Source organism: Bos indicus, chromosome 29 (assembly GCF_029378745.1).
Source record: "Bos indicus isolate NIAB-ARS_2022 breed Sahiwal x Tharparkar chromosome 29, NIAB-ARS_B.indTharparkar_mat_pri_1.0, whole genome shotgun sequence".
NCBI lineage: Eukaryota > Metazoa > Chordata > Mammalia > Artiodactyla > Bovidae > Bos > Bos indicus.
In genome coordinates, this window is record NC_091788.1 from 49988702 (window position 1) to 50046838 (window position 58137).

General features: G+C 65.4%; 1 long non-coding RNA gene across 1 annotated transcript; it reads left to right on the top strand.

Moving 5' to 3' along the window:
- The first annotated feature begins 47386 nt into the window (after positions 1 to 47386).
- LOC109554549 (uncharacterized) lies at positions 47387 to 51401 on the top strand. Its single transcript, XR_011564888.1, has 3 exons — positions 47387 to 47886; positions 48605 to 48648; positions 49132 to 51401. It is a non-coding gene; the product is annotated as an uncharacterized lncRNA (long non-coding RNA).
- The last annotated feature ends 6736 nt before the right edge of the window (positions 51402 to 58137 follow it).

Below are 58137 nucleotides of genomic sequence, written 5' to 3' on the forward strand. Positions count from 1 at the left end.
GTCCCCACTGTCACCTGGAAGAGGCCAGGCCGCTCCTCTGGCCTTTTCTCCCTGCAAAAGACTTTGAGGGATTTCTTAGAAAGAGCAATTAGAGAGCTGCAGGCCTGGCAATCTGGGAGGCGCCCAGGCCAGCCCAGCCCGCGTCCTCCCCGCCAGGAACCCAGGGTCCCAGGGAGCCAAGGACGCAGGCGGCCAGCCTACTCAAACTCGGCTCGCCCAGGAGAAAGGAGTCTCTTTCCTCTCTAGCGGGCAAAGGCCCCGCGTGGGGGGACCCAAGGTAGTCTCTGAGTGCACACCATGGATCCTGGTAGACCAGCAAGCCCAGACTAGCGGGGGCTTCACAGCTGCCCAACAGGATAGCCTACCCCTGGCTTCAGTTCCCCCAGGGCTCATGGGTCCTCCTTGGGACCAACCCCTCCAGCAGTGGGAACCACAGTGTCTTGGGCTTTGGCTTCAGCTGGGTGGCAGAGGTCAGCATGGGGAGGGGGTGGGTGCATGGGTCTCCCAGGAGCAGAGGGACCAGGAGGCTTCTGGAGGACAGGCCAGCGGGGGTCTCCCCTAAACAAGTGGGACATGTGGTGTCTGCCCCAGAGAGCTTGGGCTGTGATGTGCTGGTTTCCAGGCACAGAGGGGTGAGCCTGGTTGGGCAGGGACCTCCCCCTTGAAGCTTCCCAGGGATGGGATTCACTTGTTGAGGGGCTGCGAGTGAGCAGGAAGCCCCCAGGGACAGAGCAGCCATCAGGCGCCCTGCCTGTCCCCACACTCCAGTCCTGCGGGCTTTGAGGACCGAGCTAGGAGAGAGAACATGTCTGATGTGCCACACAGCAGGGTCTACGGCCTCACGAGCCCGGGCCCCCTCCCTGGGCCTCCTTCCACAGGCACCCAGGAGCCCCTGCCCGCTGCGGGGTCCCCGGGGCTGGGATGCTGAGTCCGGGAGGATGTCGCACCTCTGCACTCAGACTGGACTTGGGTCCTGCAGTCCCCAGGGCTCCCGGGCCGCTGCCCTCCTGCCGGACACTGAGCCACCTGCCCCGGGCTGGCAGGGCCTGCAGGACTCCTCTTGTCCTCCAGTGCCAGCCCCGCACGTACAGTCCCCCCCCGGAGCAGAGCCCAGGAAACCAAGGCCTGCACATACGCCCTGTGCGAAGGCCCTGGGGCCTCAAGGGCAGCGAGACTGGCTTCCGAGGCTGAAGGGATCTGGCAGAGCTGCCCGGCTCCAGGGAAGCCATTCATCACGGCTGCAGCTCCCCGGTCAGCGCCCCAGGCCAGGCTCCCACCCCCACCCACGCTCTGCTTGCTGGCGGCTCCAGCTTCTCGGCTCCAGAAGGCTCTCTGACCCTTCTGTGCAACCCAAGGCCCCTCAAACCCACCCAGCACTCCCCCACGACTGCCCTGCGCTATGCCGACCGCAGGGGAAGGAGGCCGAGAGCCTGGGCGGCCACTCTGAGAAGTCCTGGAAGTTGACCCCTACCCTGTGCCCACAGCGCTTGGGCACCCCGAGATGAGTCACTTCACAGAAAGATCCCTGCCCCCGCCGCCATGGCCCCTCTCAGGAGCATTTCAGGGGCGCCCTATTGCGGCAGCCTTTCAAGGGTGCTGTGGGGACGCTGGCGGTGCGCCCAGTCTGGGGGCTTCCAGTGGGAGGTTTCAGAGATGCTCCGGCCGGGCACCCTTGGCAGAGCGGCCGCTTCCTGGTGGGCACCGCACACTCCCGGGCTCCAGGCGGGTGCTGGGGAGAGGTCCCTACGCTAAGCCCACATGCTCTCCTGGCCCAGGGCTGACTCTGCCCTTCAACCGGAGGGGACCCCTGAACAGACGGAGGCTGAAACTGCGGGTTTCCCTGGGGCCCCCGGGGCCGGACTCCTAGGGAAGGGTCTGTCCCCGCTGAAAAACACACCCTGGGGCCCAACTGGCCTGACTTCTGCCCACGCCCCCACCCAGGCCCGGTCTCACCTGCTCGGGGCAGGCACCTGGTGGAGGGAGCACTGGGACCCTGGCACCTGCTTGTCCCCTGCTGAAGGCTCCCAGGATGCTCCATCAGCTCTTGAAATAGGGCTCCAAAAAGCCCCCTTCCCACAGCCCTGCACCCCCTCGATGGGGCACCAGCCCCCCCAGGCCTAACAGAAGGGAAGAGGGGGCCCTGGTGGGAGGGTTGGGGGAGGATTAAGGCACGTGAGGAGGAGGTGGGCCCTGGAGCCCCCAGCAACCCCAGCCTGCAGGCCCAGCCTGGCTGTGCTGGGCCAGAACCAAACCTCCAGGCTCGGTGGTCACTAGTCTCAGCCTTTCCTTCCCAAGACTCCTGGCCAGCTCTCCTGGCCTTGTCGACAGCAATGGCGACCGCGGAGCCAAGGCCAGGGAGCGCTGGCCCCCAAACCACACCTGGCACCCCAGGAAGGGCGCGCACGCCTCTGCCCCGCACTGTGCCGTCCCTGGGAGTCCCGGCCAGCTGGCCTGGCCTCCACTGAGGAAGACTGCATGCTCCCTGTGGGCAGAGCCACCACGGTCCAGAACTGGAGCCTGGGAGCCCCTGAGCAGAAGGAGAGGGTCCGAGGTGACCCCTCTGCCCTGCCCCTGCTGTCCGTCCCGGGGACTCGGGGGTCCCACCTGGCGCCTGTGGGGCAGTGGGGACCACTGCCCCCCCCGTCAGGAAGAGGATGGAGAGCTACTCTGGAGCAGCTGCCGTCTGCGGCCTGCGCGCCCGTGCAGCGCCCGTGCTGAGCGGCCTCCCAGCGGGGGGCTCAGGGGCGCTGCGGGGGACAGGCCCAGAGAAGGCCCCACACCCAGCAGGGACAACAGGGGTCTGGGGGCAGGCCGGGGCTGCCGCTCGCAGGAGGCAGAGACCAGAGGGGACAGCTGGCAGGAAGGGACCGTGAGGCCGTCCCCTGCTGAGGACAGGACTTGAGGTGAGGCCGGGGCTGCGAGCCTTCCAGACCCAGGCTGGCTGGAGCCCACTGCTCTCCCAGCAGCCCCTCCGGCCCCCTGGCATCAAAGGAGAGCTTGGTGGTCCTGGCTTAGCAGGGCGGAAGCCTGGGCTCCCAGGCTTTGCAGGGAAAGAAGCCCCGGGTCCTCAGCCAGGGCCTTGTGGACAAAGGGTGCAGGCCCTAGCGTCCCACTGGGTCCCACGTCATCCTGGGCACCACACCACTGAGACCACCCTGCCCTGTCCGTGAGCGCCAGCCCCCTACTCTCCTGGCCCTGAAAGCTGGGGTGAGTGGGGAGAGTGCAGGAGGAGCGCTGGAGTGGGCGGGGGGACCCTGAGCAGGCGCTGCCTCCTGTGTTTCCTGGGGTCACCCAGCTGCTCGTGCCCTTTCTTGGGTCTCAGCTGGCCCCAGGGCCCACATCCCTGCCTCTCTGGGAAGAGAGCTGAGCTGCCAGGCTGGGAATAGCTGTGCCCTGAAGTGGCACTCGGGAACACCTGGGCATCGGGGCTGGCCACCCCAGCTCAAGGCTTGGGCACTGGGAGTGTCCCTCCTGCCCCGTGTCCTGGCTGTCCCTCAGCCGTTGTCTCCCTGCTGCCGGGGGTCTGTGGGCAGGCCGGGTGCCCACCAGGCCAGCAGCTGGGGTGGGGGGCTCCTGCCTCCTTTTCCCACACAGACAGTGGGGGCCTCCCAGGGCAGACCAGGCGGGCTGGGCCAGAGCCAGGGCGGGAATGAGGTGGTGGGCCGGGGGAGACGCCAGGCCGGGGGGCCGCAAGGAGCAGCTTCGGACTGCGGAAAGGACACCCTGCGGGCAGCCACGCTCTGCGCGTGATGTCTCTCCTAGAGGCCCCGGCCTCGCAAGCTCTCACTTGCTGAAGCTTCTCACTTTCAACTGCTTCCCGTTTCCCTTGTTTGCTTTCCTTGCTCGGGGCGAGTGACCCGGAGCCTGCTCTGCACAGCTTGGCTCCTTGGGAGGGCGCTTCCTGGCACGCCCGGTGGGTCGCGCGCCCAGCTGTCCTGCAGCTGAGGTCGGTGGGGGCCCTGAAGGCACTGCCCACTTGCTCGGAGACCCCCCTCGGGAGAAGCAAAGGCAGGCCGGCCGCAGGGAGTGTGCCGAGAGCAGGGGGCTTTGCCGTGTGCTCCCCATGGCTCTGTGGCAGCAGGCAAATGCCTCCCTCTTGGGCCTCGGTTTCCCCTTCGGCCAAGTTCAGGGTGGGGCTGGCCCTCTCTGGGCCTCTGGTACGCAGGCACCAGCACCGAGCACCCACACTGCCCTCCTTTCTGACCCTGTCACGCCCCCCCCAGGAGCCCCCTGCCCACGAGGACCATGCATCCTCCCCGCCCTGGCCAGCCCTCCCTGCCAGTGTGCACCCCTGCCCGAGACCCAGTTCTGCCCTGCCCCCTCCTCACTGTCCCCTGGGGTGGCTGCACAGTGGGAACTCTGCAAGGACCGCCCTCTCCCTGCAAACGTGCACCTGGTCCCCACAGTCAGCCCTCTGTGACGACCGCCCTTCCCACCGGTCAGGGGGCCTTCTCAAGGCCAGCCGCCCACTGGCATCCCAGGCCGGGGTGCAGGCTTTATGGCTAGAGTCCCACCCAGGACAGCCCCGCCAGGCCAGGGCAGGGCCCCAACAGCCACCTGGGGATAGGAAGGTGGTTCCGAGAAGCCAGGGGTCAGAGCACTGACTGAGGATGGGAAAAGGGGGTGCCTGACATTTCCCAGGAGTCTCTCGTGGGACCCCCATGGGTGGCGTGGTTATTCATGCCAGTTGGGTGGCAGGAGCTGGAAGCTAGGTCAGAGGGCAGAAGACGGGGTCATGCCTACCCTGGGAGATGACGGTCCCCACTGGCGGGGATGAGCCTTCTCTCTCACACCTGAATCTGGGCAGCAAGCAGTTGCAGCGGGCAGCCTTTCTGGCCCAGGAGACCTAGAAGGGGTGGATTTTGGAAAGCCTTGAAGACACTGCACAGACACACAGGCAAGGTGTCTGCAGGTGGTCTAGACCAGCTGTCCACAGGAGGCCAAGGCTTTCTGTCCACATAGCTCTCCTGAGGCCCTCTTGAGTGACCAGACTTGCCAGCCCTCCCTCAGGGGAAGGGGGTCAGCAGGGGCAGGTTGAACAGACCCTTGATCTCTGCTGGACACGCACAGAGCAAGCAGGGCCTCAGAGTCACTGGAACCCCACCACCCACTGAACTGGCCCCTAGAAATGTATCTGTTGGCTAAAGAGGGGCGTCTGGGGTGATGAAGCCCTTTGGGGTAAAAGGAGACAGCAGTGGCTCTGGGCTCACAGGCCCCTGTGCCCACCTGGGGGAGGGGAGGAGCCTGTGCAGGACCACACCTGTGGGGCACAACCAGCCCCCACACACACACCCTTGATTTTCTGGCCTCCCTGATCGGGTTGGCAGCTAGGAGAAGTCTTTATTTCTCTCCTTTGGCCAAGTAGACACATGTGACCTTGACCATCCTTCACGCCATCCATTGGGAAACTTGAGCCGCCAAGGCCGCAGGAAACGTGAGCACGCTGGAGAACACGGGCCAGGTGTCAGAGGGAGGAACGCCTGGACGTGGGAGGCCGGGGCAGGAGGACGAGAGAGAAGAGGAGGCTTGTGCGGGGCTGGAGGCCGTGCCAGCTGTCTGCTGGAGGTGAGCCTGGGGAGGAGCCCCACGCCCCCAAGGGGTCTCTGTGCAGCCTGGTCACCGGCTGGCCAACCAGCTGGACCAGCTCCTCAGCACCTCCCAGGGCCTCCTGTCCACACTCCCTCACTGGTGGGGTCCCACCTCTAGCCCCCTGGACGCCCTGCTCCTTGGGAGCAGGTGCTGAAGCACAACCTCAACTCAGGGCCCCAGACTGCCCCCCAGGAACAGGGGCAGCCCCAGGGGTGGAGGAAGGCCCCGTCTGCCTCTTGGGGCTGGTAACCCAGCCTGGGGTCCAAAACCCTGGGCTGGGGGCGGGGGGTGGTCCCTGCCAGGAAGACACATAAGGGAAAATGGAGTCTGGAATCATTTTCTTTGAAAAAAAAAAAAATAAAAGAGAAAACTTGCTTTAAAAGGGGAGAGATTGATGTCCATGGTTTCCTGCACTTGGTCTGGGGCCAATCAGGTGGTTTCAGGAGAAATGGTCCTCTCCTTGCTCTGTTAAATGTGGCCGAACACAGCTACATTTGCAAACCATAGGAGACCCGCGGGCAGCAGAGCCCACGACAGGCTGGGCCACATGCAGGATGGGCCCCGGGGAGGACCAGGGTCAGGGCCAGAAGGCAGCCCTGCAGAGGACCCAGCACCCTCGCCACTCAAGCTGCCCGTCAGCGTGGGGGAGCCAAGAAGCCGGAACGGGGAGGGAGTGCTGGGAGCCCTCACACAGCCCCTTGCCTCCAGGTAGGGCTGGGGAGGCCCTGCTGAGTCCAGGCCTGAGCCTGGCTCCCCCCGCCCCATCTCCCGACCCCGCCAAAGTACAGCCCACCATCTTCCACTGTCCTGGCCCTGCAATGTCCCTCCTCCCCAGAGAGGGGGGCAAGGGCCACGTCTCAGCCAGGGGACCACGGCTCAGGACGGTGACACGTGGGAACCGGGCCCCCACTTGTGGTAGGGGATTGGCCCTCATCCATCCCCATCCCCTGTGATGCTGGCTCTCCAGGCCTGTGCCTCGCCTCCCAAGGAAGCGCTGAGTGCACACGTGCAGACACACTTGAGCTTGCACACGCCTCCACACGTACGGCTTGAGTCTGCACCGACCGGCAGGAACCCCTCCGGCCACGTGTGACTGCGGACATCTTGCCAGATTAAAATGAACTGAGCCACGCCTGGGGGTCCCCAGGCCTGGCAGCACGGACCCAGAACCCCCAAGCATGTAAGAATCTTGCTTGGGGATGAGGTTTGGGTGTCTGTCCCCAGGATGCTCAAGGCGGTGAAGGGTGCTGAGAAATCAAGAACCTGGATCCTGCGTCACGTCCCTTCTCTGCAGGCCCTGTCCAGCCAAGCAGGTCTCCTCTCTGTCTCTGACAGGTGCTGGGCACTTGGAGGAGGCCCAGTCAGGACTGGCCGCCTGGGTGGGAGAGAGGAGGCCGAGATGAACGACGGAGCCTCCCAAGTTTATGGGCACAGGGGTGTGGGGCTGCTCGAGAACTCACAATGGCTGGTTCTCCTCCCTCCTCTGTGTCCAGGAATGCCTGCTGTATCTTGAAGCCGGCACGATGGGACTGTTTACACCAGAGTGATGGGCCAGCACCTCAGTTCAGGCGCCCTGTGGCCACAATCCTGTCTTCACTGAGCGCGTCGGGACCCCGTGTTCTCTGGGAGGCAGTGTTCCTGAAGACCAGAAGCTGGCAGCTCTTCCCAAGAATTTTATTAAAGGGACAGTATTTGCTCCAGGTCAGACAAGGACAGGAGAGCTGACGCCATGGAAGAAGGCCGTCGGCCCTGGGTCAACATCCGAGGGCCAGAGCGCTCCACAGTGGTGGCGCTGGGGGTCCCTTCCACCTGTCACTCCACCACCAGCCCCCAAGACCCCACTGAGAGTCCATCTGCACTCTCTGCACAGAGGAATCGTAATAGGAGGTTCACCATAAAAGGTGTCCTCCCAGGACAGCTTCCATGAGATGGACCAGGTCGGAACCAGCAGGGGTGGGGAGCAAGGCTTAATCCCTGGAGGTCTCCCACCTGCTGGCCTGGGCCCGGCACCCCGCCCCTGTCTCAGCTTGTCAGCTTCTGGGAGCTCAGGGCCACTGCCTTCTGTGCCTGGGGGCTAAGTGAAGGCTGGGGGCCTCCCAGAGTGAAGCTCCTGCAAGCCTGTCCCCGTCCCCACAGCTGATGCTCTGAGTCAGAGGAGGGAGTTGACTCTCGTGGTTGGGGGACATGCCACGTGGAGGGAAGAGGCCTCCGCCCACCTCACTCCCGGGAGGCTGGTCACAGGAGTCCCCGCTGCCCACCTGGGAGCCCTGGGCGAGGGGCAGCCCGTTCCCTCCTCCCTCAGCCCCTTCTGCATCGGTCACTGGCCTGCGATCTCCGGGTCCAGCTGAGCCAGTCTTGGCAAGGGCCGAGCCTGCCGTGGGGAGGCTGGGGGCCGTGGCCGCCCCTGGGCCTGGGGCGTTCGCCCCTCCCAGGCTGCACTGCTGCAGATGTCATTATCACCGGGAGCCGTTTACAGGGGCACTCTGTACACACACACAGGGTTTACAGCCCCTTTTATTGTCATATAAAGGGCAGGGGGAGAAGGCTCCAACCGCAGTGGAACCTCTGCCAGCAAGGCTGGTGTCCTGAGAATCCCAGCCGCTTCGGTCCACGCACCTCGGCCTTGAACCTGAGGGACGGGGGTCACATGGCTGAGCTGCAGGCCAGGCTCCCCGGGGTGCCTTCACCCAAGCTGGGTGGAGAGGAACGAGGGCCCCGAGAGTGCCCTGCGCTTGAGCTTTCGCTGACGCCAGAAGCCCTTAGTCCGGGCTTCCTTCCCAGCACACAGGGCTCCATGCCGCCCAGGCACCCAGATCACAGGGTCTCATCTCCCTGCAACGGCCCTTGCTGGAGCCCCTCAGGTCTCGGGAGGACCCTAACACCCACATCTGGAAGAGAGGTGCGGTAGCAGCCTGGGCCCCCTTACCTCCGCACTAGCCAGCACCCCAGCTCAACAGAAGTCAAGACAGCGGAGAAGAAGGACGTGCACCCAGCGTCTCCTGCAAGAACTCCAAAATCGCAACTCGCTGCTGAACAACCGAGAGGAGGATGTTGGAACCTAAGAAATACCGATACCGCACGTCCAAGACAAAGGAGAAGCCGCAACAGAAGGCTCGGAGGGGCGCAGAATGTGAAAATCAAACCCACGATCCCGGGCCCGCTTGAGGCTGCCACCCCCGTACTTCTGGGCTTGGGGCTGAAGGACAGATGGGGAGGCAGAGACCCAGGCCAAGACAGACCCAGGGCAGAGGGCAGCGGGCCTCCGTGCTGGACTCCGCCTCAGGGACTGGCCCTGGCATCCCTGTGGGCTCCTCTCACTGGAGGCAGCCTGCGGGCTGGGGGCGCCTACCAAGCTGTCCCTTGGGCTGGAGGGCAGAGGCCACCGAGACTCCCTCTGGAAAGATTCCGAGAGGCGGCCGGCCCACAGGCTGAGGAAGACGGGACTGGAGGACGTGCGGGGGCCTCTCCCCTCGGGTCTGTCTCGCACTCGCCAGCACCCCAGATCACCTGTAGTCAAGGCGGCAGAGGAGAAGGACAGGAATCCACCTTCTCCTGCAAGAAGTCCAGCATCACAACTGGCTGCTCAACAACCGAGGGGAGGATGTTGGAACCTACCAAAAACAGACACCCCACGTCCAAGGCAAAGGAGAAGCCGCCACAGGAGGCTCGAGGGGCGCAGCGATGAGAAAATCCAACTCCACACCTACCGGAAAGCGTGGCGTGCTGCAGCCGTGGGGTCGTAGAGTGGAACACAACCTAGCGACTGAATCCCAGCAACAGCACCTCAGGGCAAAGCTGGGGCCGGGGGCCTGAAGCCAAGCGCTTCCCCCGGCCTGTGGCCTCAGAGAGCAATCCTGGAGTCTGACCCCTGGCAGCCATATCCCACAGGAACACCCCGGCCCTGGGGCTGGAGGCTGGAGGCAGGACCAGCCATCTGCACTTCCTCCCCCCCCAGCCCAGTGGAGGACACAGAACCTGACTTTCCCCCAGGCCTTCCCTGGGGCTCAGCCCAGGCCCCACCTCTCCGCAGTCACCCCAGCCCTGGCAGATCCCAGCAGGGAGCCCCAGCATCTCATAGGCTCAGCACCCTGACTTCTCTGAACCCAGGAAACCACAGGGGCTGGGAAATGTGCAGGGGGGTCCCAGTGAATTGGAGGCTAGGGGCCACCTCTGGGTCAGTGGGGAGGAGACGGGAGCTTCCCCTTGGCAGGGGGAGGGGGTGAGGCCTTCACGTCTCACTGGGGCCTTTGGTGGGGACTCCTGGCGGCCCGAGGCCTGGACCAAGCTCCTGGGGGCCGTGGTCCTGGTGCCCACTGTGCCTTGAAGGGGCTGCTGGCCCTTCCGTTGAAGGAGAAAGGATCTGCTCCCTCGGGACAGCAGACGCGTGCATGCCTCCTGAGCCCCCACCCGCCCGTTCCCAGGGAGCTTGAGGCTGTGCTGCCCACAGGGGTCCAGTGGGTGAGGAGCGGGCGGGGTGGGCCGGGGGTGGGGGCTTGTGGATCGGGGCCAGGCCCATGCAAGTGGTGACCACGAATGCCCCCGGGCTCCGGGGCTGGCCTCGATGGACTTCCACAGGCCTTCCCCTCTCAGAGGTGGGGGAGCAGGGTGTGAGACCCTGGCCCGCCCAAGCCCAGCCTCCGGCTCAGCACCAGCTACGGGCTGCAGGCGGGCCACCGGCTGCCTTCCCCTCTGGCCTGGGGTCTCCCTGGTGGAGGGGCTGCCTCCCTCGGACTGGGCCCTCTCTGGGCCAGGGGCTGCTTCTCCCACCAGGGAGACCCTTGGAGGGACAGGACAGGTCAAGATTCCAGCCTTTGCCCAGAGGGACCCAGCGAGCAGCCCCCCACCCAGACCAGAGATCCCCGGAGCTAAGGCACGCCCAGCCCCATCACCATGGAAAGGTGGCCTAATCAATAAGGCCCCACGCTGAATAAATCACGTGAGGAGCTTCAGTTCAGTTCAGTTCAGTTGCTCAGTCGTGTCTGACTCTTTGCGACCCCATGAACAGCAGCACGCCAGACCTCCCTGTCCACCACCAACTCCCGGAGTTCACCCAAACTCATGTCCACTGTGTCGGTGATGCCATCCAACCATCTCATCCTCTGTCGTCCCCTTCTCCTCCTACCCTCAATCTTTCCCAGCATCTGAGTCTTTTCAAATGAGTCTGCTCTCCGCATCAGGTGGCCAAAGTATTGGAGTTTCAGCTTCAGCAGCATCAGTCCTTCCAAAGAACACCCAGGACTGATCTCCTTCAGAATGGACTGGTTGGATCTCCTTGCAGTCCAAGGGACTCTCAAGAGTCTTCTCCAACACCTCGGTTCAAAAGCATCAATTCTTCGGCGCTCAGCTTTCTTTATAGTTCAGCTCTCACATCCATACATGACTACTGGAAAAACCATAGCTTTGACTAGACAGACCTTTGTTGGCAAAGTAATGTCTCTGCTTTTTAATATGCTGTCTAGGTTGGTCATAACTTTCCTTCCAAGGAGCAAGCATCCTTTAATTTCATGGCTGAAATCACCATCTGCACTGATTGTGGAGCCCAGAAAAATGAAATCAGCCACTGTTTCCACTGTTTCCCCATCTATTTGCCATGAAGTGATGGGACCGGATGCCATGGTCTTAGTTTTCTGAATGTTGAGGTTAAAGTCAACTTTTTCACTTTCCACTTTCACTTTCATCAAGAGGCTCTTTAGTTCCTCTTCACTTTCTGCCATAACGGTGGTGTCATCTGCATATCTGAGATTATTGATGTTTCTCCCGGCAATCTTGATTCCAGCTTGTGCTTCTTCCAGCCCAGCATCTCTCATGATGTACTCTGCTGCTGCTGCTAAGTCGCTTCAGTCGTGTCCGACTCTGTGAGACCCCACGGACTGCAGCCCACCAGGCTCCTCCGCCAATGGGATTTTCCAGGCAAGAACACTGGAGTGGGTTGCCATTGCCTTCTCCACATATAAGTTAAATAAGCAGGGTGACAATATACAGCCTTGACATACTCCTTTTCCTATTTGGAACCAGGCTGCTGTTCCATGTCCAGTTCTAACTGTTGCTTCCTGACCTGCAAACAGGTTTTCAAGAGGCAGGCCAGGTGGTCTGGTATTCCCATTTCTTTCAGAATTTTCCACAGTTTATTGTGACCCACACAGTCAAAGGCTTTGGCTTAGCATGGTGTTTTTGCAGCAGCTGTAATAATAATATTAATAACAATGCCCCTCAGAAACCTGGCAGAGGCTGGAAGGCGGGTGGGGCGGGGCAGGGGGCCATGCTGGCGTCTCTGGCTGACAGCCTTGGCCCCAGCCTCTGCCCCCCACCAGGCAGCGTCCCCTCCTGCTCGGGGCTTCTGCCCTCTCGCCCCCTGCCCTCAGCTGACCCCCACTGTCCCTTCCCTGTCTCTCTGTCTGAGGCTGAAACCCCTCCACTGTCAGGCTCCTCGTCCACCCTAGAGAGACAAGCAGCACTCAGGTCTACAGGGCACAGGTCCAGGTCGTGTCCTGGGGAGGCTGCCCCTTGCCCACTGCACTCCCCAGACCACCAGAGCCCACCAGAGCCCACTGCTTGGTGCTGGGCAGGGAGGGTCCCGTTGGGTTCCCCAGCTGGCACAGCAGGGCTCATCAGCTGCGTGCAGAGGAGCCCCTGGAAAGCGTGCCCGCACCAGGGCAGAGGGGCCCAGACTCGCGGGCAGGGGGAGCAGGGCTGGGCTCCCGAGGGGCCCGGGCCGCGGGCAGTGACGGGGATCCAGAAAGGCCACCCTGCGTCATCTACTGAGGCTCTGAGCCTCCCCTGTGAGTGAGGTCATGGGGCCTCCAGGTGGCCGGGCTGAGGGGGACCCAGAGCCGAGACGAGCCCTGGCCTTGGAGAGGGGCAGCAGAGGGCAGAGGGGGCCTGCGTCCCACCAGCGTCCTGCACTTGCCTCCCAGAGGGGCTCCGGGGACTGGCAGGACCGAACCCTGGCTTGAGCCTGGCCTTGTGGCCAAAGCTGTTCCCTGGAGCCACAGGCGAGCAGGGTGAGGGGGCCCCTCGCAGGTCTCGCCTTCTCCAAGCTGCAGGCCTCAGCTTGGGCCCGTCTGTGACTTGGCCCCAGCCTGCCTCCCCTGCGGGTCCACCTGGCCTGCTGGACCTGGGATCATCCCTGCGGGCTCCTCTCACTGGAGGCAGCCTGCGGGCTGGGGGCGCCTACCAAGCTGTCCCTTGGGCTGGAGGGCAGAGGCCACCGAGGCTCCCTCTGGAAAGATTCCGAGAGGCGGCCGGCCCACAGGCCGAGGAAGACGGGACTGGAGGACGTGCGGGGGCCTCTCCCCTTGGGTCTGTCTCGCGCTCGCCAGCACCCCAGATCACCTATAGTCAAGGCGGCAGAGGAGAAGGACAGGAATCCACCTTCTCCTGCAAGAAGTCCAGCATCACAACTGGCTGCTCAACAACCGAGGGGAGGATGTTGGAACCTACCAAAAACAGACACCCCACGTCCAAGGCAAAGGAGAAGCCGCCACAGGAGGCTCGAGGGGCGCAGCAATGAGAAAATCCAACTCCACACCTACCGGAAAGCGTGGCGTGCTGCAGCCGTGGGGTCGTAGAGTGGAACACGACCTAGAGACTGAATCCCAGCAACAGCACCTCAGGGCAAAGCTGGGGCCGGGGGCCTGAAGCCAAGCGCTTCCCCGGGCCTGTGGCCTCAGAGAGCAATCCTGGAGTCTGACCCCTGACAGCCGTGTCCCTCAGGTCGCCCTGGCCCTGGGGCTGGAGGCCAGAGACCACTAGGAGTCCCTTGGGACAGTCCCGAGTGGTGGCTGGCCCAGAGCAGAGGAAGGCGGTTTGGTGGTGTGCAGGGGAGCCCCTGGGTGGGGGTGTCTGGGAGCTCGGAGTGAGGAAGGTAGGTGGTCCAGCTCCAGGCCGTCTGGGCAAGATGGCCCCTGGCTGGCTGTGATTGTGAGGCCCATTTCCGGGGACCTGGGGGCTGCAGCAAGGCCCACAGCAGAGCGTCCTCCTCCCGGGGGGTCATCCACACTAAACCCACCAGACTGTGACAATGGTCTTGTGCGGTTAAGACATCAAAGCTCTCCCGAGTTCAAAGACGTCAGAGGGCAGAGGTCACGTGCCCCGAGTGCCCTCTGTATAACCTCAGTCCCAGTGGGGGACACAGGGTCTCCCTGTGGCCTGGCTAGCCCCTGCCTTGTTCTTGCAAAAGCAAAGGAAAACAAAGATCCTCCCTGAGCAAGCCCCCACCTCAAATAAACTGGGCCCCCGCACAGCGGGCCAGCTGGAGGGGTTGTTTGAACCCCAGGCACACCGCAAAGAAAAATAAATTCCTTGCTTTATGATGAGAAGGAGGGAAGGGGCACAGGGTGAAGGAGGGAGATGGGAGGTGGGTGTTTGCTTGGTTTTCCTTCTCAGTTTTCAGGCCCTGTGGCCTGGGTGCCAAGACCCCAGCCTAGCCCTGCTTGGATACCAACCCCCAGGCCCTGGGCCCTGGCAGGGCAGAAGGAAGAAGGTGGGGGCGGGTGGCAGAGGGCTGAGGGGTAGGTGTGAAGCTGGCCTTCGGCCCAGCCACCCACCTAAAGCCCCCAGAGGAGGAAGGTCCCGAGGAGAGGCAGGGCTGGGCTGGGCGTCAGGGGAGCAGGACCACAGGCTGCCGCATTGCAGAGGGCACGTGGAGACGGGGCTGGGCCAGAGCGCAGGGACCGCTGCAGAGCCCGGGGCCGGGACTGAGCTGAATGGCAGCACGCGGTCTTGCGGGCAGACCTGGGCTGCCCAGCACCCGGCCCTGACGGGGGAGCTGGTAGGACGGCCACTCTCTGCTCCCAGTGGCCCAGGCCTGGCCAGACTCGTTCAGGGGTTCCAGGCCTGGGGGCCTCTTTTCTTGGTACATTCAGGGCCTGATGGGAGGGCAGCTGCAGAAGGAAAAGGCAACCCATTCCAGTATTCTTGCCTGGGAAGTCCCATGGACAGAGGAGCCTGGAGGGCTGCACTCCATGGGGTCACAAAGAGGTCGGAAATGACTTACCAAGTGAGCATGCATGCTCAAGTGGGCAGCGGGTCCCCCTCTGGGAGTTACTCCCTGGGTATCTCATACCATGGGACATCTCTGAGCCCTGCGGAGCATGAGCAGACCTGAGCGAGGGGCCGAAGACCCCTCCCCATTTCACCTCAGATGGCCCTTGAGGATGGGGTCCATGCCCGAGCCCTATCCCGAGCCGCTAGGCCCCAGGAGGACGTGTCCAGTGTGGGCACCCTGAGCACTGCCCATGCAGAGCCAGCCCAGCTGCTCTCCACTGGCCTCCAGTACAGCCAACTCACTCCAGGCCTGACCAGGCCAGAGTCCCAAGGCCCCAGCAGGAGTCCCAAAGAGCACCCAGTGCCTGTCGGGGGAGGGCTTGGCTGCCCTGTGGTGGCCAGCAGCTTATGTGTCCAGGGAGACATCCTTCTGGGGGGAAACTGTGTCCAAGGTGCCTGCACCCCAGGGCAAAATCCCTGAGGGACAAGCATGTGGGGCTACTGGAGGCCCCCTGGACCAGGGCTCCCTTGAAGGCCAGTCCTCCGGCCCAGCAGCTCCAAGCTAGCAGAAGGCCCCGGCGTGATTGTTCAGAGAGGGGGTGGGCAGCCTCCGCCCATGCCTGGGTGGCTGCTGGGGGTGCGTGGGGCAGCAGTGGGAAGACTTTGAAGACCCCCAAAGGCCCTGCGGGAGGGAATTCTGGGAGCAGTCCCCCAGAGGAGGGTGCCCGGCTGGAAGGAGGGGCCTTTGGGGACCGTGAAGACACGTGACGGAAGCGGACCCCAGGCCACACATCGCGAGTCTTCTTCGAGAAGGGACATGCACGCCCTCTACCACACACGTGACAGGTGGCCACTGCGCACTCCCATCTGCTCTGAAGAGGCGCCGGCCCTCCTGCCCAGGGGACAAGATAAGGATCCTGAGCTCTGCCTCCTCGAGAGCCAGCTGGGCTGGCTCTGCATGGGCAGTGCTCAGGGTGCCCGCACTGGACACGTCCTCCTGGGGCCTAGGGGCTCGGGATAGGGCTTGGGCATGGACCTCAGTGAGGCTGGGGGAGCATCCCACATGCCTGGGCAGGCTCTGCTCCCTCACCGGCCCTGGGACTCGGGGTCCTCATCTGAACACCAGGGGGGCGGACCCTGCAGAGGCCCCTGTCCAGACCCGGAAACGCCATCACCAGGTGCCCGGAGGAGGGGCGGAGGCGTCAGTGCCGGGGCGGGGTGAGACTGGAGAGAAGACTGGTGGACGCTGTGCCGGGGGGTCCACGAGGGCGTTAGAGCACAGAGGGGTTCTGGGGGGCCGAGGGTGCGCTTGGTCACCCCAAAGCGGGCTCACCAAGCCCTCTGAGGGTGGGCGCACCTGTGGCAGGTCTGCAGAGGGGGACTTTCCCACTTGCCAACCAGCAGGGCAGCCAAGACACGGCGGGGGACCCGAGACAGGGCAGGAAGGTTGCTGGGCAGGTCTGCGTGGCTGTCCCTACAAAGTCCTACAGACCCACGCAACCTGCAGACTTGTTTCCTCCCAGCCCTGGAAGCTGGAACCCCAGACCCAGGTATGGGCAGGGCTGGTCCTCCTGAGGCCTCTCTCCTGGGCGTGCAGACGGCCGCCACCTCTCAGGGTCATGCCTTGGTGTGTGTGTGTGTGTCCTGACCTTCTCTTCTCTTGAGAAGCCCCGTCCTGTGGAATTACCCACCTTAGTCACCTCCCTTGAATGGATTCCCTCTGTCAAGAACCCCGTCTCCAAACTCAGCCTCAGTCCGAGATCCTGGAGGTCAGGACTCCAACATGGGAATTTGGTGGGGGACACAGGTCAGCCCATGACAGTCCCCACCACAAGACCTGTGGCCAGAGAAGATGGTGAGGCCACTCCTGGGGCCCGGGAAGGGGAGAGGGTGCCGTGTCTGCGCAGCTTGGGGAGGAGGGGAGCCTGGAAGCTGGGAGGAGAGGAGGGCTGGGGGTCTGGGAGCTGGGCCTGGGAGGGGGCTCCAAGCCCTGGGAACCAAGCCAGGGCCAGGTGCGTGGCCACGGGGAGGAGAGGGGAGCCTGCTGAGCCTCAAGGCCCAGGATCATGAGAAGCCGGGGGCGCGGGGATGGCAGAGTGGGCGGCGGGTGGGCCCGGCTGGGGGCTGGAGTTGCTGTGGGAGCCCGCTGAGTGCCAGGGGCCCTGAGTGGAGGTGGAGGGGCCGCCCCAGGACTCAGACCCTCTCACATGAGCCCTGGAGTCCTGGCCGGCAGGTGGGGGCCGGCCTGGGTACGGGGGCAGGCCCGATGTGCGCCCAGCCGGCCTCTCCCCTCAGCAGCCCCCAGGCACCCCCGAGGGGCCCAGTGTGGGCTTGGACAAAGGAAGCAACTCACGAGGACCTTTCCTCCACAAGAGCTCATCAGCTCATCAGCAGAGTCCAGATGGAAAAACCCGCCTCCGTGGAGCGCCTCAGGGTGGGGAATGATTTCTTTCTGGAAATATGTGGCCTGAGGGGTGAGGCAGAGGACAGCCCGGGATGCTCCTAACAGAAACGGGGGTCTCCACCGGCTGACAGCCCCTCCTCCCCGGGACCCTCGTCTCCTTACCGACCCCCTCTACCCCCCACCCCACCACTGGCTGCCCTAACTCTCTGTGCCGTGGGGCAGAGGGTCTGAACCCAGGTCCCAGGAGGGCTTACTGTGCCCAAACCAGTAGAGCCACGGAGACGGGCGGCCTCCATGCATACCCCCCACCGTCTCTTCTGCCACCTCAATCCACCACCCCCATGCTCTCCCAGGAGCAGCAGGTCCTGCTCCCTAGGTGGGCTGGTCCCCGTCAGGTGGGGGCTCTGCTCCAGGAGTCTGTGGGGCCCAGGCCCCCGCAGCCTTGTGGCTCCACACACCCAGTGATGCTGGAGACGCTCCCCATCTTGCTGGGGCAGAGGAAGAGAGGCAGAGGGTCCCTCTGCAGACCCGGGACGGAAGCGCACCGCCCCTGCCGCCCACATGTCCTGCCCTTCTCCCTGCGGGGCGCCCACCTTGCATGGGGCTGGGGCCCCTTCCGCCTGCACGCCCCGGCCCTCTGCTCCCTGGCCAGGCCTCCCACCATCCCTGCGAGGCAGCCGCCTGGTCTTTGCAGGTGGGCCAGGACCCCGCCTTCATCGAGGACCATGACCATACCCCACCTGCCACTCCAGGGCTCCCAGACTGGCCCCTCTGCTCATGGTGGGCAGGGAGCCTCCTTCCCTGAGTCTGTCCTCAGGGAGCTCACAGTCTGTGTGGGAGAAAAGACTTAAATGGGGCATTAAAGTGCCAAGCACAGGCCCCCCCACCCCTAGCTGTGAGAAGGGCAGGAGACAAGGGCCTGGAGGGGGTCACCGGGGCAGGTCCGAGGCCTCCCCGAATCTGGGCCTGAGTATCACACGCTTGGGGCAGAGAAGGAGCTCAGATGGGCGAGGACCAGAGCCGGCAGGCCCTGGCGTGGATGTGGGAAGGGAGACAGGGCAAGAAGCCCCACTCCCGGGTCAGCCCCAGGGGCAGGGAGGACAGAGGGGAAGCTGGGCCTCGAGGTGGCTGCGGGCCCGCCTGGCCTCCCAGCCCCCGGCCCCTACGTGTAGCCTCAGTCTTCAGGAATGTCCTGTCCTTGGCGGGAGCTGCCAAGGAAAATGGACAGGGCCCAGGGGCGGGGGCCCAGGCAGGTGGCTGGCGGCTCTGACACTTTCCTGGCCCAAGCCCGCGTCCCCTGTGGACATTGCTCCAAGGCCGTGGGGCGCTCCTGCATCTGGGGGTGTGGGAGCGTGGCCAGGCCTCCGGCCATCTGCTGAGGCTCCCCCTTGGAGGGCCGTGCTGAGATGTCTGAAATATTTGTTTTGTAAAGGATTAACTTCCAGATGATTCTAGAAGGGGCTGGGAACAATGGCCCTGGCTGCAGCAGGAAGGCTCTTAATCCCCGCTTGGAATCTGGAGCAGGGCAGCACCTCCGTACCTTGAAAAGATGGAGCCATCTTCTCTTCCTCTCTTGCAGCTCAAAACCCCTCAGTCACTCGTTCACCCATTCATTCAACAAACATCTCTGCTGCGACACAGACCTGCAGGAAGGGGCTCAGGGCCCCGCCTGGCCAAGTGCCCTGCTTCGCCCACCCTGTGGCCTCTCTCACACACGCCCCCTGCATCCTGGTCCCGGTTCCCACGGAAGGGTCAGCGTCCCCTCTGCCCACTCCCTTCCCATCGCCCTTGGGGGGTCCCTTGCAGGAGGGGAGAGGCTGGATGCCTCTCCTCCGTGAGGCTGCTGTGTGGAGAGGTCTCTAGCCCCTGGTGTCTGCTCTGCAGGGTCCACGGGCCCTTGCCGGGAGGCAGGGTCCCCGGGGGGTGGAGGACGGAGGTGGAGAAGAAGACCCCGCTGGACCAGCCAGGCGGGGGCCAGTCTGTGAGGGAGGGGGAGAGGCCCAGAGGACAGGCTGTCTCTGTGGGCAAGTCGGGGGCGGTGGTCAGGGTCCCAGCACTGGGCAGTGGAGAAGACCATTGGCGCTGCGGCCAGCAGTGTGGCCCTTGGCTCTGCATCCCCTGAGGATGGACTGTCTGGTCTAAGTGCCACGCTGTGGGCTGAGGATGGAGTGAGTGTTCCACCATGGATGCAGATCAAACGACAGGGGCGGTTTGTAGGGACCTGACTTTGGCGGTGATGAGGCCTGGGCGGTCTAGGAGGCACTGCTGCCCCTGGTCTGGGCTGGGGCCTGAGGCCGCAGGGCAGGCACTTGAGAGAGAAGACGAACAGGGCGTGGGAGGGGCCGGGGTGGATTCTGCCCACTGGGTCCTGCATGGTTACCCACCCTTGCTGCACGGGAACTGGACTTCTGGGCCATAGGAATCAAGGGAGGGTGGGCATGAGGACTGAGCTAGGCCATGGGGTCCATCTCCGGGACCCTTGCTGGGACCACTGAGAAAGGAGCCTTCTTTGCACTGAAGCCTGTCCATCTCCTGGGGCGGCGGCAATAGAACAAGCTAAAAGAAAACTCAAGGAGAGCATCTTCCACGTGTAAGCTTGCAAAGGAGGAACAGACTGTTCGGTTTCCAGCAGTTCATCAAAATGTCTAGTTTCATCATCCTAGCAGCACGCGGGACTTCTACCTCAGATAAGGGAATGCTTATGCTCTGCATCTCCAAAAGGCCCCCATCTCTCTCCAGATGTGGGGATGGCCATTTGTTTTGTGACCTTGGTTCTTTGATGGGTTCACAAAAATCTGTCTGTCCAGCTTTCTTCTTGTGGTCAGGATGGGACTTAAGTTGTTCAAGCTCTTAGGTTTAAGCGCAGCTTAAACAACAGGAGTTCATCCCCCCAACCCCAGTCCTGGAGGCGGGAAGTCTGAAGTCAAGGAGTCCCGGGGCTGCAACCTCTGCCCTAAAGGCTTAGGGGAGGGTCCTTCCTGCCCCTTCCAGGCATCCCTGGGCTTGTGGCTGTGTCACCCCAGTCTCTGCCTCCATCCTCTGCTGGCCCCTCCGTGCCCCTGCTCTCTCCTGTCACTCCCAAGGACACTTGCCACGGGATTTAGGGCCACCTGGCTAACCCAGGATGACCTCCACTGAGATCCTTCATCACAGCTGCGAAGATTCTTTTCCCAATAAGGTCACACTCATGAGGCTGGGAATTTGCTGTTCACTCACTCAGTCATGTCCAACTCTGCAACCCCATGGACCATAGCTCGCCAGGCTTCCCTGTCCATCATTATCTCCTGGAACTTGTTCAAACTCATGTCTATTGAGTCGGTGATGCCATCCAACCATCTCATCCTCTGTCGTCCCCTTCTCCTCCTGCCCTCAATCTTTCCCAGCATCAGGGTCTTTTCCAATGAGTCAGTTTGGGGATGAGGATGTGGACATGTCCTCTGAGGGCCTCTTCGGCTCACTAGAGATGCTGTGCTGCAGTGGACACCATGGCCTGGGGATGGACAGTCTCTGAAAGCAGGAGTAAATGGGCATCAGGGCGGGGAGCTGCATAGGGGCTTGTGAGGGGCCAGCCCTAGGATCCGGCTGAAGCCAGTATGACTTGAGAGCCTGCCTCGTGCAGCCGAGTCTGATGGGTCTCCGTGTGGGTCACAGAGGGAGAAAGAAAAGTTTGGGGTGGGGGTCGGCTGCCTAGGAAGGGGTCCTGGGGGGCCTGCCTGATGCCTGACCAGGACACTCTGCCGGTGGGACCAACAGCCGTCGGGAAAATTGGCCCACCCTCATTTAGGCGGCAGAGATGCCCTCCAAGGGTCAGAACAAGTGGTCTTTCTTTCTGACCATCAACCGAGCCCCGCTTCCAGGAGAGGGTGGGCTGGGTGTCGTGCAGTGAGGAGGCCTGGGAGAGGCTACCACTGGGTCCTGTCTGGGCAGCAGCTGAGGAAGAGAAGAGAAGGTTCTGAGCAGGAGTAGGAGGCGGGAGCCAGGGCTCACGGAGGTGTTAGGACAGCCCTATGACTGTACCTGGGCACGGTGGCTGGGCGGCCATGCAGACAGGTGAGTGAGGTGCGGGTCTGTGCTGGCTGCACTCACAGCGAGGCAGCAGCTCCAGGCCCAGACGGTGGTGAACGGTCCGCTGGACTGTACACCACACAGGAGACAGGGCACTGCGTCCCGAGGAGCCTGCAGGCCAGGGTGGAGGAGCCCGTGCCCCTGGCTGGCTGGCTCAGCTCCCTAAGGCTGCGTTGCCCACCCTCTCCTGCCTTCTGCGTGCCCAGCCCTGGGGGTGGATCCCCTTGGGCCCCTGGGGAGGAAGGTGCATGGGTTGGCATGGCCACACAGCTGCAGGCTCGAAGGCCAGCGCCGCGTAAGAACTGGCTGAGGAAGCCGGCCAGGCCTCCCTGGGGCGATATGAGATCTGAGTGGGAGGGGGCTGGAGGATGACATCCGGGTTAAAGGGCATGGTCACAGCCTGGAGGCTAGGGAGGCCAGAGTGGCCGAGGGCATATCCTGGAGCCTTGGCAGCCACAGTGAGAAGGGAGCAAGGGGTCCCTGATACATGCTGGAGGTCAGTGCCAGTGGGGCCGGCACCCAGAGAGGAGGTTGGCACCCGGTGGAAGTGTCACTGAGTCCTGCCGACTGAATGCGGGTGTAGGGAGAGGGCAGGGAGGTGGTTCAGCCCATGGGGTGCAGTGACCACCTCCTCGATGACTGGATTTGGAAGATGAGAGGAGCAAGAGCGATGAGGGTGGGACCACTTCCATGAAAGAAAGACTGAGAGAGGCAGAGTGCAGGAAAGAGTGGCCGTGACTGGGGCTGGTGGGCTGGAGGCACACGCGGGGTGAGTCCTGAGGCTTGAGCGTCCGGGAGTCTGAGGGCCTGGGAGGCGGGGTGCAGGCAGTCGGCACGGCTGTGTGTGGGCCGCGGGGCGCGAGGGGTGAGGGCAGCCGAGGCCTGCACGCTCCTGTGCCATCCGCTCGCTGTCCCCTTGGCTGTGCCCCAGCCCGAGGGCCCAGCTGACCCTCAGTCCCGAACCCTCCGCCACGCCCACCCCCCTCCCATCCTCCTGCTCTCCGCCCCTCTGGACTCGGTGATGCGCCTTCGTTCTGAGGAATGAAGCCACTGGCCCCCACCCCAGGGAGTCACTCTCAGCTATCAGAGAAGCCCGCCGGGCGCCAGCAACAGAGAAGGCCGCTGTGCTCCCCGCCTCACGCCCCAGGGCCGAGTGGGGGCCTCTCTCTGACAGCCCCGCCCCGGGCACTCAGGTGGCGAGCCCCTCTCCACCCACCCTTAAGCCCGTAGGCGCCTGCAGGCGACGCCCCTGCGCCGCACCAGTTAGCACCGTCCTCCAGTTTCTGTGTCAGCAGCGGCTCCTGTGTGTGACCTGCCCCGGAAGGAGTACTGAGCTCGAGGGCGGATGTGCACTCCTACCTGGCGGCTGAGGGGTGCACGCTGGGTCCCCAGGACACGGCTTGGCGGTGGCAGTCTAGGCTCCGGTTATTTTTCCACTGGTTTGGCAACTAGACTGGAGCAGCTTGGGGCCCAGGGGCCAGTAAGTAGCCCTGTGCGGCCTGCACTCAGGTGAGGGGCGGAGGGTGGAGCTGCCTCTGTGCTGGCGCAGTCTGTGTCCTGCTCCTGGGCATGCGGTGGTGATGGAGACACACGGGTGGGACACCGGTCCAGCCTGGGGCTGGAGACGCCGGCAGCACAGATGCGAGACTGTCAGGGAGAGAAGGTCTGTCCATGGCAGCCCACCGCCCTGGACTGGCCACACCCGAGGCCGCATCTGCTGGTGCTCCTCAAGCTCCTCCTGGTGCCGGCCCACGCACCGAGAGCAGCACCCACTGTTGTCACAGCCAAGACCAGCCTAGCGCCAGAGGTCCTGGAGCCCTGGTAGCCTCTCCACTGGGGAGCCCGCTCTAGCTTTGGAGACTGGAAGCTAAAGCCTAGCCTCTCCTCCAAGTCCTTCCATAGAGATGCAAATAACCCATTAGGATGCAAACAGCTGCCAGCTGTCTCGGCAAACACCTCCATTCTCCCCCAAGGGCATCAGTGAGCAGAAACAGTGGCCACCCACCCCAGAAAAGTGTGAATCCAAACCAGAAGGACCCCTGGATGGGCCCCGGCTCGGTGACGGGAGAGTGGACAGAAGGGCCCACAGGAGTGCCCAGGTCTGCCCAGGAGCCCACGTGATACAGCGAGCCTGACCACCAGGGACAGCGGGTCTGGAGCACCACTACCAGCACCCACAGGAGGCTGAGGGCAGGTGCACGGGGCAGAAAGCGAGGCCCTGCCCCGTGGCGGACGTGACCGGGAGCCCAGGGGAGGGCTGTCCAGGGACAGGAGACCAGGTCCAGAGGGGTTCTGGGGGCTGCCACATCCAGCGCAAAGAGTATCTCGGGGTCTTCTCCCTTGGTCTTGGGCTGATCTCCCAGCCCCATTGCCTCTGCGAGGGGTACTGAGAGGTTGTGGGTGTGGAGACAGGCGCGGCCGCGAGGCGGCAGTGCAGGCTCACGCATCACCACCAAGGTGGCCGCGGGGCGGGGGGGTCTGCACACCACAGGATCCGCCCGCGCGGCATCCCGGGTCCGCACCGGCCGGATACCACGGTGGTCCACAGGGTCATCGGGGTGATGGGAAGCCTGTCCGAGCTACCCCAAGTCAGCCCGGGCGGCACTGTTGAAGGTGGGAGAGGAGACGGAGCACTCGGGACATTGAGGGATCCCTATGCCTGGGGGACACAGAGCCAGCTTCAGAGAGAGACTTTTTCTACGCGGCCTTCGGTAGCCCAGGATGCTGGGCGCCGCTTTGCCGAGGGCAGGAGGATTTCACAGCTCTTCTCTCTCTGTCCCGTCACAGCCCTTAAACAGAAACCAGCGGCTGTGAGTGTGGGGACAGAAGCGGCCGCGGGGCGGCGGTGTGGGCTCACACATCAGCGGCCGGGGTTCGCCCACGCGGCATCCCGGGTCCATATACCGCGGTGGCCCCGAGGGTCATGTGGGAGACAGGGCGCTCGTCTGAGCCTCCTAAGGTGCCAGGTCAGGCCACACTGCAGCCTCAGCTACACTCACAGCCCCTGCCTCCCCACCGAAGTCCCAAGGGGTGGGACCTATGTCTTGTCTCCAGGCTGGAGGATGGCAGCCTGTGGCTCTAAAGCCTGGACTCTGTGCTTCCAGTCCAGTCTACAGCCTCCCCACCCCTGACAGTCCTCCAAAAATCTAGGTCTTTTATTGAGCCGCATCCTCCTGCAAGGGGAACGTCAGACCCTAACAGCCGGTCATTAGCATCTCCATGCGGTTCGCTGTTTGAAATGCTGAAGGTCTGGGCGTGCTGCTGCCTCTGGGTTCGGCCGCGGCTGGTCTGCGGGTCGCCGAGCACCGCCCAGTGCGGGTTTCATCGGGCACCCTAGTCCTGGGGTCGTTAAGGGGTGGGCATCTGGGCTGGGCAAGCGTGCTCGGTGGCTGTTTCGTTGCACACACTGCGCTCTGGGACCCACGCAAGACCTTGGAGGCGTTTCCCAATTGACAGGAGCTGCCCTGGAGCCCATGAGCTGTTGGGTGTGGACCCCACTGCACCCTAGGCATGGCCCCAGGTCACCAAGGTGGGGGACACGTGGGGGTAGGGGAATAAAGGGCCTCACATCCAGGGTGACAGGGACCTGATGGGGAGCCTGGTGAGGCACAGCCCTAGCTCCCGAGGGACCCTTCCTGCACCAGGCCACGGTGACACAGGGCAGTGTGTAGAGGACACTGGGGTCCTTGCCGCTGTGTCAGGGGCCACCTCCCTAGCTGGTCACACCCCAAAATAGGGCTGTGTGGTTGTGCGTGTAGAGACAGACGCGGCCGCGAGGCGGCAGTGCAGGCTCACACATCACCACCAAGGTGGCCGCGGGGGGGTCTGCACACCACAGGATCCGCCCGCGCGGCATCCCGGGTCCGCACCGGCCGGATACCACGGTGGTCCACAGGGTCATCGGGGTGATGGGAAGCCTGTCCGAGCTACCCCAAGTCAGCCCGGGCGGCACTGTTGAAGGTGGGAGAGGAGACGGAGCACTCGGGACATTGAGGGATCCCTATGCCTGGGGCGACACGGAGCCAGCTTCAGAGAGAGACTTTTTCTACGCGGCCTTCGGCAGCCCAGGGTGCTGGGCGCCGCTTTGCCGAGGGTAGGAGGATTTCACAGCTCTTCTCTCTTTGTCTTGAGCTGACCCTGCCTGCCCATCACAGCCCTTAAACAAAAACCAGCGGCTGTGAGTGTGGGGACAGAAGCGGCCGCGGGGCGGCGGTGTGGGCTCACACATCAGCGGCCGGGGTTCGCCCACGCGGCATCCCGGGTCCATATACCGCGGTGGCCCCGAGGGTCATGTGGGAGACAGGGCGCTCGTCTGAGCCTCCTAAGGTGCCAGGTCAGGCCACACTGCAGCCTCAGCTACACTCACAGCCCCCGCCTCCCCACCGAAGTCCCAAGGGGTGGGACCTATGTCTTGTCTCCAGGCTGGAGGATGGCAGCCTGTGGCTCTAAAGCCTGGACTCTGTGCTTCCAGTCCAGTCTACGGCCTCCCCACCCCTGACAGTCCTCCAGAAATCTAGGTCTTTTATTGAGCCGCATCCTCCTGCAAGGGGAACGTCAGACCCTAACAGCCGGTCATTAGCATCTCCATGCTTCGCTGTTTGAAATGCTGAAGGTCTGGGCGTGCTGCTGCCTCTGGGTTCGGCCGCGGCTGGTCTGCGGGTCGCCGAGCACCGCCCAGTGCGGGTTTCATCGAGCACCCTAGTCCTGGGGTCGTTAAGGGGTGGGCATCTGGGCTGGGCAAGCGTGCTCGGTGGCTGTTTCGTTGCACACACTGCGCTCTGGGACCCACGCAAGACCTTGGAGGCGTTTCCCAATTGACAGGAGCTGCCCTGGAGCCCATGAGCTGTTGGGTGTGGACCCCACTGCACCCTAGGCATGGCCCCAGGTCACCAAGGTGGGGGACACGTGGGGGTAGGGGAATAAAGGGCCTCACATCCAGGGTGACAGGGACCTGATGGGGAGCCTGGTGAGGCACAGCCCTAGCTCCCGAGGGACCACTCCTGCACCAGGCCACGGTGACACAGGGCAGTGTGTAGAGGACACTGGGGTCCTTGCCGCTGTGTCAGGGGCCACCTCCCTAGCTGGTCGCACCCCAGATAGGGCTGAGAGGTTGTGGGTGTGGAGACAGACGCGGCCGCGAGGCGGCAGTGCAGGCTCACGCATCACCACAAAGGTGGCCGCGGCGGGGTCTGCCCACCACAGGATCTGTCCGCGCGGCATCCCGGGTCCGCACCGGCCGGATACCACAGTGGTCCACAGGGTCATCGGGGGATGGGACACTTGTCCAAGCTACCCCGTTCCACCCCAAGTCAGCCCGGGCGGCACTGTTGAAGTTAGGAGAGGAGACAGAACACTCGGGACAATGAGGGATCCCTATGCCTGGGGGACACGGAGCCAGCTTCAGAGAGAGACTCTTTCTATGGGACCTTCAGCAGCCTAGGGTGCTGGGCGCCGCCTTGCCATGGGCATGGGGAATTCGAGGGTCTTCTCTCTTTGTCTTGGGCTGACCAAATAGACCCATCACAGTCCTTGAGTGGAGCCCAGGGTTGCGGATGTGGGGACAGAAGCGGCTGCGAGGTGGCAGTGCAGGCTCACACATCAGCGGTGGTGGTTTGCCCACGCGGCGGCCCGGGTCCGTGCGCGCCCAGCCAGAGACCTTGCTGGTCTGCACAGGCCAGATATCACAGTGGCCCATGAGTGTCATGGAGGGAACGGGCACTCATCTGAGCCTCCTAAGGTGCCAAGTCGGGCCACACTGCAGCTTCAGTCACAGGTTCCCCACCGCCACCCCCCCCACTGAAGTCCCGTGGTGTGGGACCTAACTGACGTTTCCCTGGCACGAGAATGGCAGCCTGTGCCACTAAAACCTGGACTTTGTGCTTCTAGCCCAGTGTACTGCCCCCCACCCAGACAGACCTCCCAAACTCTGGATCTTTTATCGAGCTGCGTCTGCCTTCAAGGAGAGCCTCCAACCCTAACAGTATGTCATTAGCATCTCCATGCAGTTCTGCTGTTTGAAATGCTAAAGGTCTGGGCGTGCCTCTGACTCTGGGATCAGCCGCCGCTCGTCTGCTGGTTGCCGGAGCGCTGCCACCAAGGCGGCTTGCGGCAGGCACCCTAGTGCCGGGGGGTCATTAACCAGTGGGGATCTGGGCTTAGCAAGCATGCTCAGTGGCTGGGCTTTCCTCCACGCCACGCTCTGGGCCCTCACAGTCTCATGGTGGTGGGTTTCCCGACCAATAGAAGCCCCCTGGGTCTGCCCGGGAGCCCGTGAGCTGTTGGAAGTGGGCCCCACAGCTCCCTAGAGACATGGCCTCCCGTCACCAAGATGGGGGACAAGTGTGGACAGGGGGCTAAAGTCTTGTCCTGAGGATGACAGGGGCCTGATGGGGAGCCTGGGTGAGGCACAGCCCTAGCTCCAGAGGGACCCCTCCTGCACCAGTCCCCTGGTGGCACAGGGCACCGGGCACCGCCTGCCCAGGGCAGAGGATCCCGGGGTCCTCCCCACTGCATCAGGAACCCCCTCCCTGGCTGGTAGCCCCTCAAATAGGGCTGCGTGGTTGTGGGTGTGGAGACAGATGCGGCCGCGAGGCGGCGGTGCAGGCGCCAACATCACCGCCCGTGGCCGCTGTGCCTGAGGTCTGATTACAGCCAAAAGTGGGAGTCTGCCCACGGTAAAGTCTAGAGTTTTCTCACATAAATCTGACGGTTCACCCATGGCTAAGGCTGGGATTTTTTCAAAGAAATCTGGGGGTTCACCCATGGTCAAAGCTGGGATTTTCCCACTTAAATCCGAGAGTTCACCCATGGCCAAGGCTAGAATTTTCCCATGTAAATCTGGGGGTTCACCCATGGTCAAAGCTGGAATTTTTCCACTTAAATCTGGGGTACACACAAGGTCAAGGCTGGAGTTTTCCCATGTAAATCTGGGGGCACACCCATAGCAATGGTTGGAGTTTTCCCACATAAATCTGGGGGTCCACCCACGGTCAAAGCTGGAACTTCCCCATGTAACTCTGTGGGCTCACCCATGGTTAAAGCTAGAGTTTTCCTAAGTAAATCTGGGGGTACACATATGGTCAAGGCTGGAGTTTTCCCACATAAATCTGGGGGTTCACACAGCAAAGGCTGGCTGTCAGGCATGGCAGGGATCTAGGAGAGCAGGGTCATCCCAAGGCCCTAACTGAGGTGGACTCAGAACTGGAGAGCTCTGGGTCCCTTGCTGGGGCGTGCCCCCCACCCCATGGCCCCAGCACTGTAGACTTGGTGGCCAAACCCTCCGGATTGCTGGTTTCCAAAGCCCCCCTGAGGCCGAGGTGCTTGCCCCAGGGATGAGGTGGCTGGGGGGTTCAAGGCTCTGGTCTTTGTCTGGACTCTGGATGTGAGCCGCGGGCTGCGACTGCCGGGGAGGCTGTCGGGCTCATGGCCCCGGTGCGCCTGCGAGCGCAGAGGACAGCGGCACGCCTGGCCCCGACGTGGGGTCGACCGTGGCGGGACAAGATGGGGCTCCCCGGCCACGCTGGGGACCCTGCCCCGCACAGGGCGCTGTGCTCACAGCAGGCTCCATCGGCCAGATGGCCCTCGAGCGGGAGGGTTGGCTTCCACCGGCCGGTGAGACCCGGGGAACTTCCCTCGGCCTCCCGGAGCCCCGAGCCCCGCATCCCGCACCCCCGCACCCCCAGCTCCGGAACCACGGCGTGGTCTCAGCCACAGAGGCGGCAGGAGGCAACTCTGAAGTCACACGGGGCATCCGGCGGCTCCCGCCCGGACCTCCGTCCGGGGCAGCGTGTGCCCCTGGGGGTTGGGCGGCAGCCGCCTGCGGGGACACAGTGTTGAGGGGGGGGCTCTCGGGAACAATGCCAGAGCCTCCCCACCGGATGCCAAAGGAGGGGTGCGGGGACGGCTCTCTTTGGAGAATTCCAGGACGGGCGAGGTACGTGCGCTGGACCGTCCCGGGTCGGGGCGGGCCTCGCGGGGGCCCCAACACGGTCCCCGTGCCGATTGGCTGGCCGGGCAGGGGCGGGAATGCTGGGCGGGGCCGCCTCCAGTTAGAAAAAGCCCGGGCTAGGGCCCGAAGAGCAGGGTGTGGGAGGGGGGTGGTGGGAGGGATGGGGGGGCACGGGGGAAACTGGGGGAACTGGGGAAACGGGGGGAACTGGGGAAACGGGGACGCGGAGGGGTAACCGGGGGAAGACGGGGAAGTGGGGTGCAGGGAAGTTTGCGTGGGGTGGGCCAAGGATCACCTTGGACATCTGGAGCCTGGCAGGAGCGGACTCACAGAGGGGCTGGCTTGGGGAGGGCCGCGGGGCGCCCGGGAGCCTTTTGGGGATCATTTTTTGCTCCCGGGCGCCCCGCAGGCCGGGTAACATCTGCGTGGGAGGGTGAAAGACCCAAGCTAGCAGCGCGGAGAAGAAGAGGGGGGAGCCAGGCATTCATCCCGGTCAATTTTGGTTTCAGATCGTGGCGACTGGTGGACAGGGGTCTTGACAGAGGCTCGCCCTGGGGCTGGGGCAGCGGAGGCGTAGCTGGCAGCCGTGGGCAGGTGAAGACAGCGCTCTGCCGGCCAGGTGAGTCCCCTTCTCCTCGCTGGTCCTTGCTCTCCTGGTCTCCTGCAGAAGGAGGTTCTGGGGAGCGCGGGCCAGCGAGGTGGAGAGGCTGGCCTCCCGGCAGAGCAGGACGCAGGCTGGTCAGGCAGCACAGGTGATATCGTCTCAGGGGAGCTGAGACAGGGCGGGCTGGGGGCCGCGGGATGGGGTGCCGCGGGCTGCCCCAGGTGGCAAGGGCATTTCCAGAGAGCCAGGCGGGAGCTTAGCAGGCAGGGCTGCCAGCACGTGTAGGGGGCACTCAGGCCCCCGGGGCGAGCAGGACAGGGTGGGGACTCAGGACAGAGGGGTTCCCAGCCGCCACTTCACCCACTGTAATTCACTTAGTAGTAGGTCACAGGAGCGGCTCCGGCCAGGCGTTCTCAGGCCTGAGCCAGAGCCTCGAGGGCCGGAGAATGAGAGAGAAGGCAGCGCAGTGCGCGGGCAACCGCGGCGGGATGTCATCTGGGGGGCGGTGGCCGCGAGACAGGCCCGGAGAGATACCTGCAGCAGGGAGGCTGCGCGGGCCCAGCCCGTGGACGCCAGCCCCACGCGGCACTGCGGCCCGGGAGCCACGCGGGAGGGCCCCAGTGCACTTGGGGACACTGGGGACACTTGACCCGAACCGCTGGCCCTTGGGATGGGCATGAGAGATAGAACAGCACCCAGGGGAGTCAAGGACACGGGCGAGACCAGGCTAGGTGGGGCGGGTGGGGGGGCGTGAATGTGCACTCTCGGGGGAAGGGAGGCCAGGGCACAGGCAGGGGCGAGGGGCCAGAGCCGGGCACCGAGCCAGTGGGAGGGGCATTGGACTTCGAGCTCGTGGCCAAGGCGGGCCTCTGCGGGCGATGACGGAGCGGGATCGGTGCCTCTGAGCTCGGAACGGAGACGGAGGTGAGTGTCCAGCCCGCTGCCCTCCTGATGCCCTTGGCCACCTCTGCCCACCCAGTCAGCGCCCCCCACCTCTCTCTCTCTGCCCACAGCCACGTCTCCAGTGGGGTGTTGGTGCCTGCCAGCCACGGAGGCCGGGCGGCCAGGACGCGCACAGAGGGATATGATATGGTCCGGTGTGATGGAGAGAGCAGGCGGGACCGTCCAGCCTCCCAGGTGAGTGCAGATGCGGGCGGTGCCCCCACCCGGGGCCCGCTGACCCGCACTGAGCCTCATAGGCGCCTCTCTCCCGTAGGACACTGGCCCCGCGGGGAGCCCAGATATCGACGTTCCTTTAGTCTCCTGACGGAGCAGACACACCACTGCTGCTCTTCAGACACCCAGAACCCTCAAGATGACAAGGTGAGAGGGCCCGCCACATGCAGGGTGGCGGGGCGCATGGGCCCCAGAGGTGGGCGCTCACGCTCTCCCTCCCCGCAGAGATGGTGCTACCCAGCTCATGCCTGGGACTTGGAACACGGACTTCTTCAAGTCTTCTAGCTCTGACTCAAGAATATGCTGCATTTTGGAACCACTACACACCCTAACTCAGGAATCAGCTCTGGAAGGTACTGTCCCCCGCGAAGTGCCCCCGCCCCGCCCCCCGGCCCAGCCTGCCCCGCCCTCACGCCTTCTCTCTGTCCGCAGGTTGACCTAAAGGAACGGACGACCCACACCACCGGAAGAGCAGCCCCCGCGGCGACACCCACCCCGGCCCGGCGACTCCATCTCTGCGGCCCCCCCCTGCCTCAGCCCCGAGACCACCGACAGCCTCCCTCCCTCCTTTTCCTCCTTTTCTGACTCTATTTTCTGATCTTCTCTCTGCTATCCTTTGCTCAGGAGACTCAGAGCCTCCAGAGCCCCGTTCTCCCCGTCCCCCTTGAATCAATTTGCACTAAAAGTCGTTTGCACTGGTTGGGGCTCTGGAGCCAGCCCTGGTCTCTGAGCGTGTGTAAGCGCGCGTGTGTGCACACTGCTGAATGTGTAGGCCTCCTTGGCCCGTGCTCCCGCCCAGCACCCTTCCCACACTTGCGGGTGCCTGGGAGGGGGCCCGAGTGGGGGGGCCCGCGTGTGAGGGGCCCCGCCCGCCCGAACCGAGTCTGGAGGCTCCGAACATCAGGAGCACACACCAAGCATGAACGTGTGTCCATCTTGCCTAGTGTCCCTCCCTGCCAGGGCCTCCTCAGATGCCCTGGACTCATCAATAAACTCAGTTACAGGAATTTGTCTCAGGACTCTTGCATTTGGGATGAACGGGGAGGGGGGGCTGGGGGGGAAATGGGGCGGGGGAACACGGGAAGGCACGGAGGGCTGCACACAGCGTGGGGGCAAACCATGGGCGGGGCCATGTGGAGGGGAGGGGGCGGCCTGGAGCCGGAACACAGAGTGGGGGGCTGCGGACACGAGGGGGGCGGGGCTCCTGTGGGAGGGGCGGCTGAGGGGGCCGGGACATAAGGAACCAGGCAAGCACCACGTGGGGGCTGGGGTGAGGGGCAGGGGGAACAAAGCGGGCCTCAGCCCTGAGAGAGCCCCTCCCGCTCACGACGCCCAGGCCGCTCTGAGCTGCCGGGCAGAACCCCAAGGCCTGGTCTAGGAGGCTGCTTTCTAGAATCGTCCCAGGAGAGTGGGCTTGACGTGGGATCAGGCGAGCCACAGTACTGGCAGGAGGCGGGCCCCGCCTCCAGGAAGCCCACCGCCCCCACTCTCGTCCCCAGCCCTGCGCACTGCGGCCCCCCCACGTTCTCTGCTGTGGTGGAGCGGGGAGGGGGTGCTCAGGAGGCCACAGGCAGGAGATCCGTGGAATCTGCTCGGCTGCAGTGGGGGGCAGAGCGGGGCTGGGGGGTGAGCGCGCATCAGGCGGGCGACAGTGGGGTGCGTAGGAAGGGGTGAGGGTGACAGGGAAGAGGGGGTGCACAGAAAGAGCCTGCCTGGGGCTGCGTCCTGCTGGCGTCTGGCCTTGGGGGTGCGCCTGGGGTGACGGGCAGCCCCCATCTGCTGTCCGGGTGTGAGGCAGCAGCGGGCTGGGGCCGCCCCTCTGCCTCTGACCCCCTACCCCCACCCCAGGCTTCCCAGCTCCTGGGCGCCAGGCGCAACGCTGGGAACCCTTGGAAGGAGGGCTGGGTCCTTGGCCCCTTCCCGTGCTCAGGGCAGTCAGGAAATGCCTTGCGGGCCGACTGACCGAGAGGAGATAGCAGAGGCCTGGGAGACCCCCAACGCGTGCCTTTCCCAGCGTCCGGGCGGCCGGCCCTTGGCTGCCCTGGCTCCAGCCCCAAGAGTCGCCCCCACCCCCACGCACTGCCACCCCCCCCCCGGCTCCGTATCTGGCCTCTCGGGGCCCAGCTCCCCCCGAGGGGAGACGTGCAAATTCCAGGGCCGCAAGGGCGGACGGTCCCAGAGCAACCGGGCGGGTGGTCGGCATGGTGCACTGGGATGAAGGCGTTTCATGATGTGCTTGCCCATGGCGCATGTTGGGGGCTCCTGAGAGCCTCCTGCCACCTACCCCCGGGGGCTTTCATGGGCCCAAGCCTGCAGCTCGTGGGCAAGACCTGTCCCTCCCTGGGCCCATGGCCCGCTGGACTTGCCCCCGTGGGTTTTGCCAGCAGGACAAAGAAATCCATCCTTGTAGTCTCTGAGAGCCAGTCTCCCCTGGAGCTCTGCAGAGCTGGCCTCAGAAGACAAAACCCAGTCTCCTGGGGCTGGAGGTGGTGTAGTGGGCGCCACAAGCGGCCGCAGGGGCCTCGAGAGGGACGGGCCGTGGCAGGGGTGAGCAGGGGGACCGGGGCTCTGAGCCCCTCCTGCTCACACCCGCTCTTCTGCTCCAGGCTCCCCCGGATCCTGAGGCTCAGCTGGGGGTGCAGGCGCTCCTCGCCAGGCCTGCCCAGGGAAACAACCCAGGCCTTCAGGCCCTGCCCGACCCCGCCTCGTCCACCCACCTCCTGCCCCGCAGACACCAGGCAGTGTCCACGCTGGCCGCCCCCGCCCCCCCGCCTACCCCACCGCCCCTGCTCTGCTTCCAGGCTGGTTGCCTGAGCAGCGACGAGGAGGCCCTGCAGGGGTGCAGGCAGCATGTGGGGAGGCCCGGGGTGGGCCTGGGGCCCTGCCGGGGCTGGAGAGCCGGTGGCCAGCGCAGCTCCCCTCTGGGGAGCGGGGACCCCAGGTTGAAATGTGTTTACCTCTGGCCCAGCCCCGCTTCCTGCCTTAGAGAAGGGGCCCAGAGGGGGCTGTGAGGCAAGCCGGGCCCCCACCCAAAGCCACCTTCAGATGCCCCTGCGCCGAGGTGGGTCCCCAGGCAAATAGGGGCTTGGATTCCATGCCCAAGCCTCGCAGGGGCCTCACACCTAGGCCAACCCGCAGTCACGCTGCTATGGCGCATTCAGGCTGAGCAGCCGTCCAGCCTCTGGCCTACGGAAAACAGGATTTCACACGTCTGTGTGCCCATGCTCCCGTGTCCACGCGTGTGTCTGTGTGTCTGTGGTCGACATGTACGCCCGTGTGTGTCCCTGTGTGTGTGTGTTCGTCTCAGCACGTCCCTGTGGGCCTGTGTACCCGGCTCAGCTGTCTAGCTGTGTGCTCTCAGCATATATAGGCTTAACTGGCTGCCTCTCCGGGCTGTGTGTCCGCAGGTCTTTGGATACAACATGAGTGAGGAGGGTCTCTGCTTGGGGTTGTTAACCAGGCCGGTCACGGTGGAGGGACCCTGTCCAGTTAGGGGTGCTCTGTGGGGCCTACTGGCTTTTGCTTGGCCCTGCTGCATATGTAGGCTTGAGCTGGGCCCAGATTTCATGACCTCTGGGCCCACCTTCAGGCCGAGATTGTGGACTCTGGGGTGGGGTGGGGCCGGCCCTCCTTGTAACCCTGAAAGGTGACAGGAGAATCTCCAGTGGTCCAAGAAGTGGCACCCTACCAGAGCCAACGTCACATCTGGGGCCAGTGGACAGGTGTCCTGGGAGGCTCGGTGAGCAGGGTGGGCCTGCCACATGGCTTTGTCCCAGCCTGGACTCCGGGCTGCTCCAAGTGCAGGCGCAGCAGACACGGGCCTGGGCTGGAGGCTGGCAGGGCGATGCTCCTGGGGTGAGGGGGCCAGGAGGCTTGGCCCCTGCTCAGCCCCAGGACCGCATACCCGGCCTGGGCTCGGAGCCCTTTTCTGCAGCTCCTCCTGTGTTTGGGTCTCTCCATGTGTTGTACATTTGGAAAGACCCTGATGCTGGGAAAGACTGAGGGCAGGAGGAGAAGGGGACGACAGAGGACGAGATGGCTGGATGGGGTTTGGGTGGACTCCGGGAGTTGGTGATGGACAGGGAGGCCTGGCGTGCTGCAGTTCATGGAGTCGCAAAGAGTGGGACACGACTGAGCGACTGAACTAAAGTGAACTGATGCGTTGCACGGACAAGCCCCCAAGCCAGGGGCCCCAGCAGAGATTGCGTGACTCTGGAAAGGGCAGACAGAGGTGCTAGAAGGCGTGTGGTCAGCTCAGGCCTCCCCTGAGTCCATGGTGACCATGCTGGGCCGCAGCCCGGGCCACTTGCCCGCCTCCCTTCCCGGCCCCTCTCCCCGCACCTCTCCCAGACTGTGCCTGGTGACACGGCTGGCCCTTGGCCAGGGGTTGGGGGGGACCAGGGGGCCCCTTCCTGGAAGCCCACCTGCAGGCCGGCTTGCTGGGAAGGGCCCCTCCCCGCGGCCCCCCGCCTGCGCCGTTTCCTGGAAGCGGTCACTGAGGGTATTCTGTTCCTTGTCAGCACCATGTTGCATGAAGCAGACACCGTGCTCCAGCACGGAACACCTGGCCGGACACGAGCGGGCAGCTGGGGGCTGCGGGGAGCGACGGGGGCCTGGGGCTGGGCCAGTGGGCCGTCCCAGCGCCCCCCGGCGGGGCCGTCCTGGGGGCCACGATGCTGCGGGCGCAGAGCTGAGGAGGGGGCAGGGGTGCAGGGGTCGGCAGGCCGCGGGTTCCCACGCTCTGCAGAGGCCTCAGCAGGCATGGAAGGCCTGCCAGGAGAGCCTGAGGGGGCGGAGGAGCGGGGTCAGGAAGCGGGGCCAGAGCGGTCACCCTGAACCGGGTAGGAAGAGGCCCCCGGAGGGAGGGGAGGAAGGGGAGGACAGCAGGCTGGGAAAAGCGCTCCTGGGGACAAGGAACCAGGAGGGGCCAGACGGGTGGGTGCCAGGAACAGGGCGGTCATGGCCGTGAGGGGACTCTGGGGACCCTGAGTCGCCAGGGGGCTGGGCCGGGCCTGGGCGAGCTGTGTGCCAGGGGCGCGGGGCTCACCTGACGGGCTGCGAGCAGGGTGGGGGGCCTAGGCAGGGCTGCGGGACTGGGCTGGGGACATGGAGCAGGCATAGACGTTCCCGAGAGATGCTACAGAGTGTGGTCTCGGGGCCCGTGACCTGCAGGGAGCTCCAGAAGATGGAGGAGGGTCCATGGGGTCAGGGGCGCTGCAGGGGCAGGGGGGGCTCAGGGCCTCAGATCCGAGGACAGAGCAGACTCAGGACACGGGCGTCCCCACACTTCCCCGCCCTCCCGGGCATCTCTCACATGTGGGCAGGAGACAAGGCTCGGGGGAGAAGAGCATCCCTTGGGTTTATTCAGGTGGCTTTCAGACTCTGCCCCATGCGTGGCGGGGCCCACGGGGTGCAGAGCAGCGCACACAGAGCCCTGGGGGCGCCCCGCTGGCCGGGAGTGACATCACCTCTATGCCAACACCGAGGAGTCGACAGCTTCCCGCCGGGCTTTATGGAGCGGGACCTGACTGGCCCGGGCCTCCACCCACGCCCCACGACACACATACACTGGCCCACTGTTCTGGGGTCTGGGGTCTGGGGGCCCCCAGGGCTCCACAGGGCTGCCTGTTCCTGCATCCGCTCCCCAGACCTTGGTGCTCCCCAGCAGAGAGCGTGAGGGAGAGTGTGGCCTGGCCTCCACCTTCACCTCCCTCTGTCCAGAGAGACCTCTTAGATGGGCCTCAGGCCCAGCGTGGCACAGCGGGCTCCAGTGGGCCCCTTCCAACACCGGCTGGGCCCCCACAGACCTCAGAGAAGCCAGAAGGGACCGGCCTTTCCCGGCCCCTAGCTCTGATGGACACCCAGCCTCAGACTGGGGGCCCCGAGGGGAGGGGGGAGAGCCACCATGGGGACAGCCGGCCCACCCAGCTTGCTGACGCCCCTGCAAGTGAGACCTCTGGGGCCTCCTCTGGGGTCGGGGGCTGGCCGGCCCTCTGCAGCCAAGCCCCCCGTCTCCGGGAAAGTGTGGGGAGGCCCGGGACACAGGCAGGGCAGCGCCTGGCCCAGAACCCTTGTGTGTGACAGGACCCCTCAACAGAGGGGAGGCAGACTCTGCCAGGTTAGGGGACCCTAGAAGGCCTGGGGTCTGGAGGCCTGGCCTCAGAAACAGGCCGGACTTCCTCCATTCCAGGCCCCCGGCTGCCACACCGCCATGCAGGCCTGCGAAGGGCTTGGATTTAAAGCTTTTGCTCCACTAAGGTTACTCTTTCTTTCCCAAAGGTTTCTGGGACCCAGACAGGATGAGTTGGCCTAGGGTGGCTAGAGAAAGCCAGGCAGGAGGGCCCTCCCAATCCCAAGAGCCTGGTGGCCTGGGGCAGGCCCTGGAGCCCCCAGTCTGGGGTGGTGGACAGATGGGTGGGTGAGTGACTGAGCGAGGCCGAGAAGGTGGGGGATGAGCAGGGAAGGGCTGGCGGGCGATAGGACGGCTCTGGGGCTCTCACCACCCAGGCCCAGCTCCACTCAGCAGCTTCCAGCCCCCGCCTCCCTGCCGTGTGCCCCCCGCCCCCCATCCCCGCCCACGGCCCTTCCTGAGACTGACCCTGAGCCCAGGGCTCACAGCCTGAATCCGTCTGTCCCTGCAGGCCCGCTGAGGGCCAGGGGCCTACAGCCTCTGCCCCCCGTTGTCCCGTCCGAGGGTGAACGACCTCACCTGGGACGTGGGGGCAGAGGGCATGTGTTCCAAGAGAGGCCCCCGAGGGGCACATGGCTGTTTGCAGGTCGGGAGGTGTCTGAGATAAAGCGGCTGTTTTTCCAGTGGGCTCGGAGCCAGAGGGGGCCGTGGGGCCGCCCCAGCCAAGGCCAGGCCGCTGCCTCAGGCGCCCCTCTGTGTGGAGCCCCGGGGGGAGCAGGAAGGGGTGGTTGCACAAGCGGGCCCACGCTTGCCAACCAGGGGGACCAGTCCTGCCTCCCACAGCAGCAGCCAGGCCTTCCCCCGGCTCCCAGGAAGCCCCCGCCCCGCAGCCGGCTAAGAGGGTCTCAGAGTATTAGCCTCCCACATGTGGGAGGCTGTCATGCGACGACTTAATTAAGGACAAATTTCACGGGTCCTGGATTTGGTGGGCACGGCCCCTGCCCACCGGGGCTGACACCCCGGGCCAGGGGAGGGGGCTGAAGGGGCTGGGGAGTGGGAGGCTCCAGGCCCGCAGGAGGGAGGCCGGGACGCTGGGATTAAGGGCTGACATGATGTGCCTGTCACGGATAAGTGCTTGTGTAGAGGAGGGGCGGTGGGGGGCTGGGTGGGAAGCGGGCAGGAGGGGTCTGCAGGAAATGGGCTCAAGAGCCAACCCTGCCCACCCGGCCGGCTGGCCTGGGAGCCTCTGGAGTGGCAAGAAGGCCTCGGGTCTGGAAGCAGACCCCCACCACAGGCCTCCACAGCCATCATGCGGGGGCCCGGGGAGCCACCCACACTTCCGCTCCGAGCCGAGCGTGGGGCCCAGCCGAGCCAGCCGGACGCCGTGCTCAGCCCTCCCGGGGGAGGCTGGGGCTGGTAGGAAGAGGCCGGCCGGAGGGCCGCGGCTGCCCAGCCTGGAGGGAGCCCACGGGTCAGGACGGGCCCCAGACGTCCCCGCTCCCTCGCCATCCATCACGGAGCTGTCACCCAGGAACGTGCTCCAGACGCGCTCCCCTCGGGAGGAGGCCCCAGGCAGGCTCCGGTCCCCCGCCCGCCCCCTCAGCACACACCCGCGCTCTGTGAACACGGTGCCCCCTTCCCAGCCTGGGCCCGTGACCCTGCTCTCATCGTGGACATGGGCCCCCGCACAGTCCCAGCCTTCCCCCAAGGAGCCCTGGCCTCCTCTTGCTCGCTGGCGGCCTTGGTGGTGGTGGGGAGGTGCCCACAGATCCAGACCGTGTTCCCCAAGCCTCGAGAGCAGGCAGCCAGTCCAGCCTGAGCCAAGAGCAAACAGCCCACCACGTCCAAAATGGCAGTACTGTTGCTCAGGGTGTGCCCGCTGCTCTCGGGCCGGCCAGCCTGGGGAACAGCCCTTGAGCCCTGCCTCCCCCGGGCTGGGTCAGCTCGGGGGGCGGCAGAGGCCCAGGGTTGGTCCCACACAGAGCAGCCTCTCCCCAGGATCTCTGCCCAGAAACAAAGTAAGCCAGGGCTGAGGATGGAGGGGGAGAGGCCCAAGGGGGTGCTGGGCAACGTCTCCGAACTGGGGGGTTTCCTTGAAAAGGGGATGCCCCCGGCTGACCCTCAGCCCCTGCGACCTGGCCCCTGGTGGACAGAAGCTGCCCGCCTGCTGGGGGCGGCTGTGGGTCTGGTTTGCAGTCCCCCTAGGCCCTCACCCCTGGCACACCACACACAGTCTCCCTCTTTTTCAACACTTGCCCTCGGCAGACAACCAGCTTGGGCAGCCCGACCCTCCCTCAGCCAGCCCCGTGAGAGCACCCACTAAGCCTAGCCTGAGTCCTCTGTCCCCTCTGGGTCTGGTCACTCCAGACCAGGGGCACCCCATGAGGGATAGACCCAGCCCCTGCCCACCCCTGCCCACTGGGTGGAGGTGCTACTGGGTGGTCTGGGGAGACTTCCTGGGAGAGGGGCCGGGGGTCCCAGACTCAGGGTGACTCTGGTCTCCAGATGCCAGTTAGGAGTGTGCTTTGGCCTGCGGCCCCCGCCGCCAGAACCTCAGGCAGGCCTCGGGGAATGGTGTCTGCACTAACAGGAAGCTTCTCCTGCACACCAACTGCTGCCTTGGATTCCACAGGGAGGGGAGAGGACCCTGCACCCCATAGACCCTGAGGGGACCAGCAGGACGTGGGTGAAACTTGTTTGGACCCCACCTCTGGCTTTGTGTGCACTTGTGGGTGGGGGGGTCATCGCAGGCCCGGAGGGACAAACTCCAGCAGGAAGACAGCCCAGGAGTGTGAGCGCGTGAGAGGGGCCTGGGGGTGGACGGGGAGCAGAGGAGAAACCTCCTGGAAGGTCAAAGGCTCCCACGGCCGTGCTGAGAGAGGCGGGCTCTGTGTCATCCCACCACCCGCGGCCCACTCCCCGGCCCTGGCAGAGGGGGCGGGTCGGGCGGGCGAGGAGCGCGTGGTCCCTGGGTGCAGCCCCCAGACAAAGTCCTGGGCACTGACCTCCGAGCTCAAACAGGGCCGGTGGGGCCAGGCCCACCCCGGACGGACAGGCGGTCAGGGTCAGCACGTCCGCAGCGGAGGGTAGCGTGCAAAGTTGCTCTGGGGGTGGACAGGCAGCCTGTCGGCCACCTCGCCTCCCATGTCCCTCACGCTGCGTCTAGCCCAAGGGTCTCCTGGCGTGGGGTGGGGGTCTCCTGCTGCCCGTGCCCCCAGAACAGCCCAGCTTCACGCTGTCACAGCAGTGCGGTGTCTGGGGGACACGGTGGGCCACGCCCCTCGACTCTTACCCAGGAGGACCCTCTCTTTCTGAGGCCTACTGCTCTGCTCAGCAGGGGCCCTGGGTTCCGTCCGGTGGGGAGGGCCTTGCAGCCGGGTTCCCAGCTCCCTGGGGTGCGGGGGAGGCACATAGCATCTCCATGCGGCATCGGGGCCATGAGGCCCCCCAGTAAGTGCCACCCCAGGCAGCTTCCACAAGGGGTGCACGGCCTGCGAGCAGGCCGAGGTGGGCCCATGCACCAAAGCTGGCTCCCTTTTCCCCCGGCCTGTCCAGCCAGGGGGAGAAGCGGGTGTGTGTGGGAGAGACAAGTGAGCACCGTTTCTAGACGCCGCAGGGCCACGGCAGGATTCCAAGCCATCAGGCCGGCGGGGGTCCACACGCCCCCCAGACTGACAGCCCAGGGCTTGCTCACAGCTGCCCAGCGTGTCACAGCATGACCGTCCTGTGGGCAGTGGGCAGCGGGCAGGTGAGAGAGATGTGACGCCCAGAGGTCATGGTTTGGCCTAGGTTCAGATGACCCTGGGAAGGTGGTAGCTGGCATGGCTTCCAGGAGGAGAAAGTGTGGTTGCCCTAGCGGAGGCTGTGCTTGGCAGGGGGTGTGGTGGAGGGCAGCCCCCAGGAAGCCCAGAGCCTTCAGGTTCTGGAGCTCAGGAAGGAGCCTCCTACCCCCATTCACTGAAAATCCAAGAGCAGAGGTGGCAGCGGGTGGGGATCTGGGCCCCCCAGAGCCCGGGGCGTGTAGGTAACACAGAGGTGTCAGGCCTCCGGGAACCCCAGGCAGCCCCTGGGCAGTGAGACTAGCTGGGCCTGCCTGGACCTGCCCTGGGACGAGGGAGACCCCCCTCTTTCCCGGCCACCTCCCCAGCCCTGGGTGCCCACAGGGGCACCCAGCCTCTGGAGCCGTCTGTACGGTCAGGGAGGCCCCACCCTGGTGGGCCTTCTCAGTGGCAGGGCCCGTTCCGGGAGGCGGGGGGGCCAACCTGGCTGGAAGACCCTGGCCACCTGGACCCCCGGACGCTGCCTGCCTGCTGCTGCTCCCTAGGGACCTGGGGCAATCAGAGAAACGCTAGCAACACTGTTTATTTTCAAATGACACTTTTTAAGAAAAACAGCCTCACCCAAATGCTTGGCCCCGAGTCTGGAATGCGAGAGACCAACAGCTGTCCCCCCTCCCCAGCCCTCCGGGTGGGGGCAGGGGCGGGGGCCGTCCTGGGGGATGCCGTGTGCGCGCGGGCACGGCGTGGAGCCAGCCCTGGGCCCCGGCCCTCCTCTGGCTCCCGTGCCCTCGCGGCCCCGACGCCCCTGTAGACCCAGCAGGGTGAGCTTGTCTTGGCCAGCCCACAGGCCCCAGCGCCCCAGGCCCGGAGCTCTCAGACACTCGCTCCAGCTCCTGTGTGCTCACATCCCACGCCCGGGGGAGCTGCAAGCTTCCAGTCCTGCTGGGCTCCCAGCCTGTGTCCACCACGGCCTGCAGCCTGACACAACCCTCTCTGCCCTCCAAGCCCACACCTCCAGGAAGCCCCTGGGAAGAGCTCAGGAGGGCCTGTTCCCGGTGGGTAACTGGCAAATCCTTAGCCCCACAACCCGCCGCCTGCAGCAAGGCCCTGCCCACAGGCCCTCAGGCAGAGGCTGACCAGTCGGGCACACTGGGGCCCCGCTGGCTCCACGGCTCCCGTCCTCGATGATTTCCAGGAGCCCCTCCCCAGCTGGCCCTTGTCCCCCAGGTGTGACCTCCACCCATAGGCCATGGGCTGGTCTGGAGTCCCACTGGGTGGCAGCGACTCAGTGAGGTGGCCCAGGGCCTGAGGCTGCTCCTGACCGGTGCTGAGTCCCTCCTGGAACCTGCTTTCCAAATCTGGCTTCCGTGAGGCCCTCTGGCCCTTTCCGCCCTGCAGCGCCCAGCTCTTCCAGAGGATGCCCATGGTCTGGGGAGGGGTCCAGGGTGCTAGAGGGAGGCCCATGGAGCTGCCAAGGCTCCCTGGCAACCAGCCTTCCCTCCCCGGGGAGGAGACTGGCCCCTGGGTCCCCAACAACCCACCACAGAGGGGCGGAGGCGCCCAGCTCTGCCCTAAACCATGGCTTCCGGCCTTGCAGCCCACAAGGCACTAAAGGCCAGCAGGTCCTGGGACATCAAAGGCCCCGGGAAGCTCATTGTATTGAATTAAGTATAAATGAGCCCGAGGCATGTGGCTTGCATTTCCCACAATTACCCTGCCCTGGGAGGGCTGCTGGGCTGGGGCAGGCTGGACCGGCTGGTGCCCGGGAACCCGCCCGCAGGGCCCCACTGCGGCTCCTTGCCCCTGGGGGACGCCCAGGACGGGGCATAAAGAAGCCCTGTAATGCGGACCCCATTTTGACCCATGAAGAGAGAGGACCAAAGGCCAGGATGGGTTGGGGGGGGGCCCACACTCTGGGGCCTCTGCCCACACAGGTGGGCAGCATGAAACCTCCGCCGGGCCTGGTGCCCTCTGAGCCCAGGCTGGCCTCTGGGGTCGCCTCACACTGAGTTTCCCACCCTTGTCTGAGCACAGCGACCAGTGTGCCCTGCACTCAGGGCCACGGGGGACAGAGCGGGAACCCCTCCTGCTCCCCTTGGGGGAGCGGGCAGGCAGGCAGGCGCCGGGATACGGGGGCAGGGCCTTTTCCCAGGCACCTCTGGAGAACCGAGCGGCCGGGAGGGGTGGGCAGGGAGAGGAGGCCAGTGAGGACACAGGAGGGGGCCCGGGAGTCAGTGACCCAGGGGATTGTCTGCCGGGTCTCTGCAAAGCTGGCTGAGCAAACGCCAGAGCCAGGGGTCAGGGGTCAGGGAGACGTGGCTGGCGGCCCCTGCGGGCCCCCTCTCCCTTTTCTGGAAAAAGCTTGTTTTCCAGGTCAAAATCCAACTCCGGATCCGCCCCCTCAGGGTCGGATGTTCCAGGCGGCCTGGTGGTCCTGGCGCCCTGCTCCTCCCCTCTCCCCATCCCCTGGGCCTGCAATCCGCGTGGTCACTGGTCCTGGGGGCCCTCTGTCCCCAGGAGAGGAGCCCGCCTCTGCCTGCGGGGGCGGTGTGGTTTTCTGCGGCTCTAGGGCTGCAGATTAGCTCAGGCCTGGCGGGGGGCAGCTGGAATCTCACATCCCAGTGCTGCCTCCGTGGCCCAGGGACGATCTGGTTTATGTAGGGTCATCAAAGCCCTGGCCGCCATGCTTGGTTCACTCTAGAGGGAAGGGGCGCCTCCCTGAGACCCCCGAGAGGGGACGGGGCTGGTCCAGGCAAGCCGATGAAGCTGGTGCCGGCCAGCAGGGGGGGGCGCGGGTGATGGAGGAGGTGCCCCAAGCCCCCCGGGGCCCCCACGAGCAGCTGCTGGGCTTAGCCAAGGCCCCACTCCCCCTGGTGTGAATATCCACCACAATTAATCACGGAGGGCTTAGCCCAGGGCTGGCCGAACCTGTCAGCCGGCTCCAAGCGGCAGGGCCAGCTGCTGTTCCAAGGGTTCCCAGGGGCCAGACCCACCAGACAGCGGCCTTAGCTCCCCCCTCTTACCGGAGGGGCGCCCCCACTGAGGGCCCAAACTGGGGGGGCTCCAGCCCTTGAGGAGAGGGCTGGAGAGGAGACAGAGCTGGTGAAGGAGGCGGTCAGCGGGGTTCAGCCTTGCCTGCCAAGGACCCCACGCCCCGAACGCCCAGGGCCCGTCTCAAGCCAGGGCAGCCTGCGGGAGCAGACCAGGTCCAGGGTCCAGCCCCAGCAGCCTGGGGTCGAAGGTGTCCGATGAGATGCCAGCAGGAGGGGGCCAGCTGAGGGATGGGGACAGCTGCCCCCTTGGCTCGCCCACATGGACGGGCCGCCTTCTCCCGCCGGAGCCCCGGCCGCCCCATCCGTCATAGCCCACCCAGGACTGCGTCCACCCCCCTCCTCCTCCTAATCCCCCGGCCGGCATCTTCCCAGTGCTCCAAGCAGTTGGACACATTTTCCAAATTCTCGGGCCACTGATGCTTCCTCCTCAAATTCCTCACCCCCCCCCACCCCACCCCCGCCATGGGAAAGGCCGCGGTGCCCGGACACTTGCTCATCTTGGCCCAGGGAGGGGGAGGAGCAGCTGGCCGGGTCCGGCAGCTGTGAGGTGCGGGGGTGCCAAGGAGAAGAGCCCAGATTACGGGGGCGTCATGGGAAAGCTGCAAGGAGATGCTCCCCAGACCCCTCCTGCCCGCAGCCCCGTTCCGCTCCTTCACAGGATTTCTGGCCTCCGCGTGGCCCCTGAGGGAGGCAGATGGGGCTCCTACAGGAACCACTGCGTCCAGCTGGCCACAGGCTCTGCCCCGAGCGTCCATCCGCCTGGGCAGAGCTACCTGGCTCAGGGCACGGGGACCAGCCCTGACTCCCACTCGTGGGACCCGGGATGGGCCAGCCAGCCCTGACACAGCCTGCAGGCAGGCTCCACAGACGGGGCCCTGGATGCGTGGAGGGGGCCTCCCGCGGGGCCAGGCGCCCTCCTGGAAGGGGTAGCACGTGGTCTGGGCCACAGGTGTGCACAGGGCAGGCACTGCTGGGGGCTGTGACCACCCCCCAACTCAGGCCCAGCTCAAGGGTTCTGGGGCCCGGAGGACATATTTGCACAGGCACAGCTGGCAGTGATGTGCCCGACCCTGCAGCCCAGGGTGGGCTCCCTGCCGACGACAGGGGAGCAGGAGGGGCCCGACTGCAGACCCCAGGCCTCCTCTTGCACGTTTTTCCAGGCCCGCCCTGGTATCCATCAGCCCAAAGTTGCACAACAACTCTGGATCCATCTGAAGTTGCAAGGCCAGCACTTTTCTGCTGGACGGCGGCCCGGGGTGGGCTGCAGCAATGCTCAGGTCTCGGGCCGCAGGCAGCGGCCCCTACATGGGCCTGGACCCTGGGCCTCCCCCGGGCTGGCTGGCCCCCCCTCGCTCAGCTCCCAGCTCCTCCACCTCACAGCTCCATCTTGACCCTCTTCAGCAGCCATTTTCTAATTCTTCCTGTAATAAAAATCAGAATTCCATCTCCTGACTACTGGACAGAACCCTGAGGCAGTGTGGCATGGTGTCCACCTGGGCTGACTTCGACCTGCACCGGGCCACCTGAAATCTGCGTCCTGTGACCCCCTCGCCCTTGTTCGGGCAGGGAACCCTTTCCTCCTGCCTTTCTGAACTTCTCAGAGTGTCCCCCCCTCAACCCAGACTCTTTCCACATACACCCTGCAGGCCTAGTCAGTGCACCCAGATACTTTCCTGGAGGACAAATCCTCTATTTCCTGGGGGACGTGCAGAGGGAGCCCCGAGTGTGTCCCCACGTCCCACCCATCAGCGGCAGCTGCTGGCCTGGGCCCAGGCTGGGCCACTCTGAGCAGGCAGCGTGAGAGAAGACTCCCCGTGGGGTCAGGTGGAGCGGGTCCAGCGGCCCCAGGGCCAGGCCAGTGGGACACCCCCTTGCTGCTCAGGGGTGCTGCTCTCTGGGGAGGGTGGCGCCTACAGACAGTCCAGAGCGCATCTGTGTCACAGCCCCATGAGCGGTCTTTGCTTTATTGGGGTGAAATGTATGTAACAGAAGCTGTGCTGGGCTCATCTGTCAGGGCTGGGGTGGCGGCGGGAACCCTCCCGTGTCTGGGCAGCCATCACCACCGCTCTGGGCTCTTCCAGCAGCGCCTTGACTCACCTGGCCTGCTGGAACCTCACCCCGGGAGGCAGACAGGCAGGGAGGCCGGTCAGTGTCACCTCCTCAGGGGCCACGTGAGACAGAAATGTCAACTAGTCTCCCCTAGTCCCCAGGCTGGGTCATGGCGGCAGGACCCCAGGGGGATAGACCAGGGGGACATAGTGCAGGGGCCCACATCCGGAGGCAGGGGCCAAGCGACCCACTGCCGGATGAGGCTGGGGCCCGGCTGCACACCTGCCGGCCAGAGGGTCGGCCACACGGCCCTGCCAGCAAAGGGGGGTCTCACCTTGCAGCCGCTGGCTGTCATTAGCTGCTCCGGGGCGGGAGGTGGGCCCTGCAGCCAGCGAGGATCCAGGCTCGCAAGGGGCCACCTGGACCTCATTACCGTAAGTGGTCAGGTCTGAGAGTGGGGGGGGGACAGCCGGCCCCGCCCACACCCCTCCAAGCCCACACTGCAGCAGCTCTGTCATGGAGTAAAACAGAACCAGGCCCATCTCAGAGCCCCAGGAGGGTCCTGTGTGGGAGGCCGCGCCCAGCAGGGGACAGACCAGCATGGGCTGGAGGGGTGCGTTCGGGGGCGGTGAGCACAGACTCTGGCCCGACCCTTGGGGTCCCTTTGGCAGCCCGCCCCCACCCCCCAAGGACCTGCAGTATTCGGCAGTTTACGCCACCATCAACGTCCTGTTTCTGACAGGTGGGAGGGTGGGAAGGACCACAGTGCCCTTCCCGCCCACCTCACCCTGGGAAGGACCCTCCTGTCTCTCCCCCATCTCGCATCACTCCAGGAAGCCTCCAGCATGGGAGGGAGCCGGGAGAGTGCAGGGGGGACTCTGGGGCCCCCAGTCAGGCAACCCAAGACCCCAGCTCTGCAGCCGCAGGAGTTACGAGTGCCCAGATCCCCTTGAGGTGAACTTCAGCTGACAGGAGATGCCTGGGTCCCAGGCGGGAAGGGGCCGGGGTCTGGGGAGGCTCGCAACTCCGGCACCCACGTGGAGCGGATATGCCCGGGAGGAAGGACCCTCAGGGCTGCGGACGGAGGGGCGGCCAAGCGAGGTCCTGGGAACTGGCTCAGAGGTGCACGCAGAGGGTCGCCACGCATCCCATCCCTCCGAACGAGCCCTCCTGGCTGACGACAGGAATATGCAAGACGGGGCCGCGGGGGCCTGCGGGCGTGGCGGTGAGGGCGTGGTGTGCCGTGGTGGGAGCGTGGCGTGGTGGGGGAAACGTGGCGTGGCAGTGGGAGCATGGCATGGCAGGGGGTGTGGCGAGACAAGGGGCGAGGCGTGGCAGATGGGGACGAGGCGTGGTGAGGCCGTGGTGCGTTGGGGCATGCCGTGCCATGGTGGGGGCGTGGCGCGGTGATGGGCGTGGCATGGCGGGTGGGGGCGTGGCGTGGCGCGGGGCGTGGCGCGGGGCGTGGCGTGGTGGGGGGGCGTGGCGTGGCGATGGCGGCCTGGCGTGATGGGGGCGTGGTGTGCCGTGGTGGGGGCGTGGCGGCCTCCGAGCCCGCTAAGAAGAGGGATGGGAGCGCGGCCGGGCTCCTGGCATCGCCACCTCCGCGTTTGTACCCACTGAGCAAATATACACTAAATGAGACTCAAACAGGCACAGCCAAAGGAACGGCCGATTCTGTCCTTTCTTCTTAATCCCTTTGGCTTAGGGTTTCCCGGCCTGGACAGCCTGTCCGAGGGGAAGGCTGCCCAAGGGCACCCGGGCATCCGTCCGCGGACATTCAGGCAGTGACCAATCCCCGGCCGTCCTGGCATGCGCCCTGCATCGTGGGCCATTTCCCAGCCGGCCAGTGGGGAGAAGGCACTGTGGGTCCCTGGGTCTTGGTGAGATGGTCAAGGATGGACCTGTGATGGAGACCGGCGTGCAGCCATGTCCATGCGTGAAGAAGGCACTTGGGTTTGGACGGAGGACATCTTTGCCGTCCCTTCGGCCAAACCATGAAAAGCAACCCTCTCCCCCCATCCCCCAGCACCAAGCCGGAGACCACCTTGGGCTGGAGCCCAGCACGGCCACCGCCTCGTCTCGGCTATCCAGCTTGGGACAGGTCAGTTCCCAGATGTCCAGGCTGGAGCTAGTCCTTGAAGAGCCTCAGGTCCAGCCTGGCACAAGAGGGCCAGGTGAGGGCCTCTGTGGGCTCTAAGGATGTGACCGGGGGTGCTGGGGTGCCTGCTCTGGAGGGGGTGATGCCTCCCCTCGGCCATCGCTCCCTGAAGGAGAGTCCCAGAGTCCCACGTGGAGGCGGCCGCCCCTCTGCCAGCCCCCAGCTGGGACCCTGGCACCCAAGTATCCAGCCGTGGCCCCTGGGGGAGCTCAGCCCCACCCCGAATCAGGAAGTGTCCCCAGTCCCACGCAGCGTCAGCCTGTTTCCCCCCAGCCTGGCTTCCAGGAGGTAGGGAATGCAGCTGGTCCTCCAGAGGCTCCCTGGTCCCAGAAGGCTGGTCTATTCCACCCTCTCACACCCTGCTCCCACTGGACAAGTGGACCGCTGCCACAGGCCTTGCGTGGAGTCTAATCGGCCTCGGGGATAAGCAGACGCCATCAGGGAAAGGTCCCTGTGCCCCTCACCCTATTTCCTGAGTCCCCAACCCCACGGGGCTGGGGGCTCTGATTTAAGCAAATCATTAGCACCAGCTGAACAAAGGCGCGGGGGGTCGGGGCCCAGCCCTCCACCTTCGTCCTGCGCACCACCCCCCGCCCCCACTTGCTGCCCCGACTTGGGCCTTGAACGCCACAGTCCTGTGCATTTTGTGGGGTTTCTCCAGACAGCGTCCAGCCCCAGCTCCATGGACACAGACCGTCCCCTCAGGTGAGAGAACAGAGGCCCAGAGAGAAGGGGCCTGTGGCCTGGTGCGGTGGGGTCCGCAGTGGGCTGCAGGGCTGGGGCCCCACTGGCCCTGAGGGCAGTGCTGTGTTACCCTGGTCAAGTGGAGGGTCCTGGGAAAGGGGCGAGAGTGAGGGGGCAGCTCTGGGTCTCTAGAAGTCTCCTCAGTGTCTCCTCTGTCTCTTCTGATTGAGCGACTCGACACCACCTGGCCCTTGGGATGAGGCCCCCTTCATCCGGACCCCGGTCCCCACACCCTGCCCTCAGCCTGGGAGGGAACACGGGGCAGCTCTGGAGACCAGTATCTGTCCATAACCCCGCCTTCCCCGCCCCAACCCCCATGTTGCCCAGGGACACCCCAGCCTCTGACGGGGCTGCCATGAGGGCAGAATGTGGCCAGGGACTCCCAGCCCGTCGCACGTCCCCCACCTCCACTGACAACCTCCGAGATACACACATCTCTTCCAGCTTTGTGTCCGCCGCTGGACGGGACCCCCGCTGCCCATGTGGATGGCAGGGGACGGGGGCGCCAAGGGCCCCCACAGCCACACACGGCTGCACAAAATGGCTCCCATCTTGCTTCCTCAGCAAGAAGGAAGATGCTGCTCTTTGGATGGACGGCTGCTGCCCACCCCGTGCCCAGCCACTCCTCTCCCCTGGAGTGGCCGTCAGGACGCTCTTCCCTCGGCCACGGGGCTCTGTTCCCTGCCCCTCCCCACCCCGAGTCCTCTGCCTCTTTCAGGCTCGCGTTTGTCCCCTTCCCCAAGGCCCTGAGCTCTCTCTCCCCCAAATCCTTCCTCTTCTCCTCCACGTCCCCTTGTCCCCACGGAACACCCTCTGCCCTTCCCGAGCTCTCTCTCACGCATGGTGCAGTTTCTGTCTGGCCTCCTGGCTCCCTCCTCTCCCCAGAGGTGCTCCGGGCCACCCCGAAACTCTCACCCCCTTCCTGCTCTGCCTCCCAGAGCAGCGGGAGGGCAGCAGGCAAGAAAGATGTAGTGAGACTCTGAGCTGTGATGGTGGTGGCCTTGGGGTCCTGGGGGTCAAGGTTGCTGACTGACGCCCAAGGAAGCCATGCCGGCGGGTGGGGACGGGTGCGTAAGCCATGGGGGCCAGGGGGTTTCTCTGTGGAACCGCTGGATGGAGAACCTCAGCCAGGGGCGGCTGCAGCCTGTCCTGGGACAGGGGCGGGTCTCACCTGGCGGGGCCGTGTCTGTCCTGGGCAAGTGAGTGGTCACCGCACTGGGGCCTGAGCATCTCAGGAGGGGCAGCTGAGCCCTGGCGGCTGTGGGGACCTTGTGAGTTTGGCCGAGGCCGCCACGTTCCGGCGCCGGGTGAGGGCGTGCTGCCGCTCACCGCCACGTGACCCTGGGGCCCCGCTGAATTGCTCATGAGCCTCAGAACCTCGGTGGGATTGGACTTGGGGTCCCTGGAAAGTCAAGGGCACTGGGGATCCAGAAATAACGCGGCCGCCCAGCCAGCAGGGCCACGGCCTTACTCGAACAGGTCTTCCCGTCCCAAGAGACCTGCTGCCTTTGTCTGGATCCTGTTCCTGGGAGCCACGGCCGCCTGTGGGGCTCCAGGCGGGCCCAGGTGCCCTCCTCCCAGGGCTCGCCTGCCTCTCTCTGCAGCCTGGCCAGCGGGTGAGGGGGGTGGGTGCAGTGGGGAAGAGGGTGCCCTGGCCACTTTGCTCCCCCCAGGAGTGGGGGAGGGTCTTGGGGTGGCCAGGAGGGGCGAGGAGAGACAAGAGCCCCAGAGAAGCGTGGCGGGAGGGCCCCGGGGAAGATGGCTGGGCCGTTTGCTGCGTGCGGGGTTTGTAGCGAGCGCGGAGCTCTGAGCCCACAGGCCGGGCCCAGAGGGGACAGGAAGGAGGCGGCTGCCCGGCCCCGGGCACCGCTGCCCCGTCTCCCATTTCCAGGGCACCGGGGCCACCAGCCCTGGCGGCTCTGTGCCTTGGGCGGGCATGCCTGGTCACTCGGCCGGGCTGTCCGCGTCACCGGGGAGAGGGTTGAACGTCGACCCTGCGTCAGACGTCCCGGGCGGGTCCCTCACTCAGGCCTCCTCCAAGACCCTGCTCCGAGCACCTTTCCCCTGGGAGCTGAGGGAGGAGGAAGGAAGCGGATGGAGCCGGAGGCCCTGCCGGCCCCGAGGGCACCTTCCCACGTGCCCCCCCTCCTGCCCGTCCTCTGCCCCCAGTTCTCACGGGGCCCCCTCCTGACGGAGGAAGGCTTGACCTCAGGGCTAACTGGCGCCTGGAAGACGGGAGCTGAAGGGCAGGGCTCGGCCCCAAGGCAGGGTGGGGGCACTGGGGGGGCTCGCAGAGCAGCCCAGAGGCAAACCCCCAGGGTCTTCCTGCAGGAGGAGGCCTGGTGGGCACGGGAAGGGCCCGAGCATGCCCCAGTGGTCACTCTCAGTGGGTCACCGCGGTGAGAGTGGGCAGCACTGGGGCAGGAAGTCGAGAAGGGCCAGGAGCTACAGGGCCGGGAGGCGGGTCTGTCAGGGACCCCGAGGGAGAAAGAGGGGAGGGCTGGGACCACAGATGGGTGAGCTCATCTGGAGATGAGGTGAGGGCAGCGTGCTGGACCTCGGGGAGACCTCTTCTGTGTGCTGGCCGTGTCTGGGGCCGCGGGGAGGTCCCAAGAGGGAAGGGGGTCTCGGATCAAGCCCGATAATTCCATTCCCCGAGGAACAGGCTGTGAGGGGCAGGACGGAAGGCCCAAGAGGGACCCTGGCTGTAGAGGAGCGGCTGGGGAACCCGGGGCGGCGGGCTGGGCAGGGTGGGGGCCCCTCCGTCTCACCAGGAGGGGTGTGCGGGGCTCGGTGGGGTTGGAAGGAGGCTCCTGGGAGAGGGGCTGCACCTGAGGCTGCCCCTAACCCTCGGGGGAGCGGGCAGGGGCCCAGAAGGCACAGGGCCACGTCCCAAGAGGGAGCAGGCCCACAGGCCGAGGACGCGGGCCTGGCCGACGTTGAGGATGCTCAGGACGTGGGGAGCCCATCTGGACTCGGGCCCCAGAGGCGCCGGCTGGCCTGCGGGCGATGAGGGAGCCCCTCTGCTCAGAGCTCTGGAGCTCGGGTGGGGCTGGACCAGCGGAGCCCGCAGCCCCCAGCCCACCCCGGCTGGCTGCCCCGCCCCCACCTCCTGCCCGCCACCCGCCCTGGGCCTTCTGGATCCCATCAGGTGTCACAGCCGTCCGGCTGGGACATAATGAGGCAGGCCGGGGTCAGTGGGTGACCTCTAGTGGGCCCGACGTTCGGAAATCCCCAGATCGAAACGACCCAACCCATGAGTTTGAGACTAGGTTTCCCAAGTAGGCCCTTCAGCCTCCCGAAGACACAGTTGGGCAGGAACGCTTTCCGTAGCGGGGACCCCGACCACCGGGGCACAGCGCGGTCTCCAGCCCGAGGCTCCCTCAGCACACCTCTCCTGGGGCCGGGGGCGGGGGGTATGGGACAGCTGGCTGCCTGCATCCCGTGCAAACGCGAGTGTGGCCTCCTGGGGCTGGCGCCCAGGATGAAGAACAAGGTGCGATGCTAAAGCCCTGCGACCTCACGCCACCCCAGGCATCCACCCCGAGTCCAGGGACCGGCAGCTGGCAGGACTCGGAGGGCTGCAGGGGTTCTAGCCGAGCCCCAGCGAGGAGGTTTGTGTGGCCGGAATCCATAACTCAAGTTTGGGGAGGGGGAGGGGCAGCGCGGCAGGGAGCGAGACTTGACGGATGGCAAGTCCCTCCCACCCCCAGGTTCAAAGTCATTTTTTAGCAGACTTAACATCCTTCTTGTCCTCCCCTCCAGGTGTTATTTGGGGGAAAAAAAAAACTTTTCAAACTACATGCTGAAAACTTCAGCATGAAAATTTAATGTCAGAAACACCATAATCTCTTTCCCAGAGATAAGACGCAGCCGTGCAAGGAGGGCTGAACTCGAGCCCTTAACCCGGAGCACCGACGCAGGCCGGAAGGCAGGGGCTGGGGGCCGGCTGGGGCTGGGGAGGGGGCTGAGCCCGGGCCCTCAGTGGCCAGGCGTCCACACGGCGGGCACGCTTGAGCACGATGGGAAACGCATGTGGCTGCTGGCTGCCCTGCTGGACGCGCCTGTGGCCACGGAGGCTCGGACGTCCTGTGATGCCTCAGCCCCTGCGTCAGACCCTGTTTTAGCCTCGCGCAGGGTTCAGGTTGCCGACAGCTGGGCCGGGAAGGGCAGCGCAGCCGTCACCGCACACGACCTTTCCGAGCAGGGCCTGGCTCCCTCCTGGCCAACAGCGCCGCCCGTGGGGGGCATGACGCACGCACAGTTGAGAGACACCGTCTCCCACCCGAGCCCTGGCGCTGGGTCCACCCAGGCCGTCAGCCCTCCAGGGGTCCACCCTGGGTGCGGCGGGTGCAGGGGCTCTGGGCTGCCCTGGTCGGCCCAGGTGTCAGCCTGCTGGGGGGCATGGAAGATGCCCCAGGCTGCCCAGACCATTGGCACACTCCCCGCTTTGCAGAAAAGACCCCTCTAGGTGGTCCCCAGCGGTCTCTGCCCTGAACCAAAGCCTCCTCTTCAGCCCTTGGCCAATCAATGCCCAGGTCACTGCTCAGGCCAGGCCAGCACCCCAGAAAGGCGGGTGGGTGCTCCTTGGGCGTGTGGGTGCCAAGCCCCGGGCCGCATTCCTGGGGAGGGGGCTGTAGGAAAGGGCTTCTCTTGGGGGACAGGGCCCCCAGGCTGAACACTGGCCCCGAACGCGCTCAGGGTGTGACACTGCGGCCTCGCCAGGCGGCCACCCTGGGACTCCCCCTACTCCAGGCATGCTCGGATGGCCCAGGATCCTGACAGCCTGAGTGGCAGGGGGACCTGCATTGGGATCACTGCATCCCTATTTTAACGGAAGGAGAGGCAGAGTGCTGGGAAGGAGCTTATCCATGAGCCATGGGGCCCAAAAGCCCCCGGAATCTGAGTTTGAAGCAAGCCAGGCCCCTCTCTTGACAAAGAGACAAGCCCCAACATTCTGGGGTGCCCTGAACCTGGGGGGCCTGGCCACCTGGCTCCAGCCCCTCAGCCCTGATGCCCTGGCCCCCGAGTGGCTCCGGGCTCTGGGCCAGGCGGGGCAGGGCTGGGATGGGGTGCGCACATCCCAGGGCAGGGCTGGAGCGAGGCCAGCCTGCAAGCTCCTTCTCCCAAACTTGGCAGTGTCTCTCCGAGTGTCCCACCCCTCGAGGGGACGACCAGGAGTCAGGGGGCCACTCTGTTTGGGGCTGTTTGCAGCCCCTCCCGGAGTTGCCATGGCAACGACACGGGGTGCGGCCGGGGAGCCATACCTCAGAGGTGACTAAGTGTGTGTGTTCCTCCCGTTATAGCGCCCGGCGCCCCCCGCCCCCCACCTCGGGATGCACACACCTCAGGCCCCGGCCCCCTGCAAGAATGTTCCATGAGCCCCGTGGGCAAGCATGTGGCCCGCATGCCAGGCCCAGCGCGCCCGGCCGGCGCCTGGCCCCCTCCTGCCCCGGGGTCACCGCGCGGCCTGCGGCCTCTTCCTTGTTGCTCTGGGTCCCAGCTTCCTGCTGTGAGGGCCTTCCTGGTTCCCTACCCCTCTGTCCCTGCATACGGACCCCGGGCGACACTTCCCATCCTGCCTCCCTCCTGCCCCCCACGCCCTGTGGTCCCCCATGGCCTTGGTCCCAAGCCCGCCCCACAGTCAGTGGCCAGGGCTCTGCCCAGGGCGGCGTCCAACACTCCGGCCTGCACAGGGTCTCTGGGTGGAGAGGAGAGACCGGGAGGACGTCGGCCGGCCCTGGGAATGGAGGCCAGGCCTGCTGCCAGGGCTTGGGGGTGGCCGGTGTGGTCACTTTTCGCTCCCCTCTGGGGGGCCTCTCCGGGGGCCCTTCCAGCACCCTGGCAAAGCCTGCATTCAGGGGAGCTGGGACCCGTTCCGGCCGGGGTCATCTTGACTGACGTGGACAGCTGCGACCCACCTCCTGAAGCTATTTGAATTTCAGCAGGAGCCGGGCGGGCTGGCACGCGGGCCTAGCATCCCGGCGGCAACTCGATATTTTCAGATAAAGGGCGTCGCTCACCACTCTCCTCACAGCTGCGGCTCCCCTTACCCCCTAAGCCCCAGAGGAGGCTCGGAACGCACAGTTTTCCTGTTTTGTACCAGCCGAGGGGCCAAGGTGGATTTAGCTGGGGTGAGGCCGGGGGACGGGGAAGCCGGGGACGCTCGGGAGGTGAGGACAGGCTGGGGACGGGAGTGGCAGCTGGTCTTAATCCCACTGGCCTCCTTCAGGACCGGCCCCGAGGGCCCCGTGCCCGACCGTTATTTTTAGGAGACACCTTGTACCACTCGGGCCGTCTCTTCTTGGGGACACAGGACAAGCCCTGTGTGCTCACGCAGCAGGCGGCCCCTGACCCAGGGAGACCTGGGTGCCGTGGAGGGGGGGGGGGCACGCCAGGTGTGGTCTCTGGGGACAAGCGACATGGCCCCCAGCACACTCAGCGGCACCTGCACCTCGGGAGGCGAGGGCTGGCGTCTGTCCTGAAGCCCCTCGAGGCCCGGGGGGAAGCCTGGCAGGGCGGTGGGAGGGGAAACTCATGAGCCCAGAGCTGAGGGACGCCTGGGGCCAAGGGAGACAGCAGGAAGGAGCCCAGGCACAGAGGGCCTTCTTAGGTGGAGGCAGAACGAACAGCAGCACGGAGTCCACTGGGGAAAAGCAGGGCACCAGGCGGTTCCCCGGACCACAGGGCGGCGCAGCTGGGGCGCTGGGAGTGCCAGTGGCTGGCTGGGCAGCAGGCGGTAGCGCGAGGGGCTGGGGGCACCCCCAGGGACACTCTGTACGCGGGTTAGATTGCCCGCGGTCTGCAAGAGCAGAGTCCCTGGAAGTTGCTCTGGAGGGACCAGCAGCCAAGGCTCCGTGGGGGTCACGGGCCAGCGAGAAGGTCACGGGCCAGCGAGAAGGGATGTTTCTTAGACCAGCAGGACAGGTGGCGCTTCCAGGGCCATGTCGGATTCGGGGCCGCCACGCCGGGCGGTGACCAGGTGCCCACTTCCGGCACAGCCTCTCCCGACTGTCCCAGGCCTGGATGCCCCATGGGCCCTCCCACAGCTCCACTGACCTCCTGGGGCCTCTGCCGTGCCCACCCCGCCACTCCATGGCCATGTGCGGGAGTCACGCCCCAGGGCACCACACCTGGCAGGGACCCGGGGTACAGTGATGGGCAGCCGTGGGGACGGAGCCCTGGGCTGGGCAGGGGTCTGCAGGCGGACACGCATCCGGGTGGAGAAGGGTGTCGGAGAAGGACGAGGCCACAGCCCGGGCTTCCCGGCACCAAGGCCAGCATCTCGCGGGGGAAGCCGGACGCCTGGGCCTCGAGGCCCTGAAGCGCCAGAGCGAGGGGCCGCCCATCCCAGTCCCCATGGCAGGCCTCAGTGGGGCTCGGAGCTGAGGGCCCACACGCCGCGGTACCCCTCACTCAAACTCTCGCTCACACGCGCACACACACCCGCGTGATAAGCGGCCTTTCTCCCTCTGGCCTCACACGGCTCCCCCTCTGACCGCAGGCGTGGGGTTTTATTAGGGCTACAAATCAGATATCCCACGGTTTGGGGCTGACGCCGGTTTTTCTAAAAGTTATTTAGGGCTCTGGCCACCAGCTAAGTCCAGAGAGACCCCAGCAGCAGCGTGAGCCGTCCCGGCTGTCAGGGCTCCGGCGTGGCCTGGGTGGGGGTGGTCTGTGAGGCCCACGCCGCCCGCCTCCGATGGGACGCGAGGCTCAGCCCAGAGGCCGTCCTCCGAGGGCTGGCCTGCCGGGTGGTCGGCGGGCACCCTCCTGCAGGCCGGCACCATCCTGCCGCCTCTGTGCCCGCGGCCCAGAGGCTTGTCGCCAGGGTCTGTGGCCACGTGGCGTGCCACGGGGCTGGAGGAGGCACAGTGAGGGGGGCATCCAGAGAGCCGCTCCACATGCACATCAGGAGCGGGGCGGGGGCACAGAACCCCCCAACACCGTCGGTGCCGACTCCACGAGCATGCGGGCACTTGCGTGTTCTCCCGATCAAACAGCAGCATCTCCTGTTAGAGCCTGTGCTGTCCCCTCTGCCAGCTTCAGCAGCAGGAGGGCCGGCTCGGGGCAGAGGCTCGGGGCGTGAGCGGCTCCTGGGACTTGGGCTGGGAGGACTTAGGGATGGGTCACCCAGGAGGGCAGGCCAGAAGAAAGAGGGGCTGACTTTGTTTGGCCTGCAGAGTGGCCTGCTGGGTGCCCCAAACCGGGACGCTCCTCGAGGACACTCTTGGGAGTGCCTTCATGGAGACAGGAGCACCCACCCAGGGGAAAAGGAGGACCCTGGCGAGGTGACATGGAGGCCGGGTCTGAGGGCCCCCCTTGGAGGTCATGGGGGCCATGGGGTAGGGAGAGTCTGGGTGTGAGGGGCGCCTCGGCCCCAGCTCTGCAGAGGCAGGACCGGGGACACGCCTGCAGAGCTGGGCCCAGGCAGGGTGCAGATATGGGGGGGAAGGACAGGGTCTCCCGGGCGCCCTGGGGAGGAGAGCGGGCTGGCTTTCCTTCCCTCCGCCGCACTCAGGGGTCCAGACCCGCCTGAGGAAGCGGGGGCCAATCAAAGCCAGATGTGGGAGCAGCACAAGAAGTGTTGATCATTTTGAGCAGGGAAAGCCCTGGCCAGAGAAAGAACGAAGTGACCGGGGCAACAGGCGCTGGGGGCGATCGCAGGCACGAAAGAGCGACATGCGTGCCGGGCAGGGAGCCGGTGGCCCTGGGGTCCCTGCGTCTGCCTCGGGCTGTCCAGCCACACACGTGGGGCAAGGCTCCCCCTGGCCGGGGCGGGTGGGACGCTGGGAAGGAGACCCAGGCTCTGGGACATCGTGCCGTTTCTCCCAGGGAGCTGAGCGCCCCCAGACAAGCCGGGCGAAGTGGAGGAACTGCCCGGGGTGGGAGCACCCTGAGGATGGCAGGACACGCAGGGAGAGCCAGCGTGGCTCTGGGGGGAGGTGGGCACCTTTGTCAGGACGGGACTCGGCGTGGGTTACGAAGCTAAGGCAGGAGAAGAGGGCCGGAGCACACGTGGGGCTGGCAGGCCTTCCGAGGGCCGGAGCCAAGTGTGGTCTGCACCCGGGGTGTGGCACTGCAGGCAGGGAGAGGGGCCCGGGAATGCCGGCCCGGGGATGGCTGGAAGCCCCCTCCCCAGGCCAGCCCCCCGACCCTGCCCCTGGCCCAGTGGAGCTCCCAGGCCCCGGAGGTGGTGAGCTGGGGTGAAAACCCCATCCAGGCCTCTGCAGCCAGCCGCGGACTCAGCCCCTCTCCCCACAGCCTTCGGGGACTTTCAGAGGCTGATAAATAACCTGGGTGGTGGTGAGACAGGCCCGGCCTGCCGTGAAACATTCCAGGCTAAGCTCCCACCCCCCGAGCGGGGAGAACACGCACGCCGAGCACCCATGGGCAAACAGGACATGTGAAGTCCACTCCCGCACGCAGCGGAGTGTCCCTCAAGCTCAA